At 35.3% G+C, this 62,211-nt stretch overlaps 2 protein-coding genes and 1 long non-coding RNA gene across 3 annotated transcripts; 1 reads left to right on the forward strand and 2 right to left on the reverse strand.

The window, feature by feature from the left end:
* Positions 1–32,021: 32,021 nt before the first annotated feature.
* LOC131644110 (uncharacterized) lies at positions 32,022–33,612 on the reverse strand. Its single transcript, XR_009296370.1, has 2 exons — positions 32,757–33,612; positions 32,022–32,640 (listed from the first exon to the last, which is right to left on the reverse strand). It is a non-coding gene; the product is annotated as an uncharacterized LOC131644110 (long non-coding RNA).
* A 2,365-nt stretch (positions 33,613–35,977) lies between these two features.
* LOC131653405 (uncharacterized) lies at positions 35,978–38,283 on the forward strand. The gene is made up of 5 exons (XM_058923539.1): positions 35,978–35,997; positions 36,092–36,388; positions 36,530–36,616; positions 37,079–37,595; positions 37,738–38,283. Exons 1-5 carry the CDS (start codon positions 35,978–35,980, stop codon positions 37,864–37,866), a joined length of 1,050 nt encoding a protein of 349 aa, XP_058779522.1. The 3' UTR covers positions 37,867–38,283.
* Positions 38,284–51,114: 12,831 nt separating this feature from the next.
* On the reverse strand, positions 51,115–54,917 carry LOC131644111 (kinesin-like protein KIN-14U). Its single transcript, XM_058914513.1, has 10 exons — positions 54,317–54,917; positions 54,121–54,204; positions 53,885–54,040; positions 53,681–53,787; positions 53,400–53,584; positions 52,920–53,084; positions 52,609–52,827; positions 52,455–52,492; positions 52,098–52,225; positions 51,115–52,004 (listed from the first exon to the last, which is right to left on the reverse strand). The coding sequence occupies exons 1-10, from the start codon at positions 54,489–54,491 to the stop codon at positions 51,378–51,380; spliced, it is 1,884 nt and encodes a 627-aa protein (XP_058770496.1). The 5' UTR covers positions 54,492–54,917; the 3' UTR covers positions 51,115–51,377.
* Between the last annotated feature and the right edge of the window lie 7,294 nt (positions 54,918–62,211).

The following is a 62,211-nucleotide window of genomic DNA, read 5'->3' on the forward strand; positions in this document are numbered from 1 at the left end:
CCTTAAAGAACTTATGATCATCTTTGTTAGTGTCCATTCTTTGAGAAGATGCTTCATGCAAGTCTTTTGATGCATCATCGGGTATATCTTTGAATATATTTGAGTATTTTGATATTGGTTCTTCATATTCTTCATGTGATGATGAATTTCCATATGTTCCTTTCAATGTTGATCTTTCACATATTCTACTTGTTGAAGCTTCTTCAAGTATTCTATTGGATGAAACTTCTTCGCAATTTACATCTGATGATGACTATTTGGATGATCATTCATCTAATGAGATTGTTTGTTCAAAGGATTCTACAAGTGTTGATCTTTCACTTTTATCTTTGTGTATTCCTCTTGATGAAGAAGATGACGATGATAAAGAAGATGAAGATCTTTCTAGTATGTTTGATCTTTCTTCTTATTACTTGAGTAGCTGGATTTTTTTACTGTATAAAGAGAACTTTTGTTCACTTCAAAACACACAAGAAATTTGAAATATCATTCTTCTCTCTCACTCTCACCCTCTGCTTAGAAACGTCTTATACTCTTTGAGTTATTTTAGTGTTTGAGAGAGAAAAACACTTAGAAAGAATTGTTCTTATGTAATTGCTGATTAAACTTCTTAAGTTGTGATTGCAAATCAAAAATATTATTCTCTTGTAACATTGATATCATTATAAGGTTGCAAGTGAAACCTAGGTAAAAGCTTGATGTAAAGGTTGATGGATGATCCTTTATTAAAAGTTTTGTTTACTCTCAAGGTGAAATTTTTGGGGACTGGAGTAGGTCGCGTGGTTTAAGGCTGAACAAGTATAATTTCATGTGGGTTCTTTCATTTTTCTTATCTCTTTTAATTTTTAGTTAATTATTCTTCTGCGATTAGTAACTGCTTCTTCACTTTTCTTAAAATCAACCAAATAAATTCAGTCTTTTCTTAAAAAATTTGAAAATCTTTTTATCACAATTCACCATCTCTATTGTGTTTGAAGTTAATTGATCAACAAGAAACACACTAACAAAACTAGACTTTTGTCTTTTAAGTCACGCAGTCGGAATTACGAAGGAATAACAAGCGCTAAACCTAAAATGAAAACATATTGATTGCCAGCGTAAAACTTCTACGATAAGCTCTAGAATCCACTAAATAAATAAAATACTAAATTTTATTATGATAAATAATAACCTTGACGGCCGCAATCAAAGGTGCTTAAATACATAAAAAGAAACTCTAATGTAATTTTAAACCAAAACAAAAATAAAATAAAATAAAAAATCTTAAAATACTTTTATATAAAAAATGAAATAAAATAAAAAATTATGGAAAATATTAAAATATTGTTTTTAGAGAAAAAACAAACTTGGATGACTTAATTTTTTTTCCCTACATCATTAAAGAGGTGAATTGAAATTGAAATACGTCCTAACACAATAGCTTACCGTAGACCGAGAGCCTTCCAAAGAATAAATATTTTTTCCTAAAGTTATTAACAGAATAGTTCCATAAAATTCTTATCACTCTGCTCACGAAATAAATTAAAAAAATACAACAATATAGACACGGAAAATCGGTTTTGTCCACGAGATTTTTTTATAACTTTTTAAAGATCTTTTCATTCATTTCAACTCTATTATGAGTCTTTACATCGGATAATATATGGCATGAATATGTGTTTATAAGTGGAGGCAATCTTTACCTTATAAGTCGGTTTTGTATGTTAAGAAATGTGGTTGAGCCTAACTAAACCCTACAAATCGGTTTTGTAGGGATAAGTTAGGCTCAACCACATTTCATAACAAACTCTATTTAATATCTACAGACTATTTTATTAAAATCAAATTATGTAACTCAATTATCCGATTTTATCTGAGTTAGTCATATTGTTCAACCAATGAATTTCTAATTTGACCACCGACTTTCTAATCATGCAAATTTGTCGAGTCGACGACAGAGCCATTTTTTAAGACAATTTCTTTATGGACTCCCAACCTTCTTTAAAACCCGCGGCGAAATTCCAAAAATGCTCCTATATTTCGGAAGTGCATCTCCGAAATCATTTTTTTTTGAAAAAAAGTTGATTTCGGAAGTGCACCTCCGAAAACACCTTATTTTTAGGAAAAAAGTGTTTACGGAGATCCATTTTCAAAAACACTTTTTTTTTAAAAAAAATATGACTTTGGAGATGCACTTCCGAATTCACCCCCTTAGAACCACCTTCGGTATTCAAGTTTTCTATGGAGGGATTAACTTCTGGGGCCGAGAGTCCAATTCAAGGAATGGAAGCACAAAATCCTTTTAGTTCTGAGATTGATCTTCATGATAACTCAGTAGGAGATTTCCTCTCTGCAAGGGATGATCCTCAAATGATTTTTGGGTCATCACTTTTTGGTAATGGACACAAGAGTTTGTACCACTATTCGATTGTTTAAAACTCCACTTAATTGATGTTAGCTTTGAATTTTTAGGTTTTCAAAATAATTTTTGAGGATTAATTTGTGTTAGTGTGGGTTTTTGAGGGTGTAGATTTTTGTTTCGATTTTGAATGAATTTATGTGAGAGAAGAAGAACCGAAAAAAGAAAAGAGGAAATTAGATTGAAAGAGATACATATTGATCAAATTAAAGAAAATAAGTGTTTTCAGGAATGCATTTCCGAAAACACCCAATTTTTTGTGTTTTCAGAAATGTATCTTCAAAAACACCACAAAATGGGTGTTCGGAGATGCATTTTAGAATTGTAGGAAAATCTGAAGAAAAAAAAATTTGGAGATACATCTCCGAAACAAGGATATTTTAGAGTTTTCAGCGAGGATTATCCCCACAAAGGGTCTACAAAAAATTGTCTTCCTTAAACCATGCTATCCTCCAATTCCCCCATATTCTTTCTTTAGTTTTATGTGGTTCTGGCCTGTGACAATTGAATTACCTTTATGAATCAGGGAATACCCAGGTTATAAGCAAACTAGTATATCAGATTTCATAAATTCATACAAAATAGTGTGATAAACACATGCCAAACGTGTAATATTGCATATGCGGAAAACCGAGTAATATACTATTACTAGTATTATATTTAAATTAAAAAAACACTGACCTCAATTTTCCTATCTATTAATTTCTTCCTTTTCTTTATAATAAAATGTAGGAACAGAACTGTCACATTCAACAACAAAAACTAAAAGGATGCCATTCTATATGCTGAATGAAGACAATTGCGTGAGCAGAAACCAATTAATTGCTTCTCAAGCAACATGCTTTTGCTTCTTCATATAACACTTATTAATTAACCATCAGCCGAAATTCCAAACATGGCTTACGTGAACAAATAAGTGGCCTCTATATGCACCATTTGTCTTGTCCTTCATGGCACAGTTGGTAAGGCACAATAAAACAATAATTATCTCTTTTTATATATATTTCAAATATCTTGCTAGAAAGTTTTACCATTTTATATCTCGATATATAATGAGAATTTTTATTTCTACTGTTTTATGTAGGATCGATGCAATTTCTTTTGAATTTTGAAGTAATAATTTACACTCCATTATCCTTGTATAGGCCATAACCTTACACATGTTGATGTAAATATATTTTTGCAAGTGTGAGTTGGAAGTTATACATTGCTTACAAAAGTAGAGGTTGAGTATTTTATAAGTAAGATGACTCATACACCTTTTATCTTAAGGTTTTGGATGAATATGTGGTGTCTCCCACCTCACTTATGTATTGGTCTTGACTAAATATGACAGCTCCTCATGATGACCCAACAGTGGTATCAGAGTCGATGGTTCAATTAAGGGACCGACTCCTTGTATAATTTTTTTTCTAAAATGGTGGTGGTCAGGCACCGTGTCTGGTTTTAGTTCTCAAACGGCAATACAAGTGTATGTGGATGAAAGAGTTTTCATTTATCATTAAAATATGACATAAATTATTTTGGTTGATCGGTACATATTTGTTTACATTTAAAAATAATTAAAGTGTCTGTAAAAAAATGACATGATTAGTAAAGGGTCTTCCAATCAAGTCAAAATCGAACGAACATAAACATAGTCAAATGTGACTCAAATGAATCTTTCTCAAGTGTATTGAGGTCTATTGTGATCGTTGAGACTAATTTTAATCAAACGCACCATAAGAACGGATAGGTGGGTTTCATAGCCACTTTCCATGTTTATAGTGTCAATAACTAATATAGCTAAAGATTCTAGGACCGCAAGCTAGACAAGTTGCACACAGGAAGACGGAGTCACTAGAATACACTGAGAAGTAAAACATTGTAAATCGAACATGCACCCCACATATGCCAAATTAAAGAGAAAAACACAAATTACTTGTATAAATTTTCGAGTGAGGTAGCTTTTTATGCAGGCGACTATGGTATGAAAATAGAATTGTTTTGTCTTTATTATATCATACTATATGAATTATTTGATACATAAAATTAATAAAAAAATATTTTACGATATATATATATATATATATATATATATATATATATATATATATATATATATATATATATATATATATATATATATATATATATATATATATATATATATATATATATATATATATATATATATATATATATATATATATATATATATATATATATATATATGTGTGTGTGTGTGTCTTTAAGTGCGTGCAAGGCAGGCTACCGCACAAGGCCTCAAATTTGTTAGGAGTAAACTATAGCTAAATAGGGTCTCCTAAAATTTTTTTCAGACTAAATTGAGCTTAAATATGACCTCTATTTATTTTGTTGTGGTTAAATTATGATTAATGTATACATGATCTCCAAAAACTTGAAACAACTTTTATGTGTTTATATTAATTCTTAAATTAGTAATTCAACTTTTCATGTATGTACTTAACATTTTTTCCGAGTAAAGTTCTACCCTCAACATAATCGCTTAAAGAAAAATGTATTCATTATTGCAAGCTATCATTTAAATCTCAGTTAAACTTTCATAACTCAGAGTCAAATTTATAATATCCGGTGAGACAATACAATCAAAACCACTAGAAATTTCAAACCGCTGGCCATAACTACTTTTGATGTTTGCACTTGGGGCCTAGAAATAACCTCCACAATATGAATCAACCATCATCTACGAAGAGGTCAAGCCAATCACTAACAATTAAAACTTTGTAATCATTTCAAATTATAATTATTGTTCCTTTTGTACTACTTCTGAAGCTCCAACAATTGCTTCACCAAAGGACCCAAATTACACTTTTTATCAGACAATAATTATACCTAAAAATACATGAGATTATGTATCAGATATCTTAACAACTTGATGATATTGTAAGTCCTATGACTCATAACTATATCTAACAATCTAGGGAGTAGGATATCATATGAGAATATTTAGGTGACATTATTGCCACCTCAACTATTCGTGAAACAATGTAATGTCTTGCAAGAAACATTATGAAAGTGAACTTAGAGTATTCATGGGGAAATACCCAACCCTAATCTCACCTTCAATATGGTTTCTAAAACCCCTAGATAATAAGTAGCGCCAACCAACTATTATTTTTAATTAAAAATATTTTCTATAATATGTGTGGGAATGCAACAGAAAATCAAGGTAAAGAAGATAAGGGGAAAGTAAAAGGTTAAGGGAAGAGAGATAACACCAGAGATTTATAGAGATTAGGTCTTAAAGAAGAGACATAATCCTCCCCCTCCCCTATTAATTAATCTTGAGAGTATCCAATAATGTTTGAGAGATTTTATAAGGTTAAGCTCATGAATCTCCTTATACAAGGAAAATGAAGTTTCAAGTTTACTTCCAACCAAATAACGAATAGTGGAATGAAGCAGTTAGTCTTCACTTTAAACATCAAATTAAACTTCGAGTTGTTATTCTCTAAGCCAAACAAATATTTTGTACGGACTTATTTCCAACCAAGATGAAGTTTTGAATTTGCTATCCTCCAAATCGAACTGAGAATTTATACCAGGCTTCCCACTAATTGAACTGAGATTTTATACCAAACAGATATCTAACCTACTGAGTTTTTATACATGCTTAAGAACCGATATGAAAATTTTTCACTAGTTTTCTTCACGAAACCAAAATAAGAGATTTTTCACAAGTGGCATAACTCATGAACCAAACAAAAACTAACAATCATCCCCCAAAAAGAGATTTTAATAAGTTTACCTCCAAACCTAAACAATCTGTTCCTAAGAATAATTCACTCAAGAGAAAAAATAACTCTTGATGAATTTACAATAATACCCTTTCGAGAATAACTTCTTCACTAAACACAAGAATGTTTCTCAAAGCACTATGGCTAAAAATATGTGATAGAAAGAAAACTACCTATAATAGCGCTTTTAGTAAAAGTGCTATTATAGTTATGGACCATATAATAGAACCCGGTAAAAAAACGTTATTATTGGTTTTTGTTGAAATTTTTAATAGCATTTTACATAAAAGTGCTATTAAATATGTGCTATTATAGGACAAAATTAAAGTAGTGAATATACTTGGATTATTCAACAATTCTTTCCCTATACTAACTCTCTTCCTTTCTCCACCTGAAACACACCTTAAAAGTGGACCTCCTATTATAGTGTCCATACAATGATTCAAATCAAGCTCGTCCATAACTTCCTAAATACTTGAAATTTTCTCTCCTTTTGAGAGAAAAATCGGTAATCGAAGAAGTGTGGATAAGACTAGTGTCTCACTTACTGATAAGTGAGGATATGAGATGTCATGCTAAGGAAAAAATCCTAAGTTTTGTTTCATTAATTTTGAGAGTTGTTTTCCATTGTAGGTTATGATTATGTTATATTATTATATAACCATTTATCCTATAAGTCAATATATTTATTAGAGTTGATTTGCCACTTCATGAAAGGCCTAAGAATGCTAATAATTCACTAGGAAATACAATATCATTAATCTCTTTCAAGAATAGTTTCTCTTCAAAATTTATCACCACCTTTTTGAATAACAAGCCTTTCATTTTGCCAGTTTTGGTTTTATGCACAACATCTTCAAACAGGAAGTGAGACGATAGTCTTCATCATTAGACTGGTTATTAAAATGTTATTTCTTGCATGAAGCACCTAAACATGATTACACGAGTATATCATCAAATTAGGTCTCTATAATGCGGTGAACTGACTTTTAATCGAAATGTGCGGTAAAGCATGAGTCACCACCGACTTTTATTTTATCCAAATATCGGAAAGGCTAAAAGAACAGGAAAATACCTTTTAAAAAGATTTTGAGTTCGGGGGGTAATTATGCAAAGGGAAGGTGTAAGGCACCCTTTGCATCCATGGTTTTCCATGGGCTCTTAACTGCTTTGCTCTTTGTTTTCAAAAATGTAGAAGAAAAAGAATAGGGACTTTAGCTCGTAAATGAGCGTAGCCCTTTTGAAGATTTATGAGAAAGAATATGAAAAAACAGTTTTAGCCAGAGCAAGGCAATTAGGAGCAATTACCTTAAACTTAGATGATAGGTTTCTTTTAGCCTTTCAGGATGAAAGGGTCTATCCATGCCATGAGAGGCCAGAAAGCCTTTCGTTTGGATGTAAACGGGTCATCGCATTATCGTTCGCCATAAGACTGACCCATGCCATAGAGAGGCAGGTAGTCTAAGGGAAGGATCAGAATAGCCTTTCGTTTAGGCAACCAGAGGATACCTCAGCCTTTTCGTAGGCAACTTCCGAGGGTCGAGATCATTTTTAGTGTATCGAAGGCAGCATCATTAGGGACCATGATCTTTAATCGAGGCAACATGGCTGAGGTATCCTCGTATTCGAGGGACTGACTATTCTGCAAAAAAACACAAGTCAACCAGGCAACAGGCAACAGAGAGGTTTACCCAAAAGTGTGCGTGTGTGCACCAATCACGTGATTATGTTCAGTTATATTATCTTGTAAATTTAAGTGATGCTAATTCAGTTAACAAGTTGCACTCCCTAGAATTATTAACCACAACAATTAATATTAACAGTGATAATGGGGGAAGGGAAATTGCAACCAGCGGAGGAGAGGGGAATTGAAACCAGCGGGATAAAATAAGACAAATAGGTTTGAAACAAGTAATAATACAATTGAGACTAGGGTTTAGGGTTACCGATACTCGATAAAATCTCCACAAATCTTTGATTGGAAATTTTTGAAAATTTGATTTATAAAAGTTTCTAAAATAAGCCAAATTTGATTCAATCTCCTCTCAATCTTTTCCATCTCAATTTCCACGAAATTGGAACTCAATATTGGATATTTATGTGATCATGTTTGATTGGAATCAAGGCAAAATAAGATCTCTTATTAATTTTATTATTTTATATAATTAATTCATGATTTAAAATGATAAAAACCATAAAATAAATAATAAAATAATAAAAATAAGAAGGCTCTTGTCTTGGGGCGTGCATGGGCTTAGGATAAGGATTGGATGAAAAGAAAGTGGGCCTATTTGAAAATATTTTGAGTTTTGGACTTTTTTCCTTCATACATGCCCTTGAAAATAGGTGAACTTGTACACCTTGCCATTTCCTCATACTTCAACATTTTTTCAAGTTCTTGGACTTTTTAGAAACCTTGAAGAGTTCTCTAACCATTGTTTTTGGTACCATGTCAAAATAATTTTCCATGCTCCTTGTGTATCCTTTTGAAAAAAATGACTTTTGGTTGGCTTTTGAGAAGGACCTATAATGTTTTGGTCCATATCTCCCAAATGAAGCATTTTTAAACTTGGCATGTGAGAGACAAATTTGTAGAGAATTCAATTTCCTTCAAAATGAGCTTTGGATGGAAAATTTATGATGTTCCATGTGAGAGTTATGGCTGGTCAAAGTTCAGTTGACTTTCTTCTATAAAAACCCTAATTTAGAAACTTTTTGAATTGTTGATTTTTGATCTTTCCTTGATGAACCATGATCAATTCTTGATCAAATGGTGAATGATACTTCAATATGAGGATCTTGACAAAAAATCAGGAGTTTTGACTGTTCTTTGACCACAGTTGACTTTTAGGTTAAACCAGTCGACTGTTGACTTTCTGAACCATTGAGGGGTCAATCTTTTGAGCTGAGACTCAAGACTTGTCATAGAGGTAATGTGAGATATCATAGTCCACATGGAGTGCCTTGGATCCATGGATTCAGTGATTTTCCTTTAGAACAACAAAACCCTAATTTCTGAGCCTTGTTTAGGAGAGTGTGTCTTGGAGCTTTATGTATTGATTTGGATTTGTATAGAAGAAAATGTATGGGCAAATTTTGGGGTATGACAGCTGCCCCTGTTCAATTTTCTTAAACCTGAAGATGTAGAGTGGTTTGCATGCCAATCGGAATCTGAGGGTAGAAGAGGATTGAACACTAGAATGCCCAGAAATTTGCCCTCGCTGAAATAGGGACTTTTTGTCGGAGATGGGCTTAAAGATGCCATCCAGGCCTTGAGAGAAAAAATTTTATTGGAGATGGGCTTAAAGATGCCATCAGACTTGATATATTTGAGAGTCAGAATGTGTCGTACGTTAGACTGTTTCTGAGGAATAGACTTAGGTTGAGTCGTACGTTAGACTGGGTCTAGTTTGCATCAGCAGATGTCTGGAAAACCGTGCGTTAGGCTGAAGGATATGTCGTATGTCAGATCAGATCCAATTTGCATCCGTAGATGTCTGGAGAAACCGTGCGTTAGGTCGAGGAATGAGTCGTGCGTTAGACTAATCCCAATTGCATCCTCAGATGTCTGGAAAACCGTGCGTTAGGTCGAAGAATAAATCGTGCGTTAGACTATCCTTAATTGCATCCTCAGATGTCTGGAAAACCGTGCGTTAGGTCGAAGAATAAATCGTGCGTTAGACTATTCTCAATTGCATCCTCAGATGTCTGGAAAACCGTGCGTTAGGTTGAAGAATAAATCGTGCGTTAGACTATTCTCAATTGCATCCTCAGATGTCTGGAAAATCGTGCGTTAGGTCGAAGAATAAATCGTGCGTTAGACTATTCTCAATTGCATCCTCAGATGTCTGGAAAACCGTGCGTTAGGTTGAAGAATAAATCGTGCGTTAGACTATTCTCAATTGCATCCGTAGATGTCTGGAAAACCGTGCGTTAGGCTTTGCTTTGAATAAGATTCGAACTTTTGTAATGTACCCGTCAGATAATATTCACCTGGTAACAATGTCAGTTTTATGCAATGTTTATGATGCATGTAATGTGTTCCTCAAAATAAATGAGGAATGTGCGTATGAAGTAATGTATGCGATGTATGAATATGTTTATGATTTATGATGTATGACTATGATTTATGCTTCTTGGAACATCTAGATTGAGGAGATAGATTTTTCTCTTGTTGTGATTTTGATGTTTTGATCTTGTCTTGAAGATGCTCAGCTAGGGATTTATGATTTCTGCTTGGGGACGATCAGTAACTTGATGTACCCTGATTGGGGATTAGAGATGTTAATACACCATGTCGGAGAAGAGCAAAGTGTTGGAGAACCGGTAGTGTTGAAGGTGTAAACTCTGTTGGGGAGTCATGTCTTTGTCGGGACGAGTATGTTTGAAGATAACTTCTTGAGAATTGCTCTGTGGGGATATGATCTTGTGAAATCGGAGCTGTGGGGAGGCATGGATGCCTTGAACATTGCCCCCAGTATTATAGTAACTACCATTCCTGGATTTGATTAGGACACACCGCTGAGTATTGATCAAGATGTCAAACTGGACTGGCATAGATTTGCCCCCGCTAGTAGAGACTTTGAAAAGATTCGCCTTGCGAGAACTTTATGAGATGTGCACTATAGGCGACATGCCCCTAGTAATCATAGGCCCAAGACCATGTCCTATGTTGGTTGAGAAGTAGCTCCTTATCTACTTGGATGCATGCCCCTGATTGTTTTGGCATCCTTGAGAGATTCTCAAAATCTTGACTTGATTGCCCCAGATTGATTGGGAAATAGTTTGAAACCCACTTGGGATGTATGTCTTTGACTTTTTGGCATTTGAGAGATTCTTCGAATCTTGACTTGATTGCCCCGTGCCATGCCCCTTGTTTCTTGTAGGAGACGTTGCTTCTCGGAATAATCTTGTCTATCGGGATAACTTTCAGTCATTAGTTATACCCTGTGCAAGTTCTTTCTGATGCTAACATTTGAAATTATGTAGCAGAATATGTTTAATAATGAATTCATGAGATGCAATGCATACGTTTGCCTTGAGTTTTTGAACAAACATTAAAACAAGAGATGTAAAAACGTGATATTTGTAAAAACATGATATTTGTAACAACATGACGTTTGTAAAAAGGAAACATCAACTCAGCATTTTTGGTAAGCCTAAAGGAGTCAGGATACCCTTTTGGTGACAGTACGCTTTCGAACTAACCATGCTTCAATTAGGACTTTCAAGGGTCGTAACGTGGCTTGGTTCACGGTTTTAAGAAACAAAGGATAAAGGCTCAAAGTTTATTTGTACCCACCCCTCTTCGTGATGATCTTCAGTCCTAAGCTCAGTTAATTCAACTTATGCATTCAGGTTCCAAGGGACTTTTGGATTTGCGCCTTTGATAATGTTGATGGTTCACAAGAAAAGAGAACTTTTGAGATGGCAGTCAATTCTTCCTTTTGGTAGTCACCACATTATGTTGTTCAGAAATTTATTGACTTCTCTTTTTTCATATTTTTGATATCCCTAACTTTTGCCTGAACAGTCTATTTTGAGCTTACAGTCAGCAGGATGCCTTGATTTTTGCCTAAGTCATCTTTTTGATTTTGACTTAGCAGGCTTTTCCTTGTATATATGTTTTTTCATTTTTCTTTTTTTTTTGAAAGATATTGACTGCCTTGCTTAATGATTGATGAACCATCATTGGCTTTTGATTGACATCTCCAACACTTCTTTGATGTGTGTGGATGAACGCTTGTGATTGAAACCTTTGTTGAAAGGTGTACTGAATGATTCTCTTAAAATAGAATGCACAGCCAAATTAACTGAGAACTACCCTGCCCCAGGTTATGATCAAGGGTTTTGATTAGTACAAGAAAGAAACTTCTACTTCTTAGGCTCAAAGGGGTTGACGAGGGATTAACATCCTTATATCTCCACTGTTTAGGAATTGAAACAATGCCTGTACATCGTCAGCATAGTCCGCTTAAAAGCATACTGTATGAGGTTGCGGTATCGTTTTTGTCATCCTCCCTTAAAAGGCTTACAGCTTAGCAGGAATTGAGTATCACAAAACATATGCAAAGTAAAGACATAATTTTAAAACGAGTGGTGACAAAGTAGTTTATTCAAGACAAACATATGCAATGCACTAATGATTATTATTAAGACAAATAATGTCTATCATAAGTCGAATGTTTAGACAAACAGAAAAGGAAATTGCAAATGAAAGTAAATCTAATGATCTAAAAAGTTCATCCTTCTAAACATTAATCAATCTTGTCGTGACTAGGAATGGGGGCAGTGATTACTACAGGAGTCTTGGGATGAGGAAATTCAATTTCACCAGCATCGATCATATCTTGGATCTTGTTCTTCAATGTCCAGCAACTATTTGTATCATGACCAGGGCTATCAGAGTGGTATGCACACCTCACATTAGGATTATAGCTACGAGCAGAAGTACTAGGATTCTTAGGGGGATCCTTTAAAGTGATCAACTTTGACTTCAGCAAGTATTGTAATGCCTGAGCCAGTGACATATTAATCTTTGTGAACTGACGCTTAGGTGCCTCTGACTTGCGTCCTTGTTGTGGAACTGGTGTAGAGATCAGAATTGTCCCCACAGATTGGTTGTGTTCATTATGACTTTTCCGATTGTACACAGTATCAGCCATATGAGATTCCTCAGGTAAGTTGAAGTCAATGATCTGGTCATCGATTAAATCTTGGATCTTATTCTTCAATAGCCAGCAATCGTTAGTGTCATGTCCGATGCTGTCGGAGTGATAAGCACATCTTGCATTAGGATTATACTGATGAGACAAAGTGTTAGGATTCCGAGGAGGATCCCTCAAAGTAATTAGCCCTTTCTTCAGCATCTGTTGCAACGCTTCAGCCAAAGTCATGTTGATCTTTGTGAATTGTCTTTTAGGCGCGCTATGCTTACGTTGTGGTTGTGATGCTGATGTGGAGATCAGAACTTCCCCAACTTGTTGGTTACGCACAGTATTAGCCATGTAAGGCCCCTTAATTGAATTGAAGTCAATGATCTTGTCGTCAATTAAGTCTTGGATCTTATGCTTCAATAGCCCACAATCCTCTGTGTCATGACCAGGACTATTCGAATGATAAGCACACCTCGCATGGTACTTATACCCAGGAGCAGGATTAGCAGGAAATGAATATGGAGGCAATAGAGTTATCAAGTTCTGATTGAGCAGTTGTTGCAGAACTTGAGACAGCGGTATGGGTAACAGAGAAAGTGATCGCTTAGGCTTGGATCTCTGATTATCTTGACCACCTTGATGCTTATGTTGATCCTTCTCCTTCTCGATCAGAAGTGCCTTTAGTTCTTCTTGCCCCTTGGACAAGTTCAGGATCAAGGCTTGAAATTCAGCGTTCTGAGCTTGGAGATTCTTGACAGATTGTTCGAGATCCATCTTTCTTACTGAAATAAACAGCGGAAAGATGAGGCATTTGCTTTTATGAAACCTGTGATGCGATGTTTATGAATGATATGATTATGCATATGCAATGTTTTCAAGGACCTTGAAATTTAAATTTGCTTAAACAAGAAAGAAAGAACAAATTGATTAATAATAATAATAATAATAATAATAATAATAATAATTAACTTGTACTTAGTTATGGTTCTTTGCCACTTTTAGGCTTACAAAAGAAAACAAATAAGTAAAACAACTAGAGATAATAATAGTAAAAAGATAAAACTCCTTCAAGTCTCCCATGGGCGCTTCCTCTTTGATCCAATGAAGTTGTTGATGCCTTGCTCCGCATGCAGTAGTCTCGTGAGTTCTAACACTTGTTTCTCTTTAGCACGGAATTGAGCCTCAAAAGTATCTCTTTCTTCTTTCAATTGAACCCATGACTTTTGTAGTTCTTCTAAATCGGTAGGCATGTCCGGATGGAGAATAACCAAAGGAACCTTTTCTTCACATTCAGGTTCAACAATCACAGGTCTAACATAGGGATATGGCATGATAAAACGTTGAGCGTGAGTGCGCACCCATCTGAGATAAGGCTCTGAAGGAAGGGAGTTCTTTTGCCCCCAACTCTTGCTATCAACCTTATACACTTTATTCTAAGCGCGTATGAACTCTCGGCGTTGGTTTTGAGCATCTTCTTCATAATTGAAAACAACCCCTTCAATAATCAAGTGATGAGGACCATCTCTTCGAGCATAACCAAACTGTCTTAGGGCTAATGAAGGATTGTAGGTGATTCCCCCTCTAATGCCAAGGAGAGGCACATTAGGGAATTTCCCACAATGATCGATAATGGTGACTGTTATACCCCAAAATTTGCCCACATATTTTTCAAGAAAACTCCAATCTGAAAATTAAGAGTCTCATATAATCATGGATTTTTATTTCAACAAAAATCCTGACATATGAAATACTTAGCTTTTAGAATTTTTCTTATACAGTAATTTGGCTTGCAGTTGAATTTATTCTTACGCAAACGCCAAATACTGTTTATTACTTCACACATGCTATTTATTTATTTACAGATAAATAGTACTGACACAATTGGTACAAAGTTAAATCTTTTTGCAGGCGCAGAATCAGGAAACTCAGACTGTACTGGTAACAAGTAGATTATTATTATCTTTTGTTTCCCACTAATTGTTGTACTCCATTATTTGCAAAAATCTTTTCAAATCTCTTTTTCAAAAATCAAATCTCTCTTTTTTCCAACACTATCATACACTTTCTTTCAAATCTTACTTCCACTCAAATTTTCCTTTTGTACGGAATCACATCATTCCCCAACGTCTCTTTCCTTCTTTCCATTCTATAAATACCTCTCATTTTCTTCCATAAAATCTCACATCAAATTCCAATTCATTTCTCAAATTCCTATCTCATATCTATTTTCTCTTCTTCCCTGACAAGAATGGCAAAGTGGATAGAGACACTGTTTCTTACAGTCATCACCATTGTTACGGTGATCATGACTTTCTTCTGCCTGCATAGTCCTGAGGAGTGTGGACCTGCAATGGTTATGCTCCCAATCATCTACATGTTATTGTTCATAGCATGGGTTATCAATCGTCATTCTTAAAATTTGCCGTATTTCTTATTTCTTAAATGTACCGTTTATTCGTCGTACTGTTCAATATAGTATGTGATATTTGTACTGTCAGTATTAAATGTTGTACTATTTGTCATAATATTGCTTAATTACTAAGATAATATTTTGTGTGTTTTCTGCCAGTCAAATATTCCTATTTCTGTGCATTAAATGATTTTCAGGGTTATTATCGGTAATTTTGCCCGCAAACCGTAAATATTAGTTATTTATTATGCCTGTGTTTTTCTAACAAGTCATGTAAATAAACTTTCATTTTTCACATAAAACAAAAACAAAAAACAACAAAAAAAAAATTAACTTTGACTGTTGATTTTTCACTCTAACTGCTGTTTCAAATACCTGGACAGACAGTTGACAGCCAAACTGCTGGCAGTACAATTCTCAGTGTTTTGTACCATCAATCAAATCAATCTTTCACAATTCAAAATTCCAAGATTTTTGTTCAAGAAGTCTTCTGAATATCACGCGATTAGCAGAGACTCAACACTGCACAAAAATCAGGTACGCTTAACTGTCTCCTACACAAACAGTCCCTAATCAGGGTTTTTCTTGTTTTACAGGAGCAACAAGTTTTTGAGAGCTCAAATGGATTTCATACACATCCATATATCTCAAAGTACCATCATACAAATTTTCAAACTTCAATTCACTCAGACGCACCGTCAGCAGCTCAAACAGTCAACAGACGACCCGTTTGACCAAAAAAGTCAACAGACAGTCAAAAATGAAATTTTTTGTCAAAGTCCATATTTTGTCAAAGGATTCATCATTTGATCATTGGATGATCATAATTCATCAAGGAAAGATCAAAAATCAACAAAACCCTAAGACTCAAAATTAGGGTTTTTGCCTGAAAAGTCAACTCAACTTTGACTGATCATAACTCTCTCATCCTTCATCCAAAAAATTCAAACCAAAGCTTGTTTTGAAGGAAATTCAATTATCTTTCAAATGCCATTGATCCCATGGTCATTGGATTCACCATTTGAAAAATATGACCAAAGACATTACAGGTCATTTTCAAAGTCAACAAAAAGACACTTTTTTCAAAAGGACACACAAGGAGCTTCAAAAATCATTTTGACATGAGACCAAAGACATTGGTTAGAGGACTCTTTGAGGTTTCTAAAAAGTGCAAGATCTCCTTCATATGACAAAAATTGAAGGATTTACACCTTGTTGAAGTTGGCTAAATTTTGGGAAAATGCATGAAATCAACATTGCTCAAAAATGTATTTTTTCCAAATGGGGCCAAGTTTTCAGCATTCAAACATCATTTCCATGTTACTATGGGCCTCCCACGACCAATACTAAGCCCATACCTTTTTTATCCATTTTTTGCATGATTTTATCTTACTTTAAGATTAAAATTAAAAGGAAAATGCATGGATAAATGGTAGCTTACAATTCAAGCATGACTCATCAAAGAACCTTCAATTTTCTGCAGAGGATTGGTGCACAAGGCAAGAGCATTGAATGGAGTCAAGACTTGGTCAAAAATTCAAGGTTTTTAATATTTAAAAACCAAGTTTTCAACAAAGGCAACTAGCTGCAAGTTAGCCTCAATTCTAAGCACACATAGCTTATAAATAAGCTATCATAGTTCAGCAAACAGGGAGAGACAAGTTCAGAAGCAAAGCTAAGCATAACACCTTTGTAATCACTTCAAAAAATCCAAAGAAAAACTCAAATTCGAATTTGTAATTTCAGTCCATTTCAATACAAACTAAGCATTCATATACCTTTCTTAAACATCACTGAAACTATCTCAATCAATTACAAGCCTTGAAGCTCACTGAATCGAGCTACACAGGTCAAAATTTGTTCAAACTAAAATCAATTCGTATCTGGTTATTCACACATGTTTAACAAGATGTAGACATACTATTGAGTTTGGTTTGAGGTGTAGATCATTTATGGAAACTTAATTGAAGTTTGGACACGTATAAACGAAACTACCATTTTAGGGTTCATAGCTTCAAATTTAGGGCTTTCCAAATTAGGCAAAATTAGAAGTTCTGATTAGCACCATTAGATTCGCATGAACAAGACGAAACGAATGGAACCATCGCGCCAAACTTCTTTGCATGTTTACCCCTATTCGCTATTTTGCAGGTTTGAGGTTCACTTACTATAGCGCTTTTTTCATAAAAACGCTGTAAAAGGCCCTGGCGAGAGGTTGAAGATGATGAGGTGTCCCCACCTCATTGGTTCAGACGCGCGCGTTTTTTTTAAATTGTCCTCTGATTCTGTGCTTCGCAGGTGTAGCTTTTGCCACGTGCCTCACCATCTGGACCACCTGATCTCATTTAATGAATAATCCAACGTGCCAGATCAAACCATCTTTACCATGGACTCTCAATCCAACCACACAGGATCAGTATCCTTTATTTCTATTTTATTTTTTATTTTTATTTAATTTCTTTGTTAAATTAATAAAAAATAGTTTTAAAAATCCAAAAAATACACAAAAAATATTTTTAGACTTCTAAAATAATATATTATTTTCTGAAATAAAAATATTTTATTTTTCTTCAATATTTCAATATTTTGCATAATTAATTAGTATATATTTATATATTTGCTTTTTAATTATTCTAACCAATCAAAAAATCATAAAAAAAATTGTTCTTTGTGATAAATATTGTTTATATATTATAAACTAATTTTGTACATATTTTGAATAATTTTCTTTTTAAGTTTTAATTATTTGTATAATTATTTGCATAATTATGTTTTAATTAACTTAAATCAATTTCAAATCAATTTCCAAAAATTCCAAAAAAAGTAGTTTTATTTTGAAATTAATTAACAAATATTTTGTACATATTTTAAACTTATTTCTAGGTTTAAATCTATTTTCATCTTTTTTCTTCATTTTAATTTAATTAATTATGCATTAATTATAATTAAAATAAATCATAAAAAATCCAAAAACATGCCTTTTATTTTTCTTGCAATTTAAAATTCCTAGATAAATGTATAGGATGTCAAATTCATGTAAATAGGCTAGTTTACATTTCCCGCACAATCGATGTAATAGCGTAGATTTACTTTCCGCACTTTACATTTCCGCACTTTAATTTCCAGCAAATATAAACTGCGTGTATGTCAAAAATAAAATTGAACCGTTAGATCACTAACTTCAAAGATAAAATATCTGAATCCAATCACAATCACACTTGCACCTCTTCAGGTAATCCCTTCTCAATCTTTCAAAATCAAAGTCAAATTCAACTGTTTTGAGTACAAAATCGAACCTTGCTTTTATATCCGATGAAAGGATAGATTTTTAAAGGAAACAGGATAAAGACCTTACAACTCAGGGTAGACCTCCTAGTTTGCTTGCTCAAATCAAAACAAACAAAATTCTCATACACTGTTGATTTTTCAAAACTTTCAAAAAAGACAATACTTTGTATACATCCAAACACGGATTATTACAAAGTTAACGTTCTTTTCAAAACATCTTTCGAAAGATAAACAAGCATTTTGTATACATCCACACACGGATCATTACAAAATTCAATTTACAAAAGTATTTGAAACCACATATGAGCAATTTCAGAGCAATTGAAAAGTGATCGAAAAACAAGTGAGCTAAGCAAACTTAAGAGCCCATGGATAACCATGGATACAAAGGGTGCTAACACCTTCCCTTTGTATAACCTACCCCCTTACCCAGAATTTCTTAAAGGTCTTTTTTCTGTTTCTTTTATAAACCTTTCCTTAATTGGATAAAATAAAAGGTCGGTGGCGACTCTGTGATATTTTCAAAAATGCGAAAGCATTAAGCGACAAAAAAGAGTCAGTTCACGTATCTCTACAGATCAGAGGTATGGCCCGGTATTAAAAAAAATCGGAGGTCCACAGCGATACTTTAATTTGGAGCATGTTGCGCTTTTCACCTTATGTGTATTTGATCGTGGAAAAGCGTAGAATAAATTAAATTGGCTGTTTTTTCCTTTTTTGTTTTGTGGTAATGCTTTAAATTATGGGTTGAAAACAATGATACTTTGGAAACATTGCCGGTTAATATTATAATATATTTTTTGCAAACACATTTTGAAACGATTTTGTTTCCTTTAAATTATTCTTTGGATATACATGTTGGTCTGAATTATGATATTACATGAATGCGATTTGAATCAAGTACAGTTTTAGGGATGTACGTGGGGACAACAATGAAATTGAAAATGCAAATGAAAGCTCCGTTAAAGAATTTACTCAGAGAATTTAGTTGGCGTTGAAGAAAGAATGATGACACCAACCAAGAAAGACCATAACTAAAAACCAAGGAAGCATGTCATTTATTCTGAGCTCAAGTTGGCTCTGATTTTAATGTTAATGGATTTTTGTAGATTGTAATCTCTTAATTATAACTTTGCACGAAGTTTGGCGAATATCGGTATTTTAGTGTCTATGAACTATATTATGAATTATTATTATTTTGCTTTCAAAATAAAAATCCAAATAGTTGATTATTTAAATAATTTGATATTATAATCAATTTTTTTTATAATAAACATTAATATTTATGAATAAAAAAAATTATTATAAAATTGTAATAGGGCTATTTTTTAAATATTTAACAATGAATACTGGTTATTATAATTGTGTGTATTTATGGTTGATATATAGTTATTATTATTATTATTATTATTATTATTATTATTATTATTATTATTATTATTATTATTTAACAGATACATAAAAAATCAATAGATTCATTCACATGTGTATTAGTTTGGAAAGAGTTTTTACAAAGAGGCAGTACCATTCGTATCACTTGGGAAAAGCAAGGTTTTCACTTTTTTCTTTAGTACGAAACGAACCTTTGGTCATCTTAGTCGAAAATGTCAAGCCTCAACCGGAAAGTTGAAGATGACAGGTAAACAACGACGTTTTTGTTCATATTCAGTTTTGTAGGTGTTGCACCCCAAAATTTGCCCTCTTCTCTGTGGCATAAGTTATGGATGGCGTTTATTTCGTCGTTCAAAAATCAAGGAAAATAATAAAGAGTTTCTCATCTGAGTGTTTGAATTTGTGGAGGTTTGATTGAGGATTAATTGGCTTATATGTCGAGGTTTCCTCTATGCCTCAAATACTATTTTCTTCAAAGACTACTCAAGGCATTATTGTTATGGTGGATTGAAATACCAATGCGAGTCATGGCGTGAGAGATGAACTTATGGTTTCATTGTGATTAAGGAAGTTTTTGTTCTCATCATTGTTACTTTGTTTGCAATATAAGGAGACTTGGATCGATTATGGAAGTTAAGGTTTTAAGAAGTGAAGGTTAAGTTGGAATTGTTATTTGGAAACACTCATTCAAGAGGTTACCTAATGCTATGAATTCAAATGTGTGTTCAAATTAATCGATTGAATCGGGATTTAAGTGTGCTTAATGTGAAAAGAAGATTCATGTGGATTGTTGAAATGCAAGAGTAATTGGAATTTAAAATGTCCACATTCAAGTTACATTCAAAAGTCCATTCAAAGTTCAAATCCATTACATTCATCATGTTATTACAACAAAGATTACAAAAATACACAAAAGTTTCTATTCATTACAAATACCCAAAGTCCAAATACAAGTATTCAATACCAAACTTCAGCAAAAACAAAAATAAATAAAAAAGGCTTTATGTGCATTCAACAAAAAGCTTCCTCCATTGCTGATCCAACTTGGTAGTGAAACAGCAAACCGAAAAAACCCAAACTGTTGCATACTGAACCGCTGCTGCATAATCCACCCAAGACCAGACTGGTTCAGCCACACGATTAAACCTTCAAACCCAGCTGCAAATAAACCGGACCGGACTCGGACAATGAATCAATACAAAACTCAGATAACCGAATCAGAAGGGAGGAGGGATCAATAACAGTTCAGGAGAGAAACTCAGAATCGGTAAGAATCAGAGAAAACTCGGAAGAATATTGAGAAAGAAAAAAGATAACAGAAACCGAAAATGTAACAAACTTTTCTCACCATCTTCATCCTGCACTCTCTCCATTCATCTTCCTCGTTTCTCAACCTTCATCATTGAACCACCAACAACCACCAATAATCACCTCTTCAATCATCCTTTTCATCCTCAATCCATTCACCACCATAACCTTCAATACACAGAAAATCACCATAATCATCATCTCATCAATCTTCTTCATCATTCGTAGTCACCAACAGTAAAAGAATCAAAGGAAATCGATAACAGAAAATTGCAATAAAAAGAAACGTAACCTTCATCTTCTTCGGTCTATCAATTCTCCACCGCTTCATCTTTCAATCGGCGCCACCAAAATCTTCAGATCTTAAGAACTGGTATCGGCTTCGCAAGAAAGACGACGCAACCTCCGCTCTGTATCCAACAACGCTGCATAATCAGCGTCGCCACGCTACAACGTCGTCAACCTTCGGCGCTCGATACTTCTACAATCAACATCGTCATCACAATCTTCATATGTTCACTATCAACACACAATTCTTCAGTTCACCTTTAATTCTCTGCAATCCTCAACAAACTCCTTCGTCACCGAAATCTTTGAATTCTTTAATCCGCATCTGCGATCAACAACTTCACCAATCGCAACATCAAAACAAAAACGAAAGATTGAGAGAGGAGAGAACAGAAATTAAATCGACGAGGAAGGAGAAGCTTCACCGGAGGCACCGCCATTGCCGATTGAAAGAGGGAGAGAGACGTTCAAAACTCCAATAGTCACATTCACGTAACCCTAACTCCCTTTTTGTGTTTGATCTTGATTAATCAGTTTTAATTGAATTTGATTTGATTAATTGCTGTTAATTGATTTAGTTTAACAAAAGTTGATAAACAAGTTGAATAAAAATTGTGATGGACCAGAGATTCCCTTAGGCCTGTACCGAGTCTATATGCACCCCATGAGCCCAACGCCATCACCGTTTCTTGACAAAAAATCTGAAACAAAAACATCACACCTTGGGCCTTCACCGAGTTTCAGTTCACACCCCTATTGAGCCCATTGCACCACCTTTCTTTTTGACAAAAACATGTAATGAATTGTAACAAAAACATCTGTCTGGGCCTGATTCTAGTGGCCCTGCGCCCAAGCTGCTGGCTGACACCTTATTTTCATTTTGAACCCCCCTGTGTACTTGATTTTACATAGTTCACTTAGTTTTTTTACCACATTGTTTTCTAATATTGTTAGTATAATAAAAGCATGAAATCGTTGATATTTTTGTTATATTTTGACATGATAATAGAATATAGAATCATCGAGTTTTGTTAATTTTTTGGTTGATAAAATGAATAAAAACGTGTACTATTTTCCTTGTTAGGATTTTAATATTTTGTACATAGTTTTGTTCTTATTCTTAGATAAAAATGTCATAAAAAACAATTTGCTCTTGTTAGATTTTGTTTTAGAATTTAATTTTTATTATTTTCTATGGCGGGTGCGTGTTTCCTTGTTACTACTGATTTGTTTGCTGAGATGTGCGAGGTACTTCGAGAGAGCCTTCGATTGCTTCGTGTTCCACCTTATTTGTGGGACACGGTTTCGCTTCCGGTGCGATTGATTTGCATCGTGTTCCACTTTATTTGTGGGACACGAATTTATTCCCGATGCGATTCACCTGATCACTCATTCATTGAGATGTATATTCCTGTATTGTCTGGATTGTGTTTCTCTTGCAGGTTGCTTATGTGGTTGTGTTTGATACGCACTACATAGCGGTTGTGATTTATTTTCACACCGCATCGCTTTGACGCTTATGCTGGACTCCCGGCTTTGCTGGATGTTAGATTACGTGAAGTTTCTTAGTTCTGCTCGCGTTGCTAGCTCACTGCAGATTTGCTATCCGTTTGGTATCGTTCCCTATTCCCCTTTACTTCTTTCTGTACTTTATCGCTTTCTCGCATCATCCTTTAACATGAGAAGTAGGACCTAGACATGCATCTGGCCAAGTCCTCGAAAGAGGCTCTGTTTTTGTTGGTGTGTTTACATTTGTGCTTTGCGGCAGGGAGTCACGGTGTAATAAGTCCTATATGGCACTCCGTTAAGTCCTCATGGAAGGCATGCGGTCAAGGGTTCGTAATCAACCCCCGCCTAGTCTCATCGAGTCTGTTTGGTATGCGCACGCCTCGCGTTGCTTGCTTCTGAACCTGCACAAGATCTTGTTATCGAGTATGTCAGGAAAAGGGTTCATGTAGCCGGACCCCCGCCTTTCCTATAGCTCGCGTCGCTCGACGTTGATGCTCGGTGTACGCACGCACCGTTTTCCTTTATGATCCGTGACGGCTTGGTTGCTGAGAGGGGTCCGCCCTCTTGTCTATGGCCCGATCACTTTCGCGAGGTCTAATGCTTGGTTGACTTGGGTTGAGTTGCTCCCCTTGGCTATGGCGGGACCGCTTTTCTACCATTCGGTCAGTACCGTTGGTTTGTTTGCTTTACGAGTGGATGCTCGTTTGTGTGCTTATTGTGTGCTTCCCCCTTTTCTCGTAGGTTGTTTAGTTTAGTTTAGACTGATACCCTTTGTATGATAACATTAGGTAGCAAGCTTTCCCCCTTAGCTTAGGTCTTCCTCATGCATCTTTTAAAACACAAACCACACTCTTTGATTTTCTTTTCTTAAGAGCTTGTTATTTCCGCTCCATTCCCAAGCGTAAGCCTCCAAAGGTCGAGCAGCGGAGTGTGAATGTAACTTGTTCACCTAAAAAATACAAAACAAACAGAAATTAGTTAGCCGAGCTACGGTAGCTCTGATTCTGCAAAACAGATACGTAGGCAGCGGGGTAGGGCCCGTGCGAGCACAATCCTTTCTTTTCCCTACATTCTGCATTCATTTTAGTCCAGATTAGCGTAGATTTGTTACACACCCATAGTTTTAGACACAGGCGTGGATACCATCGAGTACGATGGGCGCGAGGGGTGCTAATACCTTCCTCTCGCGTAACCGACTCCCTTACCCTTTTTTCTCTGGTCGTGAGACCGTTGTTTTGTTTTGTGGTTTGCTGGCATTCCCTTCCTTTTCAGGATAAATATGTTGGTGGCGACTCTGTTAATTTTCGCGGTAGCGACAGCTGGCGACTCTGCTGGGGACGTCTCGACCTGTTGCTGGTCCGGACTCAGCGAGTCGATCCTAGCGCTTGTGTGTTTATCTTGGGTGTTTTATTGCTTTGCATATTTTACCTGTTTGCATTGCATTCTATGTGCGCTTTACTTTTCTGCATTATATTCTGGACTGTCTGGATTTCTATCTGTGGGTGGGTGTTTCAAGAGGTAAAAGACCCAATACCCAGGTCATGAGTGATACCTTAGGAACTAGGACTAGAGTGGCCGTGACGGACAGAAGGCGTATGCCTGATTGATCTGATCACGTATCCACGGGCAGAGCTTGGTGGAATGAGGCAATATCGTATGATAACGCCTACATTCGATCCTCTGTTGGCTTTTCGACCTACCTTGGCCTAGATTTACCCGTGAGTGGGGCGGGAATCAATCATTGCTTAACAGGTACATTGTTGGTGACCGCTGTTCTTGTTCGTGGGTTACCGTTGATCTTGTTCGAGTGTACTATTGGTTCCTGTTCGTGGGGTACTATGGTTCTTGTCCGAGTGGTAATCTATGTTCTATTCCAGTGTGTTGGTGACTATATGTTCTGGTTCCGATGGTAACTTGCTCCGTTGGTGACTTGTGGTGTGTGTGGTGGTCCGAAACTATGCCGAACCTTTGAACTTGTGCTGTGTGATTTCTCGGCGTCATCAGATATATCCAGTATTGTGGTTCCCACCACTTTGCATCATTGCATATTTACTTTCCAAAAAATGATGTACAAAAAATAACTAGCATACATGTTCCTTCCATTTCAAAGGAATCATATCTTTAAGCCTCGTGTCAAGCTTTTCCATCTCCTTCTTGCTAAAAAAATCAAAACATGAGGATTCCTTGGAAATTGAATGAACATGGCATTGCATTCATATCATGCATCTCATACATTTCATGCATAACAGGTGTTCAGGATTGAGGATCTTTTATTCAAACTTGGTACTCTCACCAGACTCAGAGACTTGATTTGTTCTTATTGTGTGTTCAAAGGTCAGTCATGAAACAACTTTGTGGGGTGATCAAGAAGAAAGCTTGGTTGGGGTTCTTTTCGAAGATAGGTCTTATTCTCATTTGCTTCCATGCTTGCTTTATTTGCAACTGGTTAAGCTCCGCACTGTATGGATGTCTACAGATTCTCTGTTTGATGACAATGACACTAGGTGTGAGTTCTATTCTGGGGCACCTGTTCGTGATGTTAGTATCTACAAGTCTTTGAAATTGCTTGGGGCTCCCGCACGAGGGATAAGCAAGACATTGTCTATCTTGAGCATTGCACCATTTGCATTGCTCGAATCCCTAAAGCACTTACAAATTCCGTGTGACTTCGTCGGAATCTTCTTCCAGACAGTAATCAAAAGTGGCTCACATAGACACCTCTTATTCTCAAGGTTCTGCTTCACATCCTGAGTTACCTCCTCCTCTTGGAGTGTCCTTTTCAGTAACCTTTGCTTGTTAACAGAGACGGAAAGAGTAAGAAGCAAGTTGATGTAATCTCAATTCCTGGTATTCAGTTACTTTCCTGCTTGATGGAATTTCAGTTGGTTAAAGATTTGTGCTTTGGGTGGTTTCTTACCACAGGTAGCTCTCCTGATTTCGATGACGATACTCGGTGTTCCAATCTGGGGGCACCTGATCATAATGCCAATCCTTACAAGGTGTTAAGGTACAAAGAGTCCAGGACTTACTCGATGCAGATGTGTTTGAGCATATTCATAATGGTTTCTACTAGTCAATCCCATTTCATCTGCTGCAAGCAGAATCTTTGTTCTTCTTCGAGGAGTAACTCATGAGAATCACTTGCAACCTGTAATGCCAAAAGGTTCCTTCACAACAGCTATTCATCTATATTTAGGGCTCCCGACCGAGGGATAAGCAAGACTCCGTGTTCTTGAGTTTGCATCATTGGCAGCTCAAATCCCTAAAGCATTCATGAACTCTAGTCGTTGTTTTTTTGGGGCTCCCGATCGAGGGATAAGAAAGACGCCTTGTATCTTGAGGTTGTGCACCACTAGCACAGCTCAAATCTCTAAAGTTGAACACTTACAACTTTTGTATGGTCTCGCTGAAATCTTCTTCTGTGAAGTAATCTAAAGTGTTCTACAGGAACATATGTTGATGCTTGGCGTGTTCTCCACTCTGGGGGCACTTGGTTATCTGATTGAGGATTGTCATCCGTTCAGAGACAAGGTTCAAGACCTGATTGACTCAAAGGCTATCACATTCGCACTTGAGGTCCAGAATTGAAGTTCTCCTCCGACTTAGCGGATCTTTTGAAGCAATAAGTCCATACGGAGATGATCTCCTCAACATTGGCAATTCCTAATTCATCATGCATGTTCATGTTTAAGCTTTCTTGTTTTATGCAATACTGTTGTATGTAAAACCTGTTTGTTTTTGAACTATAATCATAATGCATTGGATATGTTTGTCTTGAAAAAATCCATTCGCTTTTGCTCTTATATGTTTTTCTATGTTTTTTGTGATACCTAACTCTTGTTAACAAAGCATGATAACTCCGAAGGGAGAATGATGAAGACGATACCAAGAAACTCAAATGGTATGCTTTTGAGTAGAACCCTGTTGATGATGTACAGGCATTGTTTCAAATTCCCAAACACTGGAGATATAAGGGAGATAGACCTTCGTTAACCCTTCTGAGCCTTCGAAGTAGGAGTTTCTTTTTATTCATGAAAAAACCCTCACATTTAACCCAGGGGCGGGTAGTATTCAGTTAACCTGATCGAGTGTTTGAAATTCATCAGAGGCACACATCTAAGGATGCAACAATGGTTATCTTTCAAAAGGTTGAGGAAAGTCAAATCCACAACGATTATCCCTCACATCAGGAGATCGAGACCAACATCAAAACCGCTGTGGTTTATCCCTCACATCAGGAGGTCAAAAAATGACGATACCACAATGGTAATTCTTCATCAATCAAAGACTCAGGCAGTCACAATCACTTCTAACAAATCATAGATTCAGGATCACACGACTTGTTCAAAAAAAAAAAAAGGAAAAAAAGAATGAAAAAACAAAAAAAGAAAAGCCCGCTAAGTCAACAACTTGAAAGCATGTGACTTAGGCAAAAGTTAGGGCATCCCGCTGGACATCCAAATCAAAATTCAAAAGAATTTGTCCAGGCAAAAGTTAGGGAAACAAAAAAAAAAGCAAAGCAAAAGCGAAAAACAAGGATTACAAAATAAAAATCCTCAACAAAGAACAAAGTCGTGTGATCAGACACCAAAAATGAAAGGTAAAGTGACTGCCGTGTCCAGAAGACCTCATTGACTCCTCAATCATTTCCAAACTCCTCTTCAAAGATGAATGCTTGTATCGAGTTAACTGAACTTAGGATTGGAGAACATCACGAAGGGGGTGGGCACCAAATAATTTGAGCCTAAAAATCCTTTTTTCTAAAAAACCGTGAACCTGGCCACGTTACAACCCTTAAAAGTCCTAACTGAAGCAGGGTTAATTCGAAAGCAGACTATACACGAGAGTACGGTAAGCTGACTCCTAGGAGTTTTGATAAACGCTTGAGTTGGTATCGCACCATCTTTCTTTCATAAAAAATCGATGTTACGACATCCTTTCAAAAAGTTTCTTTAAACTTCAAGACAAACATGCTCTTTGCATTAGAATTATATTTCTCATAATAAACATTCTTTGCATGTGAACAAGTGCTTAACATCAAGAAAGTTTCCATCATGAACTTCAGATGAAAAGTTTATTCCTCCCAAAGGGCATGTTGTCTTCAGAATTCTATTGAGCAGAGGTAGAAATATTTCAAAGTCTGATCACCCTCAGAGGCACAAAAGCAGTTAAATACTTTGTCGAGCAAGTTTTCACTCAATCTGAGGCAATCAGGTCAAGATTCGAATAATCTCTCAAAGTGCTAAGCAATCAGGGGCATTCACCCAAGCATAGTCGAAGCTACTTCCAATACAGGTCAATCAGGGGCATGGTTCCAAAATTCATGATACTGGGGCAAGTTTTCTATGATAGCACGAATCTCAAGAAGTTCTTACTTGATGAATCTCTTCAAAATCCTTACAAGCTGGGGCAAAGCAATATACAATGTCATTCTTTCCTCATCAGGAGGTGTTCAGTTTAAAGTTCAGGTGTGAACTAAACAACTTATGAACTTGAGAACCATCAGGGTCGTCATCCTCAATGGTCTGAAGTTGAAAGTCCAATACTTGTTGGCATTCTTACAATCATACAAATATGCAGAACACTATGAAAGCCAATGTCTGTTTGGTCCCTTTGAAGTCAACACTTGCTTGACCTCTTAAGCCCACTTCCTGGTGGCACTCTCTCGGAAAGTCAATGCCTGTTTGATACCCCGGTCAGTACTTGTTTGGTATTCTAGTCACTGCTCGCTTGCCAACTCATTGAATCCATTGCCTGTTTGGAAAGTTTCAAAGCCGAGATGTCTGATAACCTGTTTGCTCTTGCATTTGCCCATTGTGAGTGAGCATCATTATCCTCTTCCATGTGAGGAAACCTCAAAGACGTCATGCTATATCCTGGGGCATTTTCATCTGTTTATCTCGCAGGTACATCCCTTCGAGTACACCATGTCAGCGTGTTGGCAAATCTAGCCAAGTGAGAGATTCTCACTCCCTAGCCGAGTGCTTCCTAATGATAGATTCTCACTCCCCAGCTGAGTACATTCAGATGAGACTTTCTTTGTTCCAAGATTCTCATATCCTCAGTAAAGCACGTCTCAATGCAATTTTCGTGCTTCAGAATCCTTATTCCCCAATGGAATGCTTTCTCCCAGTTGAATCATGATTGGATGGTATCTGATTCCCCAGTAAGCTCTTAATGAGGTTCCTTGCCCGAATGCCTCTCTTTCCCCAGTAGAGCCTTTCTCTCCCCAACAGATTGACCTGTTCTCCCCAGGAGAGTTATCTCATTCCCCAGTGGAGTTGTCTTAACAAAAGGTTCTTATGCTAAGTTCCTTATCCCCAGCGGATCTCTCATATCCCTAGCGGATCGATATGCAGAAGTATTCATTTTCCTCACTGAGTCTTTCCTCAGCAGAGATTCACATGCATCCTCCGTAGAATCTGTGTCCTTCAAGGATTTTCCCCAGCGGAATGCTTTATTCACCAGCAAGTTGGTCACTCCTCACCAGAGTTATCTCCATGACTTGCTCACATCTCCATATCCCTAAAATGTCGAGAATTTGCTTCTCCAGTGAAGTTGCCAAGGTATTCCCTAAGCAGTTAATTGGGATGTCCATATTCCCCAAGCAGGATTTATTCCCCAACCAGAGCTCGCGTCTAGATTTGATCATCTCCAGAAGATCTCTGATCCATCATTGCAAGCTCACAGTTGTGACCTTTGGTCACTCATTTTGTTCTCCCCGCAGAGTTCCATACTCTCTCCAGGACTACTTCAGCAATTCAGTGCTCTTCCGCTGTTTCCCCAAGCAACGTTCGAATCATGCATCATTTGCATTGCATTCTCAAAAGCGTATAGCGTCTTCCTTCTCGGAAACGTTATTCCATACACATTCATACATACATCATGCATAAACCATATCATATCTGTTGTTTCTTTCTGCAGGAAAGTTATCCAGATACGAATGCTCCCCAGAGAGCAATACTCGCCTAATCATTACGGGCGTTATCCTGATGTTGAGATCAGAAGAGGAATGTCATTTCATCCGTTGAAGACATTTCGTTTCCGGCGCACACAGTTCGGATGAGATATCTGTCCTTATTCTTGATATTCAGATCAGTTGAAGGGACCGCCTCCGGATCTCCCCAAGATCTTCCTAAGGAGCCAGCCACTGATATCTAGATCAGATGGAGATGTCTGCCTGGTTGACTTTGTCATTCAGAAGAGGATTGTTCTACTTATTTTCTGGCATAGCTCAGATCAGTTCAAAGACATTCCTATTCCCGATGCCCCCAGATCGGTGGAAGATATTTGTTCCTATCCTGATATCCAGCTCAGTTGAAGGAACCGCCTCCGGATCTCCCAAGATCTTCCGAAGGAGCAAGCCCTCTGATACATCAGATCAGTTGGAAATATCTACTCCCTGACGATTTAGTTCGTTCAGAAGAAGAAACTCGTTTGCCCAGTCCTGATACCTTACTATCAGTTGAGGACGTTTTCTTTACCCGACGTACACAGTTCGGAAGAAACATCTGTTCCTATCCTAATATTCAGATTCAGATTAGTTGAAGGAACCGCCTCCGGATCCCCGTGGTCTTACGAAGGAGCAAGCCACTGATATCATCAGATCAGATGAAGATGTTTGCCTGATTGACTTTTTCATTCAGATGAAGATTGTCCTACTTATTTTCTAGCATCATGTCTAGATCAGTTTAAAGGCATTCTTTCCCCGGCGTACACAGTTCGGAAGAGATATTGTTCCTATCCTGATTACTAGTTCAGTTGAAGGAACCGCCTCCGGATCCCCGTGGTCTTACGAAGGAGCTAGCCGCTAATTCCCAGATTAGTAGGAATATCTACCTGATGATTTAATTGCATCAGAAGAGATGTCTGCCCAGATTCCCAGATCATGATTCCCAGATCAGAGATACCTATTACCCGTTGATGTCCGATTCAACCGTTGTATCTCCCTCGATTCCCAGATCGACCTAAGACATCTATCCCGATGCATGTTCGGAGACATCTGCTACGCCTGATACTCAGATCAGTCGAGATGTTCCTTCTCTTGATGCCCAGATCATTTGAAGTGTTTTCCCCTGCCTGTGGGTGCCCGTTCCTTCTTATCACAAGTTGGAACATATTTATTATCTAGATCGATTGAAGTTTTTTCTCCCTGCTTGCGGGGTGGTACATTCCTTCTTATTGCAAGATGGAATCTTCTATTGATCAAGAGAGCAAATTTTCGAGTTCATTCTGGTATTCAATCTCCTTCCACCTCAACGGTTCGAAACTTTCGTTTCTCGCTCGTCAGGTTCAAGAAGTTTGAATAGGGGCAGCTGTTGCACCCCAAAATTTGCCCTCTTTCTCCGTGCTATAAGTTACGGTAGACGTTTATTTCGTCTCCCAAAAATCAAGAAAAAGCTAAAAGAGTCTCTATTGTTCGAGGTCATTAAGTCAACATGCTTGTGGAGTGAACTGCAAGGAATGAGTCATGGTACAAAGTTATGAGCTTAAGGAGAGCGTTGTGTTCAAGGCACCATTATACTTTCGATTTACTAGTGACTCAACGTATGAATAAGGTTTGAATTAAGGGATTGATATTGAAATAGGGTCCCAATGATTTGAGGATGAATTTGATTTAACATTCTAATTGATCCTATTATTCAAACTTCGTTCAAGGCATTTTGTTCATCAAGGATTTAAGTCAAGCTAAGATCCACGAGTGTTATGCAAAGTCCATCAAAATTCAAAGGCTCATGTTCATTCAATGGTATACTTTACAAGACTAAAATTCTTCATTCAATCCCGATTCAACGTATGTTCACCATTTAAAAATTCAAGATCAATGTTCATTCCTTATGTCTTTGGTTGGATGAGGTTGTTTAATTTGAAAGCGCATTCAAGATTTAATCATTCATCGAGATCGTCATGAATTCAAGCTCATTGAAGTATCATCCAAGTTTCGTTCATTTTTTATGTCATTGAGATCTAGATGCAAAATTGGAAGAAACATTGTTGAGAAGCCTACAAAGTCAAGAGATAAATTCAAGGTTTTTCACAAGAGAAATTTACAAGATTACATTCAAACATTCATTCAAAGGCAATTACAAGTTCAAATCCAAGAGGTCCATTACAAAAGCAAAATTACAAAGAAATTACAACAAAGAGGGGGGCCTATTCTTCTAAGGCCCAAATGCCTGCTACAGCTTGCACCATACACAATCGCCATTCTCATTCTACAAGAGCTGCATCACATAATCAACCGAACCGGTTTCGGTTCAACCAAAATGAAACTTGCAGCAACACCTAAACGGTACTGCACTTCAAAATCCAGAACCGGTCCAAGAAGCTTGAGGAGAACCGAATCAAAAAACAACACAAAAGCTCAAGCTCAGGAGGGGGGCATAAGGAAAAAAATCAGTAACAAACCATAACAGAAAACGGAGAACGAAAAAATGAAGGACCGAAAGAGAAACGTAACAAACTTCAAGCTCTTCACGATCCATCTTCAACCATTAATCTTCAGACTCTTCATTCATCAATTCTTCAATCTCACCACCGATTCACCATACAAGAACTTGAATCCATAATCTCACATCTTCCATTCTCAGCCATAACCAATCTCTTTCTATCATCTTCATCATCTTCATTCTTCAACCATAACAAAAGGCAAAGAGAAAAATCAGAAACAGAAAGATATGTGAAAAAAAGAAATGTAACAAATTCGTAACAAACTTTCTTGAGATCGATTGAAGCTTTCTTCATACCTCTAACCGAAATCCTCTTCCATTCATTGATCATCACCACAAAAACCTTCAACCTTCATCGTTCTTTCTCGATTCACCTCCAACAGAAATGGTGAAATTAACTCACAACAATCTTCAATCTTCAATCTTCATCAACATCATCACCGAAACAACCTCCAATCCATCAATTCCTTCGATAACCTGCAACAAACCGAACTCAGCTTCCTTGCAATTCTTCTCCATCGCTTCAATCAACCTGCAACCTTCAAGCAACGACTTCAATTCTTCTTCATCTGCATCAACATGATACGATAACAGCGCAACAACTCGGAAAGAAACCAGGAGAAGAAAGGACCTCTTACCGAGTTCTCGATGTTTCATCACCATTCGACTCGATCTTCGTCATCATCGCATCATCATCACGCAGAATCCGTCTGAAAGGGAAGGAGCAGATCGGTAACGAAAACTCGTTCATGTACCACTTTATCTCTGGATTTCTCGTCGTTGAATCAAGATTGAAGAAGAACCGGATTTGTTTCTGGTTGAGCTGAGTTTGAATCAGAGGAATCGCCGCCGCGAGTTCACGAAGGAGAAGGAGGACAAGTCCGTACGTCACACTTCGCCGGTGATAAGAGTGATCGGAGTTATTGAGATGGAGAGATGAGAGACGTGAGCGAGGTTCGGTCGGAGAAGATGATCATCTCCGCTGTGCCGCCGTCGTGTCCGATGAGAGGAGAGTCTGAGAAGGATTCCAATTGCCATGTAAAACCCTAATCCCTCTTTTTAATTCTCCTTTTGCTAATGTGTAATTAAGTGAGAATATTTGTGATTATTTTGGCAATTGAATTGTGGTTTAACAGACTTAATGTGATTAACTGATAATAGGATCTGGAATTTTTAGTTATTAAAGTTTGAACTAAGCAAAAGCTGAAAATAATTGGATCATAACCTTGGGCTTTCAGTTTGCGCGCTATCCACACCCCTTAGCCCAACCTCACATTCTTCTTTTTGGCATGATAAGAAACTACAACAAAAACGCCCTTGGGCCAAATTCTGGATGGGCCAGTGCGCCTTTGTTTCTCCCTGCACCACCAATTGCTGTTAATTCGCCCCTATAGAAGTTCATCTTCATTTTTTTGGCATACAACATGCTGTAACAAAACACCCATGGGCCAGTGATTGGGCCCTGCGCCCCTATTTCTCTTCATGACATTTGATTCCACATTAAACCCCCCTGTGTGCATAGTTTTACATATTAGATTTAGTTGTTTTAACTAGTTTGTTTCCTATTTCTTTTAGATAATAAAAATGTGTGAAAACAATGATATTTTTGTTAGATTTTGACATGATAATAGAATATAGAATCATTGAGTTTTGCTAATTTTTGGTTGATAAAAAAAAGATAATCAAAAGCATGTAATATCTTTTGCTCGTTAGAATTTAATTGTTTTGCACATAGTTTTGTTCTATTACTTTTAGATGAAAATGTCATGAAAAACAATTAATCTTGTTAGATTTTATTTTAGAATTTACTTAGAATTTAACTTCTATTATTTTCTATGGCGGGTGCATGCCTCCTTGTTATTACTGATTTGGTTGTTGAGATGTGCGAGGTACCTCGAGAGGACCTTCGATTGCTCCGTGTTCCACTTTATTTGTGGGACACGAACTCGCTTCCGGTGCGACTTGACTTGTGTTGTGTTCCACTTTATTTGTGGGACACGAACTTATTCCCGATGCGATTCACCTGATCTCTCATTCATTGAGATGTATATTCCTATATCGTCTGGCTTATGTTTCTCTTGCAGGTTGCTTGTGTGGTTGTGTTTGATACGCACCACATAGCGGTGGTGATTTATTTTCGCACTGCATCGCTTTGACGCTTATGCTGGACTCCTGGCTTTGCTGGATGTTAGATTACGTGAAGTTTCTTAGTTCTGCTTGCGTTGCTAGCTCACTGCGGATTTGCTATCCGTTTGGTATCGTTCCCTATTCCCTTTTACTTCTTTCTGTACTTTATCGCTTTCTCGCATCATCCTGTAACATGAGAAGTAGGACTTAGACATGCATCTGGCCAAGCCCTCGAAAGAGGCTCTGTTTTTGTTGGTGTGTTTACATTTGTGCTTTGCGGCAGGGAGTCACGGTGTAATAAGTCCTATATGGCACTCCGTTAAGTCCTCTTGGAAGGCACGCGGAAAGGGTTAGCAATCAACCCCCGCCTAGTCTCATCGAGTCTGTTCAGTATGCGCACGCTTCGCGTCGCTTGCTTCTGAACCTGCACAAGATCTTGTTATCGAGTATGTCAGGAAAAGGGTTCATGCAGCCGGACCCCCGCCTTTCTTATAGCTCGCGTCGCTCGGCGTTGATGCTCGGTGTACGCACGCACCGTTTTCCTTTATGATCCGTGACGGCTTGGTTGCTGAGAGGGGTCCGCCCTCTTGTCTATGGCCCGATCATTTTCACGAGGTCTAATGCTTGGTTGACTTGGGTTGAGCTGCTCCCCTTGGCTATGGCGGGACCGCTTTTCTACCATTCGGTCAGTACCGTTGGTTTGTTTGCTTTACGAGCCGATGCTCGTTTGTGTGCTTATTGTGTGCTTCCCTTTTTCCCCCGTAGGTTGTTTAGTTTAGTTTAGACTGATACCCTTTGTATGATAACATTAGGTAGCAAGCTTTCCCCCTTAACTTAGGTCTTCCTCATGCATTCTTTAAAACACAAACCACACTCTTTGATTTTCTTTTCTTAAGAGCTTGTTATTTCCGCTCCATTCCCAAGCGTAAGCCTCCAAAGGTCGAGCAGCGGAGTGTGAATGTAACTTGTTCACCTAAAAAATACAAAACAAACAGAAATTAGTTAGCCGAGCTACGGTAGCTCTGATTCTGCAAAACAGATACGTAGGCAGCGGGGTAGGGCCCGTGCGAGCATAACTCTTTCTTTTCCCTACATTCTGCATTCATTTTAGTCCAGATTAGCGCAGTTTGCTTACACACCCATAGATTTAGACACAAGCGTGGATACCATCGAGTACGATGGGCGCGTGGGGTGCTAACACCTTCCCCTCGCGTAACCGACTCCCTTACCCTTTTTCTCTGGTCGTGAGACCGTTGTTTTGTTTTGTGGTTTGCTGGCATTCCCTTCCTTTTCAGGATAAATATGTTAGTGGCGACTCTGTTAATTTTCGCGGTAGCGACAGTAGGTTCCTATTTTGTGTATGGGCATTATATTTCGTCTTGCATGTTATTATGTGGGTACCGATTTTTGGGTTTTATTGTCTGGTTTAGATGCATGCTTGTTTTTGTTTTTTGTAGGATAATGTTATAAATCGACAGTCATCTAAATGTTCTGAATACGTGTAGGTGTCGATCGAAGAATCCTGTCTTCCCGTTTGATGCAAAGATCAAAGAACTTTACTATGAGTATCTTGAAGCTGCGGAGGAATATGAGGAAAGTACCGGCAAGAAGGTTAAGTTGTCATCATTTGAAGATTTTTGTCATGATGTTGATCCTTTGTGTTTGGAGAGTTTGAAGGATGGTGGGGATGATGAAGTGATTGTGAAGCAAGAAGTATCTGTTACTGTCCCTGAAATAGTTAGGGTTGATACATCTGTCATTCCTGATCAGTGTGAAGACTTGGTATCAGAATGTGTAAAAGGGTAAACATTTAATTTATTGTGTTTGAGTATAAAAGACATTGCTGTGTGACAGATGCTTAACAGAAATGGTATTCTAATATTATTAGTTTTGTATTTTGGGATGTTTTTCTGATGTTATATATATTGTTCTTGTGTTTGCAGTTGTTCAAAGTCTTTAGTTGGGGAGTCAAGTATTGCTGGTGTCGGGGTAGATGGTATTGATGGAACTGCAAACAAATTGGAAAATGCGTAAGTATGATTTTTAAATTCATGTAGTAATATGTTTTCTAAACACAGTATGTAATGTTGAATAGTACTTTGCAGTGATTATAGCTCAGATGAGTCTTATGATGGGTTGTTTGAAAGGCTGACCCGGGTTCAGATGAGTCTTTAGTTTACTGAATTAGTTTTAGAGTCGATTGTGTGTGTTATAGTTTTTGCATGTTATTTTTTATAGTTTGTAATATTTTGATCAAATCATGTATTGGTGATTAAAAGTGGTTTATGTTATCAGCAACTTATCGAAGATGGAGGTTGCACCAACATGTTATATGTTTGTGATTTGTTTTTTTTTTAAGTTTTTGTTTTATGTTCATTGAATCATTAATTGAGGCGAATGTGTGTGTAGTTTGTTTTTGTATGTTGCTTTTATAGTTTGTAGAATTTTGATAAAATGTGGTATTTTCCAGTAAAAGGGTTTTCTTTTGGCAGGAACACCTCTAAGATGGAGGTTGAATCAACATGGGATAGGTTGAATAGGGAGAAATTGGTCAACAGCTTGTTAGACAACCGGGAGGTTAAGAATCTATGGCAGAAAAGTCATGCAGGGAAGAATGATGGGCGGGATGTCGTTGTCACTGGGGAAAGTAGTGGATGTCGGTCTGAAATGATGATCGGTGATGAAACTAAGAGGGATGGGAAAGGTAAAGCAGTGTTGAAGGAAGGTTATGTGAAGGGTGTGGTTCAAGTAGGGCGTAGAAGAAGTGATCGAATATATAGTAAAACGAAGGGCAAAGATGCAGCGGGAGAAACAACGATTGATGGGGGAGTTGGTGTCAGTTTGGGTGCAAGAGCTGGGTTTGAAATGAGGTCGTCAGAACGTGCGAATAAAAAGAGAAAGAGTTGCAGGATTGTAGAACCCGTTCAAACGAAGGATCTTGATGGACACAGGTACTTTTCATGGTGTAAGGTTATAGAATGTGCTAAGGTAGCTGGGAGAAATGTTCTTGTAAGTATATTAAGTTATTTAGCTTATGTATAATATAGGCGTTTTAATTATAAGAATATACGCATTGAATGTTGGATATTTTTGTTGTTTTTATTTTGACAGTTGTAATTATAGTTTGTGGCGTTTTATGTTTTACGTGCAGCAATTCCCGCAAAAAGTTATCCGCGATTGCTTGGACAAGCATTATACGCGTGTTTTGTTCAGGGATTCAGATTTGAAAAAGGTCTTCAAATGTGAACTCCATTATGCTAAGAGGAAGTATTTTGTTTAGAGGTTCATTTACGATGGGTGGTCTGATTTTGTGAAGGAATGCCGCATTCAGGATGGTGATCGTCTTAGATTTGTAATGTGTGACAAACCAAGCCCGGCTATTACATCTGGAACACAATTGGTTGCTGTGTCAGTCGTCAATAGATCAAGAGTTTGATGATTGTGTTTTTATTTAAGTCAAAGACATGAATGTATATCAAAGTATCAGTTGCATTTGTGTGTGTGAACATGTTAAAAACAGTTTCTCTTGACAATGGGTGTTTTTGTTTTTATGTTATTTTGTGTAATATAAATGTTTTTATGTTATATGATGCTTTTGTTTTAAATTATGGTATTAAGTATGTCAGTGTTGTTATTTTGAGGTGTGATTCACAATAGTCATTGTAGTTGGGTGTTATGTTTTGAATATACAGTTATAAGTAAACATTTAAGGATTGGTTTAAAAATATAAAAGAAATCAACATAATATTTTTCAAATAAAGTGTTTGTGGCTGAAATTATTTTCATTAATATCAGGCTACTTATATATTGTTGAAGATTTCCTTGTCAACTACATTTGTAGTTATTGATTTGAACTTTGCATGTTCATCATGAATTTTTTTTTATTGTAAAGGCTAAAGAAATATATTAATAATAACACAACATAAGACATGCCACGATCCTGTTACAAGTTTACATACTGGTACATATAAAAGCCAACAAAGGCTTAACACTCAACTTCTAGCTCCACCCAAACAAGAGTAATTTTACCACCAGAAAAAAAATCACATAGTTTAAATCACACCACCCAACTTTGTTATTATCAACCTTGTTCCATTACATAAGCCTTCATACTGGTTGATGTTTCTCATGACCATAATTGGTGTCCCAACCTTTAGTTTTATATGATGGTTAGGTAATCCTGATGTTTGTAGTGAACTGAGAAATTCTGGGGTGAGGATGTCAACCAATGTTACATCGTGGAATTCCGACTTATCAACAGAATTTGCGCTGAAATAATCACGCACGTCTCCTGTATTGGGAATTTAAATAGTTAGTTCAAATGAATATAAAAATTGAATCATGTATACCTGCCATTAAATCAAGAATATGATTTAGATATTTTGTCAACAACCTCCAATGTAGAAGCAAGAATTGCTCGTAAATTCCGGATATGTAGAATTAACTATTGCTACGATTGGGTCCTTAAATTCTGTAATCAACAGGTCTGGTGGAATATCAATATCTGTAACACCATTGTTTGTTTCGGATACTTTGCCTTCTCCAATGTTTTTTATCATTTTCTGTTTTATCATTTTCTAATTTCATGGCATACAAAGGATTTCAATTAGATGATTAGGATTATGAAAATAAATGTATTACTGAAACTTTAATTAAATGAGCTTACCACAGAAGGTTTCCTATTTAAGAGTCTTATCATTGTAGGAGCAGGAGTACTTTTAGGGTCAGCCACTGTTATGTCATAAATGGCAGGAACGAATGAGCGCATATGTCTTACAGTCGAAACAAACCCCTGAAAGCAAGAAAAGAGTTAATATTTCAGAGCAAGTTTTAGGCAATTATATTTTTGGTTTTCGATATATGTTTTGGATGGTTAACTCATGCTGTAATAATGTTTATATTATGGATAATTTATTCTTCTTTACATTCAGATTGACAAATATGTCTTGTAAGGCAATAATTCGAGGCTTAACTATTTAACAGAAGCAAAGATCAATAAAGCCAACAAAGGGCATAATGCTTAACCACCATAGGGCAGAATCCACGTAATTCTTAACCATCTATGACAGAAGCAGCATGCTTAACCATCATAGACAGAAGCTCACCACAAAGCCAATAAGGCTAATAAAACCTGCATCAAACAGGGTAACAAATAACAAAAAAATCAACAGCCCAATGGAGGAGCATATCCATTTAAATGTGTCCTCAAACCATAAGATAAACATATGTATCAGATATGTGAAGTCTTATTTAACTATCTCAAAATTCAATTCAAATGCAAATTCAGAATTCATGCATATGATAAAATACAATCCCTAATCCACAACTACACAATTTCTGGATAATTCAATTCCATTTCAGAATTCATTAATTACATAAATACAAATCTAATCCACAATCACATAGAATTGGAAAATATACATATTGGATCGATATGAACCTGTCAAAGGAGGCTACAACATGGAATCATTGTGCTTTGTACCATAGACGATCTGCTGAAAAAATAACCAGATCTGAATTACACGCAAATTTACTCTGAAAGCTCAACATCAAACATGAACACGGTTAAAAAATGGGTGGGAGTGTCCCATCCTTCACCTTGAGCAGCTTCATCTTTCGTCCATATTTATCGATCTCATTGTCTTCACCAACCTTGAGAATATGATTTCGTTGGCGCCGAAGAGGTCGAAGTCATGTTCATCTGTTCGCAGGTTCGCAGAGAGAGTAAACAAAAATCGAAAGTGGAAGAAGATAGAAGAACATATGATTTGAAGAATTGCGGAGTATGTCCAATTTGGGAGAAGGTTGCAGAAGAAGAACATATGGATGGAATTTAGGATTTAGGGTTTTGAAGGGAAGTTGGGAGAAGGGTGAAGGATGAAGAAGAAGAAGAACGATAATATGAGTTTAAAAAAAATTGTAATCTAATAAAAGTTAATTTTAATTTGTAAGATATTATTAAATGAATGGGGACTTATATGCAATAATCAAAAGTTTTTTTTAAAAATGGGTCCCACAGTAAAGTTATTTTTACCATAGAGCTGATGTGGCTTAAATTAACTTAGAATTAATTAGGGTTGATTAGGGCTTTAATTCTATTGGTCAATTGCAGTGACTTCACCACTTAAGTCAAATTGGCGAATGCACCGTAGAATCTCCCATGTAATAAATATATACATTATTTTTAATTATATAATTGATACATTAAAATTAAATTTAATATTTACCTTTTTATTCTATATACAGCGAGCAAAATGGTCATCATAAAGTGGCAACAAAGATAAGTCTGGTGGCACTCAAAAAATCCTACTGGTACGGGAGTCAGTGCTTGAGGTGGGACACGAGAACGAGATATATTATGAGATAAAAAACCTTAAGTCTAAATATGTCTCTTCTGGATCATATTGTACTTTGAGCATAAGACTATTTGGTCTTCGTTCAACCTTCATTATGGCATTCATCATGAGAATAGATTCACTACCTTTATTGTTAGCAACCTTTATAACTTTAGCCTTTATTAAACCATTAAAATATATTATTTTTGAATAGAGCATGTTTGATATCGAAAAGTTAGAAATAAATAGGGCTGAATAATTGGTCGGTTCTGGTCGATTTTGAGTCTAAAACTTAAATCCGGTATAAACCGCTGTTTTATTTTTAAGGCTCAATTTCGACCGATAAAATTTTGGTTTTTGACGGATTCGGTTAACTCGATTTGGCGGATAAACCAAGTCGGTTTAAAATTTATTAAATAAATTTATAAAAATGACTTATCTTTTATAAAATTCACATACATTTAAATTTTAATATTTTTTTTAAAAACTATCAAAATTTGAGAATAATCTAATAAAAAACATTCTTTATTATTGAAAAAAATTATTGTTGTGTGATAATATTTCAAATATCATTTCATGTTAATTTTACAATTGTCATACTTTAAACCACAAATTAAATAATACTCAAAATTTTATGTTGCATATATGTAGTCTTGTGATTACGCAATGACACAATTAAATTTTAAAATGATAATAATCTTATAACATTATGAACCTCATTTTTATATTGAGTCAACCATATAGTAATAAAAATAAATAAAATAAATATTAATTAGGCTCGGTTGGTTTTGGTTTTTGTCGGATCCAAAATAATTATCTGAACCCGACCGAAATAATCCTATACTATCTAAATTAAGTAACCGAATCAATGTGACACCCGACCCGATCCGATCCATTTGCATAAAAAGACAATGGACCAGTCAGTTTGAATCAGACGGTTTAAATTTGTCCACCCCTAGAAATAATTACAAAAGTACCATAAACTAAAGTTAACCAATCCCTCCCCATTCATCACGGTTCCCGAAACTAAAGGTGTGAAAAATACAAGAAAGGGGAGTTTGAATTGGGTTTTAAAAACAAAAGCTATACTTTAAAATCCCCTTCTAATAACAACAGATTTTCTTCACTATTGATAATAATGTAAAAGATGCAAGAAGGAAGGAACAAGGTATGATTATAGTAGTTCACTTGAAAATTATCTAGCTAATCTAGTCCACCCGCCAAGGTGATTTTGACTTATCAAACAAGGTTTTAATCTAATAATCTCAAGATTAATACAATGCACAAGCTAACTGCAAGTGACTCTTACAGACTCTAAGACACACTAATCTTAGACTTCTCAAGGATTCTGATCAACTGGTCTCTTAAGGAATAATCAAACAATAGTTTGAAAAAGTTTTATTTACAATATATTTGTTTCTACACAAGTTGATAGTAAACAATATTTCAAGAAGAATAGACTAAGGAAAGCGTATGAACAGTCTTGTAAGAACATAAATTAGCAGCATTTTCCTTTGGTCTTCAAGCCTATTTAGGCAATAAAATAATATATCTGTTGGAGGGTATTTCTGGAAATTCTAGAAAGCTAGGAGCTTGATCATCGTGGGAGACAAGATCGTACGATGCGTTCGTCCTTTCATGGTAGTGGATCGAAACATTCGCTGTGTACCATGTACCACGCAACGTTATCTTCTTATCTTCTGGACTTCAGAGGCTTCTGACGAGCATGAGTTAGAAGAAAGAAAATAAGCCTTGGGTCATCAGAACTTCAAGTCTTTAGAGTCTTAAGAATTGCGTTTTCAGAATCTTCAGCACTTGGTCTTCAGTATCCTTTATCTTCAAAAACATAAGTATTCAGCATCTGGACTATTCCTCAGAACTTCTGTCTTCATATCTTCAGAACTTGGTTTCCTTGATTGCGTATCAGAGTCACAACTTCAGAGTCTTCTGAAGTGGTTTGCTACTGTTCACAAAAACTTGTGTAGTGTCGAAGCGGAACTTGTTTTCTTCTGATGTCTTGGCAGCGCCTTTCATCAGATTCAGAACCTGTTTGTTAAATACTCAAAATTACAAACATTAGAGTACCAAAATTGTTCATACAAACATACTCATTGTTATCATCAAAACTCAGAGGTATTATTGCATAACCAATTCTTGTTCTAAGAATCTCCCCCTTTTTTGATGATAACAAAACTATGTATTTTAATGACACAATTTTGTACATACTCAAAAAAGTTTCAGAAATAAGAATGGTAAGGAACATTTATCCTTTACATGAAAACTCCCCCTGAATCTAAGACATGGTGAAGATCATATATCCTGATTATGAACCGTTATGGGTAACTCCCCCTGGTTGCAATAGATCAGAAATTGAGATCTTAGAGTCTTGATTCTTGATACGAATCATGCCAATTGAGATCTTGAATTCTCAAGACCAATAGAAGTCTGATTCCAGTCTTCAAAAAGCTTGATTATGAACTTATCCTTCTAAGAGTTTGATTTTGAAAGTTGGACTAAAATCTTGTTTAGTACTTTTAGATACTGATTCCAATCAGAGTTCATGATTCCTGAAAAAGAAAACAATTCTAACAAAAACAAAAGTTTATTTTGGTTAGAATGTAAGCAGCTCCCCTTATTTCCGAGAAGTTTTTTTCCAGAAAATTTGATTATTAGAATCAAAATATTACTTCAATTATGTGTGAAAAACATAAAGACATAAGAAGTAAAAACATAAAGCGAATACTTCATTTGAAATTTAAAAGATAACAATAGATAGAAATAAGAAAGACAACAGAAACAAACAAAAAACTAAGGTTCAAAGAAAAAGGAAAAAGAAATCCTAAGAATCTAGGGTCCCTAGAAGAGGATGACGTTGGAGCAGAAAGCTTTTCCAGAATCAACTGTAGCATGTTCTGAACAAAATCATTAACAGCCTTCTATTGATTGATGCTCTCTTTGAATACTTGTTGTTCTTCTCTAATTATACCAAATGCTTGCTCCAGACGCAAGATGGCGGGATAAGAAGATGAGACAATTAAAGCCTCTTGTCTTTCTCTTTCTCTTTCTGCTTCTTCATCCTCTTGAGTCAATCTTGTTGTTTCAACAGCTCTAGCTTCTTCCTTAGCTTTAAGCCTGGCCTCTTCTGCTTCCTTAAGAGCTCTAGCGTCAGCCTCTCTTTGTTTTGCAACAAAGAGATTGAAGATTGTGATGCTTTCCTTTTCTTCTTCTCTTTCAGTCACCATCTGAACAAAAGTAGCTCTGGATACATCTGAAAAACTCATCAGCCTCTCAAATTCATAAGACATCCACTTTGTCATACCCCAATTTTTGACCCTAAGATCCTATATCATTCATATCCCGATCATTAATCAAGAGCTTCACTTGGAAGTTTTGTTTGTGGTGTTGCACTCACCTCATCAATAAGAGGGACCATCAAGCACCAATGATTGTTTATCTTGTATGCATATTGTACTAACCCAAATACCAAAAATATTGCTTTGTTTCTTTGTAGGCTTTTGTTTTGTAGGTACCAAGCCAAGACATGCAATAAACAAGGCATTTTTCATATTTTGGACTGATGAAATCGATTTCCCTACTAGGTAAATCGATTTCCCTGCAGCAATCTTCAACGAAATCACATTCTGGACAACATGAAATCGATTTCCCTCTTGGGTAAATCGATTTCCCTAGTGTATTTTGCGCCAAATTCTCTTCTGGAACAGTGTGAAATCGATTTCACTCCTGGGGAAATCGATTTCCTTAAGGCGAAATTCAAAAAAATATAAGGAGGGAAGCTTTACATCATTTTGGCACCTTTTTATTTGATCATTTTATCAATTTTCCACCTCATCAAAATTAACCCCTTCATTAAACCCACTTAAACCTCATTTTACCATTTTTACCATTTAAATGCCACTTTAATTACCAATTAAACACAAGTTAATTACCAAACACAAAAAGACTAAACTACCACTACTCTTGCTCCAATTCTATAAATAGAGACCTCTACTCTCTCATTTCTCAAGCTTTGAGAGCCAAAAAACCCCTTGCAATTTCTCTCCTCATCCCTACCAAATTCACCAAAGCTCTTTGTTCTTTCATAAAGTTTGTGAGTCACACCTTGAACCTTACAAACTTTGAGCTAAGCCACCTTTCATTCCACTCTTTTTCTTCAATTGTTGAGAGATCAAGATTTGTGTTGGTGATTATTGAAGTGGATCTAAGTTTTGTTCAAGAATTGGTAATTTTCATCATCCTTTTTCATCTACCATAATGTGATTCTTTTGTGCTTGTATGTGATGCATCTTTGATGCTATATTGGTCCTATTTGATGGTGATTTGATGGAAAATTCGTGCTCCAATGGATATGTGATCATAAGGTGTTTGTATGTTTGCTTAAGTTGAGTTTTATGCCTTCTAATGCTGTCTTTTTGAAAACTGCACAGAGGAAATCAATTTCCTCCTTGCAGAAATCGATTTCCACTCTGTTTCTGCGCCTGATTTGAAAAAACTGCACTATGGAAATCGATTTCCCCCTGCATGAAATCGATTTCCTGCTGGCAGAATGTGGTTTTTTGCCTTTTTTATGCTTGTTTTGGCTTCCTTCTTCCTCCACTTCATTAATATCATTGGATCTAGGATGTTGATAGGTTTGAAATGACCAAATCCATAATGTTAGATGAATGATATTAATGATAGTGTGAGTTGATTATCTTTTATGCATTTATTCTTCTTCCTCCACTTCATTAATATCATTGGATCTAGGATGTTGATAGGTTTGAAATGACCAAATCCATAATATTAGATGAATGGTATTAATGATAGTGTGAGTTGATTATCTTTTATGATTTTATTCTTCTTCTCCTTTTTTTTCTTTTGATCGATGAAAGTCTTAATACTTTGAGAATTCTTATGGATTCTTAGTAAAGACTAGATCGTTACCTATTTTCTTTTTGTGCGGTATTGCTTTCGGAGAATGATCTACATATCATTTCTCTCGCATGCATTAGCACATAGAGTTTTGACCGGCCTCATTGTAGGGTGTTTTCTATATAAATCACTTGGCGATCTGCTTAACATAGCGCAATATTTCGTGTCCCGAATAAAAAAGATCAAATATGGAAGAGAATTGTATGCGGTTGATTTAAGACTTATGGAAATTTATCGTGTAGTCGCTATGATTTTATCAAGCTTCTGATAAAGTTCCATTGAATTTAAATCCGAGAACATCCTTCACTCACCATCGATCTTTCTTACTAACTTTGATAACATACTTGACAAGTTTCAAGATGGTTATCTTTAACATCTAACAACTAACTTTAATTTCCGCACTTTATTATACCGCTCTTTATATTTCTCACTTTATTGCTTTATTTTATCATTTCATCATATTTACATTCCGCTCTTTTTCCTTTGTCCATTTGGACATATGTTTATGTTTCCGCTATTTTCTCTTTGTCCACTTGGACCATACTTTACTTTTATGCTAAAACACTAATAATCAACCAAAATCTAAAAAACACTTAAGGCTCTCTTTTGGACTATTGGTTACTATCCCGAGCATTTTGGAGATTCGAACTTATGGACTTAGGACCTCTGGACCCTTATTCTGTTATTACTCTGTGATTGTTCTGTCTGTCTGGCATTGGATTGTTGTCTGTTTGTGTATGCAGGTATTTCCTTGAAAGCCCTTGATGGTTAATTCCAAGGCATTGAAATAAGGATTTTACCCGAAAACAGCCGTTACTCTGCCCGATTTTTGTCAGAATTTTAATGTGCTTAATGCAAAGTGGTGCTAAGATAATAAATTCATCTGGATCCCCAAGTGATAATGTTGGTTTAGTATTGATATTCCAAAGGATGGGAAATCTACCTTGACTCATAATGTCAAGTGTTGGCTTCTTCTTCGGTTAGACCGTTTCTTTCCTTAGCTTTTATTTTACGCAATAGGATAGCCTCTTCATCTCCTCCCATTCTTAAATTTTCAAAATCTTCTCCCTTTTTCAAAAACCTTCTTATGTTTGCAAACCTTTTCAAAACCTTTTCTTTAAAATATCTTTTGCCCTTAGTGGCTTTTTCTTCAAAAGTTTAGACACTGTTAATTGTCGGAACGAGTGGTTATACCCCACGATTTTGAAATTGATTGATATAATAAGATCTTTTACGCGTGAGAGAGCTAGTGGCATACTCGTCGATTTTATCCGAGTTGGAGCCCTTCTTTCATTTGCGAAGCAAAGAACTCATTTGTTCTCATGCTCAAGATCAATGGCTGAGTATTTCTCTCCGACGACGATAAAGTGTTTATTCGTTTTTAAAACGTTTTCCCTTTTAAGCGGAACTACATTAGCTCTGACTTCTCCATTGCACTGAGGAGGTATGTAGGCACAAGGCTTCACATCTTGCCGAGCTTATTTTAAAAATAAAACAAACCCTTTTTTAGCACACACGACACAGATTTTCAAAAAAGGTTCCTGTGGAATACCACAGATATGAGGGGTGCTTTAAACCTTCCCCTTGTATAATCAACACCCGAACCTGAGTTCTCTTTCTTGTTTTAAAACAAAACTTTGGGTTTTTCGTTCTTTTCCCTTTTCCTTTGAAAAAATAAAGCGCGGTGGCGATTTCAAACGAAATATTGAGTCGAGTCAATTCCATGGCTTCGATCTCAGATTTTCCCCGCTACACACTTCTGAAAATTCTTCCAAGAATCATCCTGATCCTAAGGCTTAGTACTTGTACTTGCCTCTTCTCGCAGCTTCGCAACCTTCTTCCTAGCATTGTTTATAAACATAGTAATGCATTCATCCAAGATTTTGGGGATAGGTTTTTCATAAACTGTTAAGGCGAGTTCTGTTTCAGAGGGTTGAGGTTCAGCTGATTGTTCAGAGAGATCCAAAATATCAGAAATGGTGAATGGTTCAGAGGTTGTTATTTCAAAGGGCTCAGAGGTGGATATTTTGATGGTTTTAGAAATAGTCCTTTCAGATATTTCATGGTCAGATGGGGATTTTGGATCAGAATGGTTCCAGAGCCAATGATCTTTCCTTTTTGGTTGCCTCTTAAACCAACAACGCCTCCAGGCTTAAGTTCCAAATCTTAGAACATACGTCTTTCGCTTGTCATGTGTCGCAAGCATCCACTATCCAAATACTATGACTGGTGTCGCCGTGAAGCCATCAAGGATATCTGCAACATATATTATCTCATCCTTAGGTATCCACTTTCTGGGTCCTTTCTTGTTAGTAGTTCCAAATGTTCTGACACCTTTGGACTCTTGTGAAACAGGATAATCAAGTGAAATTTGTGCATGACATTTATGCTTAGAAGTTTCCTTATGTGTCTGTGGTTGTGATGTAATAGAATCAAAACCTTCTTGTTCAAAATATTTCAGTTCAAAGCCATCAAGCACGAAATGTTTGGAAAGAGGTTTTGGTATGACAATCAGAGTCTCATCAATCATTTTTTATGGTCCTGAATATCCCAGGCCTCTACTTCAATTTCTGCTAACGCCATAGATCATTGAAGCCATCTTGCTTCTATATATGCTTTTAGCTAAGAAATGTTTAATAGCTCTATCGTATCTGATTACTTCATTAGTAACAGATGCTATAAAAGCAATCTCTTCTTCTAACTTTGAGACTTTACTTTTAATAGCAAAATTTGATTTTTCTAAAACAAATAATTTTTTATTTAAATCATAATTATTTTGCTCATACATAACAGAGTCCTCAGAATTAACTATAAAAGTCTTTTTCAGAATTTTGTATTTATCAAGAAGAAGACGACATCTTCAATGGCGGAGCTAGGGGGTGACCGGGGAAGGCCATGGTCACCCCATTACTTTTTAGAAAACAATTTATAGATAGAGGTTACTTGGAAAAAAAAGCTACTAGTATTTATTATGAGTGATTTACGAAACATTGAATGAGCAAATGAATTTTTCATTAGTTTTATGTAGTAATAATATTGAGGTCTAATGTGGTGGTCCCACATATCATGCTCGCTTTCTAGTTGATTCAGTCTACAAGCTATTTAGTCTACAGCCTAGAAAAACCTCTCTGTGCATAAAAAAACAGAACTATTACTATCTATCTCTTCAATTATTCAACTAGATTAAATATTATTTTATAACTAATATTTTTAATTATGTTTTTTATAATTTATAAAAAATAAGTTAAACATTATTGTTTATCTTTTTAAAAATAAATTTATAAAATTATTTTAATTGTCAACAAATTTAATACTATAACCAATATTTAAATTTTTTGTAATATATTCAAATAATATTATGTTTAGTGAAAATTTCATAATATATAGAAAAAAAGATAAAAGTGCAAAATTAATAAAATCTATTTTAATAAGTGTACTTCATTGGTAGATTCTACAAATTTATTAATTGTATCAATCTTTCATACAAAAGATATATTTGAGAATTTCAAAATAATAAAAATTACAAGTAGTTAATTTGATTCATACTTTTTCTTTGGTTACAATTTGAATTTGATTCATACTTTTAGAGAAATTTGGTTCTAATTTTTTAAATAATTTTCAATTTCAAGACTTTTATTTTGGTGAAAGTCTAAATTTTTAATTTTAAGATTAAAACTGTACATCTTCTATTTAAAAAAAAACTATTTTGATTAATTTTATTATAATAGAAAAAATTGATATATATATATATATATATGATGATGAAATGACATCAAGGTGTCAAAGTTTAATTTGAAACCAAATCTCAACCGTTAAAATAATTGATCCACCGGTGATATTAAATAGCCTATTTTTTAGGAGAAAAATATGCTATATATATATATATATATATATATATATATATATATATATATATATATATATATATATATATATATTAGGGTTAAATAAGTTTTTAGTCCCTATAAATATGGCACTTTTCACTTTTAGTCCTTACAAAAAATTTCGTCGAACTTTGATCCTCCCAAAATTTTCCGTCATGATTTTTGGTCTCTCCCGTTAGGTAAATATGGCACGCCACGTATGACGCCACGTCAGGTAAAATCAAAACTAAAAAAAACAGACAGATTGCAGGGGTTTTAAACCCCCTTTAAATAACTTTAAAACATTAATTTTAAAGCACCAATTCCCAGTGTTGTCCTTCTTTTTTTGCAGGGGCTTTAAAAATTATCTTTTAAGTTATTTAAAGGGGGTTTAAAACCCCCGCAATCTGTCTCTTTTTCTTTAGTGTTGAATGTTACCGACGTGGCGTGCCACGTAAGCCTCCGTTAGAGTCATATAACGGGAGGGACCAAAATTCGTGACGGAAAATTTTTAGAGGATCAAAATTCAATGAAATTTTTTGTAGAGACTATAAGTGAAAAGTATCATATTTATAAGGACCACTAACATATTTAACCCTATATTTTATTATAATTTAAATATTTTATAGGCCACCCTAACTTTTTTATCATGGCTCCAACACTGGATATCTTTTCATCATTTCTGCTAAACAAGATTCAAATAGTTTCGGTTGACAAAATGTCATGACAACTGACATAAGGTTTCCAAAATCCTATAAACTATGTAGATGAGAAGTATGTGAAAAACATATATGATACTCCCTTCGTAACATAATATCATGCTCCCTCCGTCTCAAAATAAATGTTAAATTTGTAAAAATTATTTGTCTTAAAATAATTGTTAATTTTAGTTTTCAATGATTTTTAATTTTTATCTTCAAATTATATCCTAATTAATATTCTAATTTAATAATTCTTCCGCCTTACATTAATTATAATTCAAATACATCAACAATTAATAACCATAATTTGATAAAATTGATATTTTATCTTTTTTTATCATACTTTTTGAATTTGTGTGAAAGTGTCAACTATGACATTTATTTTTGGACAAAGATAATCTATTGTTTAATGATTAAAAAGATCTTTTGCATTTGGTATCTAGAATATGAGAGAAGGATTGAGAATTAACCTAATTTGCAGATACTTGACAATTTGAGAAGTTTATGGAATATATGAAAGGTGGATTGAGAATTGGCCTAATTAACTTAAAATCATACACTGGAGTTATGGATCCAACCAAACTATCCAATTTTGCAAGTTAATCAAAAGAAAACATGGCTTACATCATAATAATGCCACTTACATAGAGTTTTAGTAACACACTTTTACATTACAAAACCCATAATACATAGCTAGTCAAAGCAGAAAAACTGTTGTATTCACAACTTCTTTTAAAGATCATGGACAAGCTTCACAAAAAGTTTGTTGCTGCCCATTATGTTACATCACATTAGCAAATTACTATTAGGACTCAACAAGCTCTAAAACAAAACAAAAAACCCCTAGTTAAACAAGTAATTAACAGATACCAACCACCAAACAACCTAGAAAACACACCTTGTCTATAATTTGTTAACACTCAACTACTTGATAACATTAGCAATTAAGATGTGTTGTAACCCTTATATCAGATTTGACATCCTTCTTCTATGACGACACAATGTTACTCTCAAATTTGAATCTGATGCTGTAACCGTTGTACTTCGAGGACTTATGACTTTTGATTCCAATTCACTGCACTTAGGCCTTTCTGAATGAATGATAATATTTGGAACATTATTTGTTCCAGTATACCGAGACTTTCCAGTTGAACTTCGCAGTATTGTTTTGATGCGAAGATCTGAATAATTTAATGATTGTGAACATGGGAACTGGATTGAACTTTTGGTGACTATTGATCTTAAACTTTTTGTTCTGCTACCGATTTCTTGTTCAGCTGCAATTTGCCTATGTCGACTAGCAACAGTTGAGTTCATGAATCGAGGCACTGAATTAGAGCTTCTTTGAATAGATTTCTTAGATGCTTTAGGTGTTTCAGTGACCTCTTTGAAATCATCTTTGAGACTAGTAGAATTTTCTAAGTTATCACTTTCCTTAAGACTACATGTGGTTGAAAAGAGCTTTTTATTCTCGCTTAACTTTAACTCAACTTTCTGTATTTGATCCCTTAAACTCTGACGTTCTTTTTCAGCTTCCATAATGTCTTCCTCGAGCTCCATAATCTTTCTCTCCTTTTGCTTTTTCAATTCCTACAGTATACATATGTATGCAGACGCAGTAAGCAATGTTTCGAACATCTTACACTGAGGAAATTGGTTTAAGACAAGGTTTAGTAAGTTTACCATAGGTACTTCTTTATTGGACTCTATTGCTCTTGCTCTCTTTGCAAAGTTTAAAGAACAAATCGTCTCGCAAACATCTTCTTCGGAAGGGCTAATGTGCACGAGCATCAAGACCTTGGAGCCATCACCTTAAGTATTTAATTATAAAGATTAGAAATTTTAAATTACAGGGGAAAAACCAGAAAAAAGAAAAGTCTACAAAAAATAAAACATGAACTGTCCATATTACATCTGCACATGCTTGGTTCATTCAGATGTCTCACTGTTCTTACTCTAGTCTCTCAATTACTCATTATTTTGTATGCAAAATTCACTGTATTACTATTTGCAATTTAGAGAAGAAAGCAGTAATCATACCGAGAGAATCTCTCAGTAGCTGGGTCAGCTTGCTATTTCTGCAAACAAAGAAACATAAAATTATGTGATATCTTGACGATTCTAGTCTTCTTAAGCATAGATCACCTTGAAGGCATAACTAAACGTGACAACTCAACAGCAGCAGAATACTTGCCTGTAAGGCACATGACACCTCTTTCTCTTCAAAGCTGCAAGGACATCAGCTAGAGCTGAAAGAGAAAGATTAATAGCCCGACCTTCGTCAAGTGTTAGTCCTCTGGCCCCGGTTTTTAGCAACCGTTCGCTGCCTCCAAGATCAACCATCCACAACTTACTTGTTTCGCTTTTGGCATCAGAAGAATCCCCGCGTCTAAATATGGTTATCCTTGTCAAGCTAGATATATAAAGCTAAACAGATAAAGTAACTATCAAGCAGAGAAAAATCATGAAAGTATTTTGGAGTATCTAATAAGAACTGTGACTCACCAGTGTGACCTGCTTGATGCCTCATTTACATTAGTCCACGAGGTTGACCTGAATCGTTTTCCCTTGTTGTACCACCATCTTGCTTTAGCACAATCGGAAATTTGCACTTCTGAGAGACCCTCAATTTCCACCAATCCTTTTGGATCTGTTTGGATGTTGAGATTGCTGTAAAAGTAGTTGATGAGCCGCAGTATCAAACAAATTACCTAATGAAAGTCGATGATACATAGTGTATGTTCGGATTCACTTTTGAAGATTTGATTTTGGCATGTTTAAATGTTCTCCAGTAGAATTGATTCTAACTTGAAGCTAGAATCTGGATTTTTTGCCTCTACAAATGATTTTTAGCCTCAAACTTATCATCAGCCCAGTTTTACATAAAAAAATTTAGGCATAAGTCAATATACATTACATTCAATTCATTTTTAGTCAAAATAAATTCACCTACAAGTTTTAGGGGAAAAAAAGTAAAAAGGTTACCACTTAGTGAGAGGTTCATGTGTTCTACAAGACTGCCTTGGAGTCAGCAGATCCCTGACATGGCCCATGTAAACTTCCAACATACTCATTGAAAAAGTAAAAGAAGACGAGGCATCCATTGATGCTTGACGAAAGAGCTCTTCAATAGCACGAGGAATAATCCCTGACTGCTCATTAGTACCATCCTAAAATGAATCATATACATCAGAAACCACAACATACATTAGATGACATTAATTAGCAGATGAACACAGTATAGGTACAATTTTGACATCACTGACCATAGTGAATGTCTTGCCTGTGCCGGTTTGACCATAAGCGAAAACGCACACATTGTGCCCGTCCATTGCAGATCTTAGAATTGGCTCCACCTCAACAAAAACACTTTCTGCAGATATTCATACAATAGTAAACACAGTAAAATTTGGTTCAAAAATCTAATAATTAAAATCGGGTAACACAACAAAATGGAATTCGAAACTAACCTTGAGTTGTGTCTTGATGAAAAACCCTATCAAACTCAAATTCTTTCCTTATCCCTCCAAACTTAACTCGAATTCTCTCTGATTCAGCCGATACAGGTTCATAATTTCTTCTCTTCTCTATCGTCGGTCGAATTCTACAAAACACTCGAATGCTCCCTGAATAACAAAATGAAATTCTTCAATCCTTGAATGAAAATAACAAATCAACATATAATAGAATCCCCAATTAACACTACCTTTGATATCCAATATCTTACTCAATGCTTGTCTCCTCTTTTCATCCACTATTCTCTGCTTCAGCCTCAGTTCATCAACCTCTCCTTCATAAAACAAAACAAAACAAAATCAGCAACATTTATTTCACATATTTAATTCAACAAAAACCCAAAAAGGAGAAAATAAAATAAAAAGATTGTTTATTTATCTATATACTTTGTAAATTGGATATCAAGTGTTGAATCTCGTTGTTTTGGTGCTCGGGAACAACAGCCACATCAGTGTAAACCTTTGAAACCAGTAACGATCCATCAGCTGAATCAGCTTTTGAAACCTGGGTTTCATTTTCCGAAGGCAACAGAATCTGGTCTTCTCCATTAGAAAGTAACATATTTCTAGAGGCTTATGCAAAACGACAAGAAGCTAGAACAGCAATAATGAAGCATGCGTTATGATGAAGCTATTATGTAGAGAATAAGAGGGAAAAAAAAACATTAACCGTGATTTATGTAACGTGAATGAAAAACCAGAAGAAAAAAAGAAGAATGTGGAAAAAGTGACAGAGTATGGATCAAGGTTGAAATAAAAGGAAGCTCTGACTCTGAAGCAGCTCGTGAAAATTAAGGAATAGTAATATATTTTTATAAAAAAAAAAGGGTGAGGTTAGTTAGAATGATTGAACACTTAGGTTAGGTGGTGTAATTTGGAAATAAAATATGATTGGACAGTGTTAGTTGGTGGAGGCTGATTTTGATTACGGATAATGATAATTACAATATTATAGTCCTAATACTAATAAAGAAAAAAGATTATTGGGGAAGGAGCGTGAGGAGTGTTGGTTTTGGTTGGTTACAGTGTGTGTCAGTGTTTTTCTTTCTTTCTTTTGAGTAAATACTTTGACTAGACGCAAGGGAGAACGTGGTTGGTCGCTACTTCCTTTCTGCCAATAAATGGGGGCCTCTGTCTCGCAATTTGGACAATAGATACAGCATTTTATATGTTTATCCATTATTGTAGGTATTTACCATTTTAACATCTAAAATTTAATAATGTATTGTCATGTTGTAAACAAATATATCACTCATTATCCAAAAATAAATAAAATCAAAGACCTCCCACAAACGGCATATAGATTATTTAGGCTTAATTAGTGTTATGTAGTAGAATTGGAATTGATTGTTAAATGAAGATGTAGAGTTTGTTGTGATGATCCCGGATTTCAAAATTAATACATTAAAATTTAAGTTAGTAAGAGAGTAAAATGTGGAATGTAAAGTTGCATGTCCCTATTATACCCAATAAAATAGCTGTTAACTGAAAATGTGTAGTGAGACGTGGATAGCAGTCAACCGTCAAATGGATATGGACGGTCGGTCAAACACTCGTAGGCAAAATAGCCTATCTCCAAGGAGAAAATGGTATACTTGTTATGCACGCTTGACTACTTTCATTATGCCATTTGGGCTTCTCTGTCAAGGGCCTTGCAAACGACACACAACAGTTGTCCCTCAAGTCCTTGTTTTTGCTTTGCAAGACGAGAATTTGTCATGTGTGTTTCAATCCGATCATTGGGTCCATGAAGGCCAGAGCATTTGATGGGACGTCATTATCACCGAGAACATGCGAAATTAATGTCATTCTCGATATATGTAACAGTTTGTTGGGAACAAGGGACATGGGTCCTTATGTTAATTGACTATGATGTTTCCTCTTTCTTAGAGCACTTGAGTACTTCGAACATTTTTTTAAAAATACCAATCGTTGGTGGTGTGTAGTGGATCGTACGGTCGTTAATGGAGGAGTAGCTAATAAAAGGCTTTTGAAGCGTTATCTTGACCTTTTTCTGCCATTAGCGACTTGCAAAAAATAATTCCCTTTTGATTTTCTTGTGATTTTCCATGTCCCAGCTTTGGCCAAGTTCAAACGATCTTGTTCGTTGACACTTGACATGCATATGATCGATCAATTTGTTTTCTTTATGTTGAAGTTAATGTTTTTCTCTTACTTATGCTCATTTTTCTAGGATTTTCTGGATAGTGGAGCTTTTATACCTCTGTTGCTTTTTCAATAAATTTCTTCAGTTGTTGGTATTTTATACTAGGAGTGTTTATGTGTGAACTTGCTTACTTATCATATATTGTCTGTATTTGGCTCTTCTTCGTAGTGCTTCTGATTATGGAGATTGCATCAACTATGTATAGGATATCAAATAAATATATTTCAATTGAGGGACCAACTCTACTTTTATCTGTGAGGGTAGCTTAAACTATATTTTGATTGATGTGGGTCCTTTGTTCAATTGGGGAGTGTTTCCCCATATGGAGATAAGAGGATATGCATCCATTATGATTATGTGTCATCCATTCTCATGAGTGTGTATTCTCTAATAGGCTTCTATTTTCCTTTTACGAGTTTAGTTCATTTGTGAGATTAACTCGAAAAATCTCAGAAACAATATGTGCAAATTATATGTACAAGGAAAAGTGTTTGCGAATTGAATGTAGATGTTTATATATAGACAAAATAGACACAAACTTTAATAAGAAAAGGCTTGGATAAAAGTAATGAATACATGTTCCTCACACATGAAGGAAAGGGACGTAAACTCATACATGTTCCTCACAAACAGTTTCGCTCCTTAACTCGGGTACTCCGGTTCTATATAGAAGTATATGAATTTTACGACCTTAATTATAATGCATGAGTCTGCTATTTATGTTAATATGAAGATGAGTGTCTCCGACAGTTTATTCCTAGGAAAGGGACAAGTATCAAGAACATGCAATTTCAATCTTCTAAAGTACTCCCACATTGTCAGAACTTGCAAATTGCTGAAAACCACTATCTCACATTAGTAATTGCTTCAAGCAGATAATTGCCTTCTTTTTAAGGTGTGTTGTGAAAACCCCTTAGTCTTGAGGCGACTTCTTTCAAGTTTTTGGGTTCCAGAATATGCTATGCCCTTAATGTCTTTCGAACGCTTCAACTTTAACATTGTGTCGAAAGGTCAATTGGATTCGCCCTTGTGATTCTTCCAACCCATGATCATCAGCCCAGTTGAAACACTCTAATCTACGTGGTTGTCTTGTTGAAGCTTGTCAATAAATGCTCTTTAACAGTTATTATTTTCTCAATGTAGCATTATTTGAATTTTCCTTATCTAGATTTTCATGCTAATAGATGCCCCCCCAAAAATGCCACTTTCGATCATATGTCAGATGGAAGAAAGATGGCATTTTTGTAACTCTTCGACATTAGTTGTAGATGAAGATTGAAGCAATAGAGAAAGAGAAGGTTAAGATCAATGTTTCTGACCTGGGTTCTATCGACGAGAAATTGGTTGAAGAGGCAAATGCTGACATTGAGCATGCAAAAGTTGCTTGTAAATTGGAGAAGGATGTGAACAAGCTGAAAGTTCAATACCTCATAAACGATAGAAAACTTGAGTGTGCAAGATTGTGCTTTGAAGAAATGAAGAATAAGTTGAAGTCTTAAATTTCCCATTTTGAATGTACTTCGACTGTTGTAATGGTTGCGATTTAATGATCTTTGAAAACAGATTTCGAGATTGACTCCACAAATGGAATATGAAAAAAACCTTTGGCTTGATTATGGGGGTCTACTTCTAAGCCCTTTTTCTCTAGATCGAGAACCTCGTGAAAATATGCAAAAGTGAGTGAAACAAGTCTTCCCTAAAACCTATAGAAAAGATCATCTGAGGTGCTTCAGACCATGTAGTAGAAAACTTTAACATGGTTTGTATTAAATTTCTTGTGAAGACCCAAAAATTTCAACAACTTGTGATTCTTAAACAGTTGCATAAAGTCCATTTTCAATGTTGCTTTAACTTCTTTTGTGACATAATATTCTTGATCATATCTTTCGTTTAAGAAAGTCTCAGATAAACACTTGAAGTCATCCTAAAAAATGAGGTGATTCCCCTTGTGCAGAAGAACATAAAATTTTGGGGAAGTTGAGGTAGAACTAACACAAGGGACATATTGATTTGAGAGAACCACCTTAACTTTTGGTATTGACAAATATTTTTTCATTATCCTTGTTATCTCCGACCAGGGTTCTCTTTTTAGTAGTAATTAAAGGAGGTAAATAAGATGAACTTGGATGATCCCTTTTTTTTATCAAATGATTTCTTAGAGTTTTCCATTGATGAGTGACGAAGATTGAAGATTGAACAAGTGTTGAGGTTTAGTGAGATGAATGCGTGAAAATGATTGAAAAATGAAAAGTGAATTTTAAGTAATGAATTGATGATATGAGAAGTTGATTTAAATGATTCAAATAAAAGTGAAAGATGATTCAAACCAGAGTGGAAATTTGCTTAATTTGAATCAAACATTTGTATGATTTGAATCATAATTGAACAATGATTATATAACGACTTTTTTTATTCGAATCAAGATGTTTGGCGATTTGAATCAAGTTGACTGAGGCGAAATGTTAAGAAAGGTCACAAATATTGATTCGGTTCAAGAAAAGTGGTGATTCAAATCAAATGCATAATTCCTTCTTTGATTTGAATCAAACTAAAGTATGATTTAAATCATCAACTAAAAATTTTAAATGCAAAAGTTTATTTTATTGCAACAATTGATTGAGAATTTAAATAAAAATATGATTTTAATGTAAATTAAAAATATGATCTTCGAATGCATATATTTGATTTCAAATTTAGCTTCAAAAACTCTTTGTTTTAAGCTTTCTAACTTGTAATTTTAGACACATATATTGACTTTGACAAACTTGTTTAAGCTAAAAACAAATTACAATGCATTCAATTTTAATTGTGTGTAAGGGGTAACTCCAAGTACAATACTACAATAATTAATCAAATTATAAATAAATCCATAGAATAAGATATCAAATTACAAATATTGAAAATACTACAAACCATCAAAATACATGTGAAATTCACTTTTACCAATGGAGAAATTTAACTTAAATCATAAAAGTCTGATAAGAGGAAATATGAAAAATGATGTTTCTCATGAACAAACAAGACAAAAATAAAAAGTTTTGGATTTATGATCATTTGCATAAATTATAAAAAATAAAAAGAAAATAAAAAATAAATGTTAAACATTTTTTGGTCATACCTTTCTTGATTGTCCTTGATTGTCGTATAAATGTTTGGTAAAATAAAAGAACATAATTGAGAGAATGAAGAGAGAATTTATTTTTTTGGTGTTAAGTGACTAATTAAATGAGTTTTAGCATTGATATATAGAAAGTAAAGAGATAAAATAAGTGATACTACACGCCGATGTTTATATTGGTTCGGTGGATCGTCCTCGTGTTTACCGTGCAAATTGGTAAACAAGCGCTAGTCTTCCAAAAATAAAACAAACCTTTTGGTTCAAAATAATTATCCTAGGAAATGTGCTTTATGTTCAAAATTATTCCACAAAAGGTGAAGAATAATTTGACATGAATTTAAGTTCTTGTTTTGAAATTTGTTTAATCTATGTAGATCTTGTTTAAAGTAGCAATTGAAACTTGTAAAATAGACAATGTAAAGGCAATTGAAAGATAAATGGCAAGAATATAAGTGACGAGAATGTAACTTTCTGGAAATGTAAAACTATATAAAACTGTAAAAAGGGAATGTAAATATGTTGTTTTTATACGTACATTCTTAGGCTGACTCGCTTCTCACACACAAATACTTTGAGTAAATTATTGAGATTTTGTACAAAATAAACACCCCGAATCTATACATTAAGATCCCTATATATACTAATTCTATGTAACCGTTTCTAACAAGCTTTCGACCAGAGCACGCCATGTTACGCTATGCATGATTCTCTCTTGTCCTGAAGCTCCACGTGTCTCTAAGTACAACAAATCAAGACAAATAGCAGTTATGCATTCGCTCCAACTTAACTCCTCTGTCGAAGTAATCCCCTTCGTCGAACTAAATAGTTAACTTAGAAAATATTTCTAAGTCCATGTCTAACATCTTCCCTCACAAAGGAGACTTCGACAAATACCATTAATCATGCCAAATTGTGTCGAAGACTTACAACCTTCTCAAACACTTTTCATTAATAACAACGTGGTGTCGAATTTACCAGCTAACACCTCGCTTGCACTTAACTAAGTCTCAAATGACAAACCATTAAAAATCGTTGTTGTCTTCCACCATAAATTTTAATACAACGACTTTAGTGGAGATGATAATCACAAAACAAGGCTGAAATACTTAGAATACAATACTAAGCTAAAAACTTATTTTTTTTTTATATTCCTTTAATTACACACATCTTACAAGACTGCAACATCTCTAAGATCTACGATCTTGAGAAAACACACCTTCACAAAGATCTTTAGTGCACTCCAAGATCCCGTCTGCATTAATCTTCACTTGATTCTACCGAGATTCCTTTGTCGGAAGTCTTGATATCTTAATAGACGTTAGAAATTCCAAAATATCTTAGGAAGACTTCTTTTTTTCTTCAATGGAACTCAATCTTCAGAAATCCACAACCTGATTATAATATCTAAAAAATATTAACAAAAACATTATAACACCTAATGAATCACCTAACAACTCACATTCTCTTATAGAGTTGAACAACACTCATCAACGATGTTTTGTTTGAGGTAAAATATGAAAAAATCTCGCGCAAATAACTATTCTAACTCAAGAGATTAACACTCAAAAAGAGTTTTTCTTCAAGGTTTCTTTGAGAGATCATTTTGTGTGAATGATGAAAACTTAAAGTTTATCAAATGTTATTGTGTGATTATCCTTCAGAAGTTACAAAGAGAAAGATTTTATACATGTGCTATAGATAAGACATAAAGATAATGTAAAAATGACCATTTGATTTGAGTCAAAGACAAAATGAATGATTTGAATCTAATGAGATAATGATTTGAATCAAGAGAAGAAAACTCATAATTTTTGCTTGGTAATTCAAATAATGATTTGAGTCATGTGATTCGAATCACACTCAATTATGATTCAAATAAAGAAACCACAATTATTTTTAAAAATATACATTTCATTCATGGTTTGAATCAAACGAGACCATGATTTGAATTAAAACACCTCATGATTCAAGTCAACTAAAGGTGTGATTCGAATCACAATTCCAGTGCCAAAATCCAAAATTTCAAACTTGCTCATGATTTAATTCATTTTTTTATTGTTTCTTAATTCAAGTCACAAACTTTTTGATTCAAATCATCTTATTTTGACTTCTAGTCAAAACTCCCAGTTTATGCATGCAAAAGAGATTTTAACCTATAAGTGAGTGAAGGACTTATTGTAAGGTACTTAAACGCGATAAAAGAATTATACGACAAGCATCAAAATAGATAAATTGGTACTGTTGCAAAAGGAGGAATTTTAATCTCCTCTTTTTTATGTTTGGAAAATATTGAGATTTAAGATCCTCATTGCATAGGTTTTCCTTGCATTCAACACTTGTGCGTGGAAACTTAATGTCATCATCTCACAAACCTTCTTCCCCTTTGACAAAATAAAAAACAGAGAGGCAAAAACAAGACAAAAGAAATAAAATAAATTGTTTACTCAAGGAGATGTTTAAGAAATTGTAATATTGACCGCATTAGATAATACATTGAGATTTAAAGCAACAAAAGAAATCATTTGTTTATGAAACGATCAATGCATGATTCATGAAAAAGAAAAAGCATCTCAACTTCCTTAATTGACACGTATCCAAACTTACCATTTATGATACTGATTGTGGTTCGAGAATCCTAGGGAAGACCTTCGAGGATTACATCCAGATGTTTGAGTACAAAATTTGGTTCACCATTGACATATATTATCCAATTAGGTTTTGAATATGAACAAGGAATTCAAAATCATAATTCTTACAATTTTAAGGCGCGTGTGACATATTCAGATTGAATTTGATGCGACTTTACAATTGTGTGTTTTCGGAAGTAAGTTTAATTTTTTCTCAAAACAAGCACAAATTCTTGTATCTAATGACATGATATAACAAGTGATTATGGATTACAATCATTCAAGTAGAATTTAATCCCGTTGTTCATAGGCTTAAAATGCAAGGAAAGACGAATGTGATTCACATAATCTAGAGTGAAGAATTTGATAG

This window comes from Vicia villosa, linkage group LG1 (genome assembly GCF_029867415.1).
Source record: "Vicia villosa cultivar HV-30 ecotype Madison, WI linkage group LG1, Vvil1.0, whole genome shotgun sequence".
Taxonomy (NCBI): Eukaryota; Viridiplantae; Streptophyta; class Magnoliopsida; order Fabales; family Fabaceae; genus Vicia; species Vicia villosa.

What these genes read in the sequence shown, in the direction of transcription:
- LOC131653405 (XM_058923539.1), top strand. Translation starts at nt 35,978, where the DNA reads ATGTGGGTACCGATTTTTGG. An exon ending in GCAAACAAATTGGAAAATGC is followed by an intron (nt 36,617 to 37,078) that starts GTAAGTATGATT and finishes TTCTTTTGGCAG; the next exon opens with GAACACCTCTAAGATGGAGG. An exon ending in TAGCTGGGAGAAATGTTCTT is followed by an intron (nt 37,596 to 37,737) that starts GTAAGTATATTA and finishes TTTTACGTGCAG; the next exon opens with CAATTCCCGCAAAAAGTTAT.
- LOC131644111 (XM_058914513.1), bottom strand. Translation starts at nt 54,491, where the DNA reads ATGTTACTTTCTAATGGAGAAGACCAGATTCTGTTGCCTTCGGAAAAT. An exon ending in TAAGATATTGGATATCAAAG is followed by an intron (nt 54,041 to 54,120) that starts GTAGTGTTAATT and finishes TTTGTTATTCAG; the next exon opens with GGAGCATTCGAGTGTTTTGT. An exon ending in CCAATAAAGAAGTACCTATG is followed by an intron (nt 52,005 to 52,097) that starts GTAAACTTACTA and finishes TGTATACTGTAG; the next exon opens with GAATTGAAAAAGCAAAAGGA.